Raw genomic sequence first — 72,089 nt, forward strand, 5'->3', positions numbered from 1 at the left:
AGCACCAAGGGTTGGGGCTGGAGTAGCAGTACAGCAGGTAGGGTGTTTGCCTTGCACATGTCCAATCTGGGTTTAACCATCCGACTTGGGTTCAATCCCCATCACCTCATTATAGTCACCTGAGCTCTGCCAGTAGTGATCCCTGAGTGCAGAGCCAGGAGAAATCCCTGAACCCAAAGCTAAAAAGTAAACAAACCACCAAGATTTGGAGCAACTGTTACAAAATATGTAACCAATACAGTAATAATCAGTATCATTTAACCATGTCCTTATTATGAATCTTTAGTCCTTTTCTAGTTTTATGCTATTAGAAGCTGGGCTATAGTAAACAAGTTTTATGCTTGTGTATTTGAAGGATATATTTGTAGAAAACAGAATGGCTAGAATTCAGGTTTTGAATAATTATAAACACCCATAAGAGTCCATTCCAAAAAGGTTAAAATTTCTGTTACTCTACACTTTCACCAACATGTACCACAGTAATTTTTCCATTCTCTTGCCAATAATGGGCATTTTTAATCTTTGGTGACAAATGATACATCATTGTATATGTATTAGTAAGGGAGAGACAGTTATAACCAGTGTTTAATTGGTTGCTTGTATTTCTTTTCATATACTTTTCCTTTTCATACTCAGTCATCTATAAAACCTTAACATGATGGGATAATTTAATTATAAACATCAATATTTTGTTGAATAATTACTGTCCTCTCTTTCACTGTTGGTGTGCATATATAAGTATGTCTGTACATATATACATATTTGGCTACAGAGAATGTAGGAGGAAGTCTGGCTATGTTCTGCCTACACCCACTAGATTGTTTTATATACATTCTGTATGTGACCTGTCAGATCACAGATCAGATATTTCTCCAGTTCTGCTTTGGTGCACTTGGTCCTAGGGAATCGCTTCTGAGTTTGAAGAATAGTTTCCTCAGTGTTCAGAGATCATACAGGAATTGGCATGACACACTAGGCTCTTCTTTCTTTCCTTTCTTTAAAATATTTGTCAGAATGATTTCTTGTCCCCCTCCCCTCTTCTTTTGGTATGGGATAGGGTTTGTCATACCTGGTGGTGCTCAGGACTTGCTCCTGGCTCTGTGCTCAGGGATCACTCCTGGCAGTACTTGGGGGACCATATGCAGTTCTGGGGATCAAAGTGGTGTTGGCACATAAAAGAAAGAACCTTAAGCCCCTGTCCTATGTCTTTGGGCCCCTCTCCTTTATTTCAGTGGTTAGGATAATGTACTCTTCTGGGGTCGGAGTGAGAGTACAGCGGGTGCTTGCCTTGCATGTGGCATATTTGAATTTTATTCTTGACATCCATATGGTCCTGAGCACTGCCAGGAGTAACCTGAGCACAGCCAGGTGTGACCTCAAAAACTAAAAAAAAAAAAAGTACACTATAAAATGAGGACACAAATTATCAGGGTATATAGTCAAAGCAGAAGATACTTTATCCTAAGTTGTTGCGAAAAGTGATGCTTCCCTGATGTGGCTGTTCTAGTATCTAACTAGATATCCTATCTCTTCGTATCCAATTTCCTTAATATCCTTTTTTGGGTTTTGCTTTGCAAGGTATAACTCAGCTGGGAACGTGACTACAAAGCTCTCAGTCCATTTGATCATTTAAGTGTACGTTCCTGCAGTTAAACACAGCTGCTAATTAGACTTTATCATCTGTCATTTTCCTACAAAACCCAAGTCCATTCATTTGTGGAACTAGGAAGGCTACTTGTAGGGCCTGCTGAATAGTGCCTCAGATGAAAAGGCTGGCGTAGACCTGCCTGCAGGAACTTTACAATGAGGGTAGTCAGACTCCTTGGAGTCAGTCAGAAGATGAGCCTTCACGATGAAGGCATTTCTTGCCTTACTCAAGAAGTCTCATCATTCTGTTGCTTTCGTCGATGGCATCATATTACTGAAAACATCTTTAAGGTCCAAATCTTGGAGTGTTCTGCCAATGTTTCCTTCAATGTACTTTAAGGATTCTGGTCTGATTTCAAGGTCTTTGATCCACTTTGAATTGACTTTTATGTGAGATCTGAATCCAACTTTTTAAAAAAAATATATGGTAATTCTATTTTTCCAGCACTATTTATTGAGGCTGTCTTTACTGCATGTACTCAGGCCCTTTGTTGAAAAGTAGTTGGCCATGTATCTGGAGATCTGTCTGTGGGTATTTGATTCTAACCCACTGGTCAGAGAATGGTTATTCCATTCCCTTATCCCAGTTTCATGCTGGTTTGATCACTATAGCTTTACAGTGCAGTTTCAAGGTAGGTAATAAAATACCTCTCAATTTCTTATTAGTATGTATTTGGCTATTTGGGACATTTTATGATACTAAACGTTTTTATTGACTGTTCTAAGTGCTTAAAGGATGGCATCTGAATTTGGATGTGGATTATGGTGAATCTACATGTGCAATGCCAGACGAGTGAATAATAAAAGCATAATACACATAACACACACACACCCAAAGAAAGACAGAGAGTGAAAGAAGTTGGAATAAAGGCAAATACCAGATCACCTCAGTTTTTTTGTGGCTTACAGGATAACAAGACAGGGAATGCAAGTTTTTAATTAGTTGGGGGAGACTTAAGAGGGAGATACCTAGAATACCCTGGTTTCTAGACTACGTAAGGGAGGACTGGGAAGGAAGGAAACAGTGGGATGAAATCAGAAGAGGCAGGCAGAGGCAAAAGGCAGGGTACTTGGACATGCTGGTGGTACAGAGGTGTGTAACCAATAAGACTGAAAGCATGAAATGTAAATGACAACAACCAAACTTAAAAATGCATCTGTCAAGGAGGCAGGCTGGTGGGTGGGAGGGAACCTGGGGACAACCATGGAGGGAAGTTGACACTAACGATGGGACTGGTGCTAGTCTGAAATTCTACTATGAGTAATTTAGGGGCTGGAATGATAGTACAGCAGGTGGGGCTTTTGCCTTGCATGTGGCCTTTTATATACATGGATGCTAATCTTCATCCACCCAACAAGGTTTAAACATTTTCTATGTTTTACTGATGAGCAAATGGAGGCTCAAAAAAAAGTTGAATGTGTTAGTCAAGATCACATGGCTTGACACCAAACACCAGAAGTGTCATATTTTGACAAGGTACTTTAGAGATGAACCCATCTCATCAACATAACTCTGAGGTAGACACCTTACTGACAAGTTTGCATTTCAGAACAGGAATTAAAAGAAGTCATGGGGCTGGAGAGACAGCACAGCGGGTAGGGCGTTTGCCTTGCACGCGGCCGACCCGGGTTCAATTCCCAGCATCCCATATGGTCTCCTGAGCACCACCAGGAGTAACTCCTGAGTACAGAGCTAGGAGTAACCCCTGAGCATTGCTGGGTGTGACCCCAAGAGCAAAAAAAATAAATAAATAAAAATAAAAGAAGTCGTAAAAGGTTAAGGAAGTAAAACCAGGGGCGGAGTGACAGTACAGTGAGTAGGACACTTGCCTTGCATGTGCTGACCCAGGTTCAATCCCCAGCATCTCATTATCGGCTCCCAAGCATAGCCAGGAGTGATTCCTGAGTGCACAGGCAGGAGTAACCCCTGAGCATTGTTGGGTGAGGTCCCAAAGCAAACAAGAAGGCGAAACCAAACCCTGTTCCAAATAAGCTGAGACAGCTCTCCACGTTTCAATGCCATCTCTGGCAGGTTGTCCACTGGGAATGTCCTTTCTTGACTTCACATTGGATATGGTGAGTTTTCCCAAAAGCTAGATTCACATTTTCCCATGCTCTTAAAAAGTGAGTTTCAAATACTGTCAGATAGCACACTGGAGTTTATCAGCAGCTGCACAATGATCACGGGGTTGCTCCAGCTGCGTACAGATATGGACGAGCTGAAACTTAAACAGTTTTAAGCAACGTGGTGATATTTTGCAAGGGCCTCGGCATCCTTGTAACAGAGAGGCACTGCTTCAACTGTGTACTTGTGCCTCATCCAGAGAAGGGCTTAGGAAATGAAGATGGCCCTGCAACCACTGGTTTCCTCCCATGACTTATTTCGGCATGACTATCTTCCCCATAGAAAGTTAGCTGCAGAGGACTAGAAATAAACACAGCTTAAAATTTGAACCACGTCCTGCTGTACTTTTTCTCATAGGCTTGAAATAGAATTTTCTAACACCTTTTGTGGTTGGAAATACTGAATTTAAATAAGACTGGAGATATAAACAAAAAAAGAGCAAGATGTGGATTGATGTGCCTATTTCAGTAAAACGCAGCACATTTCTGAAATATGGATACTAAAATTAATAAAATGACAAATAGAGAAAACAAAAATCTGGAGATGTGCAGTGTAGTGACAATAAGCCTTTAAATAACACAATTGGGTGCTAATAATAGACCTAGCCATGAGTAACTTCAAAAATTTTGAGTCTCTTCAGGTCACAGTCTTCCATTATATACACATTTAGGATGATAAACTTTATTAATAAGGTAAAAAAAATTTGGTTAACAATGATACTAATGGCAATGGCAAGGATAATTAGAAGTACACTGTTTTTTTTTTTTTTTTCAGCACAGTGGGTAGGGTGCTTGCCTTGCACACGGCAACCCAGGTTCGATCCCCAGCATCACCTGAGCACAGCAAGGAGTAATTTCTGAGTTCAGAGCAAGGAATAGCCCCTGAGCATTGCTGGTGTGGCCCCAAAACCAATCAAACAACCCCCCCAATTATATTAGATATCTAAAAATAAACTTTACAATTTAAAGAAAGTCCAACTCTAATCTACTGTTGGAAGGCAAACAAGTGAAACAGCAATTGCCCACTAATGGACAGAAGAAAAATATTAAAAAGACCCCAAAATGCCATGATCTTACTCTGTGGTTCAGATGAGAGAACCAAATAGTGTATTTATTCATGTGTATCAGAAAAATGAAATCCACAGTATCACAATGGTAGAAATAAAGTGGAATTTGCAGCAAAGGTAGGCCTCTGCCACCAGTTAAGCATCTTACACTCATTAAAAAAATTTTTTTCTGAGGCTCACATCCGGCGATGCACAGGGATTACTCCTGGCAATACTTAGGGGACCACATAGGATGCTGGGGAATTGAACCTGGGTCGGCCGCGTGCAAGCAAATGCCCTACTCTCTGTACTACAGCTCTAGCCCCAGCAAGACGGTTTTTATTGAAATTTTTTTAGGAAGATGTGAGAGGAGAGAGATGTGTGTAAAAAGCAAGCAAAGGGACAGAGAATGTGTTCAAGGGAAAACATAGGCTTGAAGAAGAGCAAGCCATAACACTAATTTTGAGTCTAAGATAGAAACCAAAACACATGAAAGAAATATATTAACAGTACAAGCTACCTGTGGTGTATTTGATATGCCAAAAACAGTAACAAGTCTCACAACGGAGACGTTACTGGTGCCCGCTTGAGAAAATCGATGAACAACAGGAGGGAAAGTGCTACAGTGCTATCAATGACCAGCAGAAACTTTTTGGAAAAAAGGGCCCAAAGTGCTCAGGGATAACTCTTGGTGGTGCCTGGGGGCATCATATGCAGCATTGAGGATAGAACCTAAGCTGGCCACATGCAAGGCAAGTCCTTTACCTGCTGTACTATCTCTCCAATCCCCCTGTCCCACCCAACCTCTTTCTTACTCTCCTGGATTATTCAGGCTATTGACAGGTCAGCAATCAGCTACCATGGGTTCCTTGCAGGAGTTAAAAGTACAGGTGGTACACTGCTCACAGATCTGACAGGGAGAAGCAATGACTCTCTAAGGTTGTCAAGAGAAAATAAAAGCATCCATTTTTGTAGCAGCGACATTTTATTATTTAAATGTGCTGTTATTTTAAACAACCTGTGTTTGGTGTTAAATACCAGAGATGATGAAACAGTGAGTTAGGTTGAAGTCATACAGACCGGGAAAAGAAAGGGGAAACATTTTATAAAAGTTAATTATAAAACAGTACTATGAAATACTTTGTGTTTTCTTGGCAGTTTCTTTATGTTGTTGTTTTGGGGCCATGTCTGGCTGTGCTCTCATCCTTTGCTCAGGGATCACTCCTAGTGGTCTCAGGGGACTCTATGGGATTCTGGGGTAGAACCTGGGTCAGCCACGTGTGGGGCAAGGGCCTCACATTCTGTGTGATCCTTCTGATCCTTCTTTGTGGTAGATTTCAAGTAAAGCTTATACCATAGTTCTAATTCAGAGGTCAGCAAATTGTCAAGCAGAAGAAACCTCGTCTTTTGGGGTCACATTTGTCATTACTCAATGCTGCTGTTTTATCTTGAACACAGCAAAACATAAATGTTCCAATAAGACTTTATTTATGAAAGGGAAGTAATGGGGACAGAGAGACAGTACAAGGTGCGTGCCTTGCAAGTGGCCAGCTCTAGTTTGAATGCCCCGATAGACAAGTACTGCCAGAGGTCACCGCTGGTTGTGGTCAAAATCACCATCCTCCCCACCCACCCCCAAACAAAGGATGTAGTTTGCTAAATATTTGCTATATCACTGTACAACAAACACAACATAACAATTTAAAAAATTCCTAAAGCTACAGTAAAATAAAAACAGGTGAAACTAATTTTAATAATATATTTTATTTAACCCAAATATCCAAAAATATCATATTCCATATGTAACCAGTCTAGAAAACTATTGAGATATTTTACATTTTCGTATACTAAGTATTCAAAATTGCTGTATATTCGACATTTAAAGCGTGCCACTCAGAGTCCACGTGTGTGACAGTCACATGGGGTGAATGGCTACCAAACTGCACCATATGTTCTGAAACTCCTTCCCACTAGGATTTATAATCTGGAGTTCAGTGGCAAAGAGTCTGAATTTGGTTCATTAAAGATAGGGAACATAATTAAGAGTACTTGGCTCAGATACCTGAAGATGAAATTGTCCGGAATTCTAGAGTGAAAATGGACAACTAAACCAATGATGCAGTCAGTATCAGTCTCCCTGGTCAATGCAAAGAATCTAGTGCAACAAGCTATTTCATATATAGAACACAAGATAATCAAGGTCCTCAAAAAGCAAGCTGTCATTAACAGAGTCAGTCTCCAGCACTTTGACTATCATAATTAAAAGCATACAATGATGTCATTTGGAAGATAAAAATGAACAATAGAGCAAGGAAAAAAGGCTTCAAAATTAGACCAAATGTTTAAGATGATCAAAGAACCCTCCAAATATCTTTCAGTTATCACTGTGTGACACAGTTCAATGCTAGTCACTAATAGTTCAACAAGTTACCAAAAGGAAATCGTAAGTCTTGGTTTAATCTCTGGGAACCTCATTAAATACAACTTTCCAAGTGATCACAATATTTCCATGATAAGAATATAACCTTTTATTAATAAAACTTAAGAGGCAAGTGTTTTTAACAAAAAATTTATTACCAAAATACAATATTAAAGTCAATACATGACAAACTCCTGTAAAGCAAAATAAATTATTCTAACATTGTACAGTATTTCCAAAGGTAGTTAGAGAAGCGCTATTGACCTTGCTTCACTGTGTGTTGAACAGATGAAACTGTTCTACCATGAACACAATCCTAGAGTTTTAGTCTTTAAGGCATGCAGCTCGATGTGCAGGATAATTTTACAAAATGCAAATCACCCTATTTTAATAAGATACAGTGTCAGAATTAACTGTAGTCTTTACATGTCAGTGTTCCAGAAATTTTTAGACTTTGGCTATAGAAGCAATGCCATAGTGTTACACAATACTTATTTCTTAAAAAAATACATGTATTCATGTGCATGAATATCAAACTCAAATTTCTATTAAATATATTTTATAGAATATTACTTAGAGCACCTTGCTGTACAATAAAAAAAGATTAAATAAGTGTCTATGAAAACTAAAAATATAGTAAGTCTTAATAAAGAAGCCTGCTTGTCTTTGTCAAGCCAAGTACATTGCAAGGAAGATACAATGTAAACATGGGTGCCCACCATTTGCTTTGTAAGAAAAGACAGGAGAAATAATACCAAAACTGAAACCACCAATAGCGACCTTGAGTAGATGAAAGATCTAGAACAAAGTCTCCAGTCAGTGTTATTACACTATACTGGCTGGACACAGAACTCAGAACTGAAAAGTCCACAGTTCAACTGGAATATAGGCATGGTATTATCAGGATATTTGGTACACCAACCATTTTCTGGGGATTACGAGAGAAGAACCGACGAGTTCTGAAAAGTATAATCATCAGAATGCACTGTCTTCCCTCCACCTCCACTTTTACCTTATCCAGTAAATTTCTTCCAAAAACTATTTTCACTATCAAATCTTAGAAGTGTTGAGTATTCAGAGGGGAAAACAAATACTATGAGCTTTGTATGGCAAACAATCTTGTTCCGATGAAAAAAATGTCCTTCCTAATCCTGTGAATTTCTGATTAATACCTTTCTCCTACAATTAAAGCCACGTATTCAGTCTGAATTACCACTTTTAGAAATACTCAATGGGTAGAGAGACTTTTAAGGCTTGTCACAGAATGAAAATGGCAACATATGTCCTCAGGATGTGGTTCCTCCAGGAGGTCATTCAAGTCTAGATGAAAGCTCACAGTTTTGGAGGCTCTCACGTCTGGATGAAAGCTTATAGGCTTTGAGTAACAAAGTTTTGAATCCATGATTCCAAATGGGAAATTTAAGTATCAATCAAAAGAAGTGGTTTTAGGAAATAAAGTAGGTAATTTAAAAAAAGGTAAAGGCCCTCCCCGTTGATCGTCGATTTGCTCGAGCGGGCCCAGTAACGTCTCCACTGGAGACTTTGTTGTTACTGTGTTTGGCATTCACTCTTAAAATTTAGAGGATTTTTAAAAAAAATTTTTGGTCAAAAGTATTTTCCAAACGATTAAAAGTTGAAGCCATGAAAATTCATACAACTAAATTCTAAGATTACTAAGAATGAGTCTTTCATAAAGAAACACTGAGTCAGAGCAAAAAAATATTGAGTGGCAATGAGTAATAATAATGAACTATTTAAAATCTTTTACTTGAACTGGAAATGAAATATAAATGTCTTTGAATTCTGGAAATGAAGAAAATGAATATTGATCCACAAACAGTGGATTTGAGGAATATAATTTAGTGTGTATATACACAGTCATATTATCTTCTTATAAATCATGTATCAGAAGTGGATTAACTTTCATAAACAAAAACTACCTAAATCAAACAGCTGCAAAGTTACAATTAACTGCCTAAATATCCACTATCAAAAATGAGATTATGAATACAAATCGGATAATGTGTCAAGATGCCTGGCCCCACTTAAATAGTTTTTAAGCTTTAAAAAAAGAAAAAAAAAGTTAATATATTCCATTCATACCTGGACTCTGGAAAGAGGATTCTTTCCTAAAGAGTCTTTATTAAAATATATCGCATCCAAAAGTTGCTTCCAATATCTCCTACGATGAGCAGGGCCATAGCCTCCGCTCTTGAAGAGATGAGGAACCAAGTTCGGAAGGAGCACCATGGAGATGGGGCACTACAGTGTACCCACCTTGCCACTCAGACAGAATCTGCTTTAACAAAGCAATGCGTAAGTGATCGGAACTACGAAAACCAAAAATCCTGTTCTCTTCACCCTTTGATATACATCATAATACAAAATGTGTGACCAATGAGATTTCAGTATGCGATGATGAATTTTCATGTAAAAAAGCACTCTGAGTTGGTTTTCCGTATCTCCTATTGCACACTAAAGGAAATGCCATTTCCTAGATAGGAGAAACCCTGTAGATGTGTCAGACACTGCTACTCCGATAAACAACTAGAACTTTTACTATACTTTTGTCCTATTTAGTTAGACCTCTTCTGCCAGGTCTAATTCATTCGCTCAACGTCAGGAAGCAAAAGCTCAATAGCAGTATTCAGTTCTGAGACTTCTGAAGTTCACCTCCTTCCCTCAAGTGAATTTTTACTTAATGGTTCTACGTATTTCCAAGGTCTAATGATCAATGTAAAAATTCACATTGCACTGTGTGGACCCCTTCCCAGGCAGCACACGTGGCCTGGCCTGGAGTGGAAGCCCACGGAGCTAGAGCAAAATGTGCGCTGTCCTCTAACACAGCGACAGGGGCTGTGGGGAATGCACTCTGCCCCGTGACTCACCATCTCGATCGGCCTTGAAATGTGATTGCAGTCTGATGGGAGTTCACCCATTTCTCTCCTTTGCCCACCAAAGATTCGTTATAAATCTGAGACCATCATTTATCTTAAAAATCCTAGGTTAGGATTTAGGCCTCTTTTTTTTTTTTTTTTTAAGGAATAAAGCAAAACGGGTTAGACCGAATATATGATTAATTCTTGTCAATTTCGAGGACATGAAGGAGACTACTTCAAAAATCCTTAATAATGATCGTTTCTTTCTGCTCTTGGTAAACACCACAAAGAAATCTCAGGCAGTGTCCACCGACAGGAGGCCTGCTGTTTGCGAGCGGGCATATCAAAACTGAGAATGAAGAAAACAAGCTCTGCTTAAGACCGTGACATTTCTATGTTTTAAAATAGTTCCCGAAAAGTTCTTCCTTAACACTTTTGCTTGCATTTCTACACTATAATAGTTCTTAATAATAAATATACTCAATACTAAGAAGATATAACAGAGGGTTAATATAGGATTATATCTTTGCTTCCTCCTCAACCCATGACTATTCACTCAAAATATTTAAATATGTACGGTTCAACCATTTGGAATACCTTTGATTCCATTACAAATTTGGTTCAAAAGTCACGCCTGCTATTTCCTCAAAAACCACACCAACTACTTCTGTGTCTAGTAAGTTATTTGATAGCGCAAAGGTGAAACTGCGGTTTAAAGTAAAGGACTCCTCTTCTACGCTTTTCCTCTTCCAGTAATCATCCCATCTAGTTTGTGTTTAGAGTTGTGTTGTGGTCCTTATTTAGGATGATGTTCACAATTTCACCCTCATGCTCTTTCATATGATCCAAAAGATTTTCTTTGCTGGTAGATTCAAAACCACAAATACAACAACAGAAGAGCAAAACACAATACTCCATACTAGGAGGGGCCAGACTGGAGTTCTTTTCTAAGTTGTATGAGGTATTAGTTGTAGGGCTCAGTTTCTCATTCTCGTTGGTACCTACAACTTCACTGGGAGCCTGGGGAATCAGCTCGGAGGTTTTCTGTACTTCCAGAAAGTTTTCTGTACTTCCAGTGACAGGGTCAGCTCTTTCTTCACTACTGTTTAACACAGACTTTGCAGGGGACTTCCCCAGAACTCTTAAAAGCAAAACACAGGAAACCTTGAATTGGTTATACTGCAGGGAAAGCAGATTTAATTCCAACCTTAGTTAATAGATGACAGTGAAGTGAAAGGGTAGGAACACATACCTGCCACTTTGTGAAATCGCATCATTAATAGCCTTGTTTACTTGCTCGTAGTTGTAATTTTGGTCACTTGCATGCTTCCACATATGAGACTTCAAGGATGGAGGATGGCTACACACATACCCACATAAAGAGCATCTGAAACACAGGGGTGAGCAAATCAGGGGAATTCCCAAAACCTCCTGCTAAACAGCCATAATAATTCCGTAGCAATTAACTAAATTCCTTCTGAAATATTGATTAGTTATCATATTTCACTACATTCAAAATACCGATTTTGTGGCAGCAATTTTAGAGAGGACTTATTCTATGGCCATCTGAGAGTCAAAGAAATTAAGAATTTTATGTTTCTTTAAATCAAGACACATGACTCGGATTATTCTAGCATTAAATATTAGAAAGATTCTAATACTAGAAAAAAATAGAATTCTCTAACTATACACACAAAGAAAAACACACAGTTCCTAAGGAAGCAAAAAGCGAATTTCTAACTTGAACTGTGCTTGCTAACAGATTATTCAGAAAATAGGTAGTCCTGAAATGCTCCCATAATTCAGAGTTCATAAAAAAATAATCTTAAAAAAAATCAATTCAAAATAACAAGTTTCACATGAGAACATTGGTAAAATCTGAACCCAATAAAATAAAAAAATTAAAGACTATTTTCCAGAGCAACAGCTTCTTAAATTGTGGATTACAACCCCATATGGAGTCAAGAATCTGAATGGATTGGAAGGGGAGATAAAATATTTGGCAACACTGAATGGTTTCTGAATGCATACCAAATATTAATTCAAAATCAACTGTACAAAAATATCTGGGGTGTTTCTGGAGGTGCTCTTCTTTGTTGCATTTCTCGGACAAAAGGGGTCATGAGTGGAACATCAAGTGTCTAGAGCATCTTCTTCCTGCCCTTCACCCAGCTCCTGCAGATTCTGCATTATTAACATCTTGTATCAATGTGGAATACTTGATGCAACTGATGAATAACATTGATGTTATCATTACTAAAGTCTTTAAATCACTCTGGGTTCAATTTACCTTATCTAGTTCTATGGGTCTGACAAATGTATGTCAAGTACCCACTGTTACAATCTTATACTAAAAAATGTCTTGTCCTAAAAAATCTTCTGTGCTCCCCGAGCCCCTAATAACCACTGGTTCTTTGACTCTCCATAGTGTCGCCCTTTCCAGGCGACGACATCCTAGACTACGTGTGTAACGTATTTCTCTCACAGGCGCTAAAGGGTCCTCCATGTCTTTTCATGGCTTGATAGCTCTTTCCTGGTCACTGAATATATTTTATCATATTGAAGTCAACATTACCCTAATACCAAAAGCAGACAAACATTACCCTAATACCAAAAGCAGACAAACATTACCCTAGTACCAAAAGCAGACAGAGATATTACTAAAAAAGAAATCATAGACTAATATCCTTAAGGGTGTGTTGAGGATGTAAAGTTCCTCAGCAAAATCTTAGCTAACTGAATCAAACAATGCTATCAAAATGATTATGCACACAATCAAGTGGCTTTCATCCTGGGATGCACAGTTCAATACACACAAATCAATTAATAGAATGTAAGTCAATGAATGTAATATGCTGTATCAATGAAAGAAAAAGCTAATATGATTATATCAACTGGAGCAGAGAAAGCTTTTGAGAAGATTCAGTATCTACTCATGATAAAAATTCCCCTTAAAAAAAACACTAGAGATTTAAGAGACATAACTCAAGATAGTTCGAGTCATCTACAACAAACCCACAGTCAATATATTCAACGGTGAAAAACTGAAAGCCTTCGCCCAAGGTGTCCACCATCTCCAAACATCTTATTTTAAATTAAAATTTAAAAAATTATTTTTGGTGCTGGGGACTGAACTCAGGGTCTTATACATTCAAAACAGGTGCTCCACCACTGAGTTATATCTTCATCCTTGCAGATAAAACCTTTCAAAAGACTAAAAAAAACTTTTTTTAAAGTTCCAAAGACTTTTAACTCTTCCAGAGTAAGAGACATGAAGCACAAAGAAAACCCATAAGTAAAGGATTAAATTCTTCCGCTAATCTACATTCAATTTAAATTTGTGATGGCAGGCAGTAGTGTTATCTTTATTAGATGTTCTGAAACATCAAGCCCAAGGTTAATAACCCAAACCAAGACCTCCACCCTTAAGAACATAGGTGAGGTCCGGAGGTAACTAAGCTGTAAGGACATCAGCCTAGGGAGATGCCCGGTCCTGAGTCTGACCTCCAGCATCAAATGCCAAAGCTGAAGCATCTAGGTGTAGCTCTGTTGCCTACATTTCATCAAAATGTCATAAAATGTTTATAATGTTCAAAGAATTGTTAAGACTTTATAGCTTATGGAATCAGGTTAAATTTTTATTACTGACCAGACACAAAACAGAGTTCACTGCATTTTACTTATTTAAAGTAAATTTTTCTCTTTCTGTATTTATTTTTAAACTACCCATGACGTATTCAATCTGCCGAACACAGTAACAAGTCTCACAATGGAGACGTTACTGGGCCCGCTCGAGCACACTGATGAACAACGGGCGGACAGTTCTACAGTGCTACTTTTATTTTAGCCGCCATGATTTACGATAGTGCTCATAATAGGCTTCCATGCATAACACTCCAACCCCATACCCACTACAGTAACTACTTCCCTGCATCACTGTCTCAAGGGACCCCATGCCCCTACCCTCAATGGGCTCCACTCATTGTTGCCCTGCATTAGGATATTCTGTTTATTTTTCAACTGAGATGCAGTGCTTTGGGGGAGGGTGGGGGGCAGCATATTTAATGCCCAATCTATTTGACGTATCTGTTTTCACTGATAGTATCGAACTGATGATGATTTCACTGATAATAAGAAAGGGCTAGTGGTTGAGAATCACTTATAATGTTGCGCTATTAACTAGGCATCTCTGTGACGGTGCCTGTGTATGTGCCCAGAATGTGGGGCAGGTAGAATATGAATACAGTTCCCCACTCAAATCCGGGCACATCCCATTAAAGGATGACTGCCTGGCATCCCTGTGGCCAACAATGAGCAAGTGGGAGTGCAACTGTCAAGGCCAAGAGATACTCATCCCCACGGAGCACTCCTACCTTAGGCAACCTCACACGGGTCACCTGTAACAGGAACACTTTTGTATTTGTACAAAAGGAAGTAAGTATACATGAGATCTTGGCTCTTCACATAGTCTCGTCTATATTCTTGTTACCTCACATCGATTTAGAATGTTTCCCTGAAGGTGCCCAGAAATTCCCTCTCCAGAATAAGCCACAGAATACTGCACAACTGTCCCCTGAATGGAAAGTCAAGTCTCATGCATGCAAGGAATAGTTCTCAATTGAGAAAATGGGTCAGAAAATAAATGCTGAATTTGTCTCATAGACCATATCTAATATTGTTCAAATCGTTCAAGATAAGGGTGGTGAAATTTAATCACCACCGACTTATTCATCAATGATTCAAAACTGATTTCTATAAAAATAAACCTTTAATTTTAGAATAGCTTAAAATTTAGTTGCATTTATTCTATTTTGCTGACATAACAAAGGAGCCAGAGCTAATACACTATTATTAACTAAAGTACACACATTATTCCAATGTTCTGCCCTTTTTCTGTTCCAGGATGTGATCCAGGACACATTATATTTAGTCGTCTTCTGTCTTGTGACAGTTTCTCTGACTTTATTTTTAATAACAGATTAAGAAACAAGATAAAATATTCTGAGAATATTCTGGGGTTATGAGTTCATGGGAGAAAGAGCAGCGGTAAACAGTCATTCTCATCACATCAAACCATCAACATGACTTATCATTGCTGATTTGTAAAGCCACCTTTCTGCAGGGAGAGAATGGTGGGGTTTAGGCTACACCCAGAGGTGCTCAGGGCGCTGTGCTATGCATCAGCCAGCAGGGTCAGATACAGAAATGGGGTTGGTCACATGCAAGGCAAGTGCCTTAACGCCTGTACTCTCTCTAGCAGGAACAGAAGGTCGTAATAAGAATATGAAGGCCCATCAAAAAGTTCACAGTCCTCCCCTTTGACACCACTCAGGCAATAACTTATTTGCACAGAGAACTCTAAGCCAAGGGACTTTATTACACACACACACACACACACACACACACACACACACACACACACAATAACCCCTTTCAAAATTTATTGAGACCTTCTCCTCTCTCCAAAGAAGCCCACATTCTCTTCTGAAGATTACTGTTTCTCTCCCTCCATTTGAAGTTTCTTTTAATATTTATCTTCTTAAAGTTTCTTTCTGTGAGAACTGATACTGAACCTGGAAAACCTGGACAGGGGCCTAGGACTGACTTTCCATTTCTGGTGCAGGGCAAAAATTTCACTACAGCCTGGGAACTGTAGCTCTAAAGTCCCCTGAAATCTCGAGAGCTAACGACTGCAGGTCCCAAACCATGCAGATCATCATGTGGGTCCCAGGTGCAGCTGACAGCTGCCCTTGTGGGGTTAGCATGAAGTCCCACTCAGAATCAGTACCAACAGGAGCTTGTGCAAACCCTTCCTAGTCTGACCACCCTGGGCACTCCACTGGCAAGGGCATGGTAGGCCAAAGGACAATCACAAATTCTCTTCACAACCCCCCCCATTCCATAGCTCCCCATTGGTAGTAATATTGTACAGCACTGTACACTTGGGAATGAAGTCACTATGTGCAGCTCACATACTCAACAGCTTGGGCAGAGAGAGAGAGCAGAGTGGGCAGGGTGCTTGCCTTGTATGTGGATTACCTGGGTTCAATCCCCGGCATGCCATGTGGCCCCCGAAATCCCGCCAGGAATGATCCCTGAGGACAAATCCAGAAGCAAGCCCTGAGCACTGCTGGGTGTGGCCCAAAATTGCATGAGGAAAGTGCTGCTATATAAATTACTAGAAATTCTACTATGTAGCTGTCAAAAGGATGAAGTCATGAAATTTACATACAAGTGGTACTACATGGAAAGTATCATGCTAAGTGAAATGAGTCAGAAAGAGAGGGATAGACATAGAAAGACTGCATTCATCTGGGTAACATAAAGTAACAAAATAGGAGACTAACATCCAAGAATAGCCGAGATAAGTACCAGGCGGACTACTCCATGGCTTCGAGGACAACCGCACACGCTAGGGGAAAAGGCAGCTCAGATAGAGAAGGGAGCACAAAATAAAGGGTGTTGGGAGGTTCCTCTCAGGATGGGAAATGCGTGATGAGAGTAGACTATAGTCCGAACAAGATTGCCACTCAATATCTCTTTTGCAAACCACAGCACTCAAAAGGAGACAAATAACAAAAGGGAATGCCCTGCCACAGTGGTAGGGTGCGATGGGGGATGGGGGGAAGGGGGATGGGAGGGATACTGGGACTGGTGGTGGTGGAGAATGGGCACTGGTGGAGGGATGGGTATTCGATCATTGTATAACTGAAACCCAAGCACAAAAATTTGTAAGTCTACAACTGTACCTCATGGTGTTTCACTAATAAAAATTTAAGGAAAAAAAAATTCTGCGAAGTTTTCTCTATTTTTATTGACTTAAACATACATTTAGTAATTATTTACATATATATTTTGTCTGTTTCATTTAGGGGGCCACACATGGCAGTGCTCAGAGCTTATTCCTGGCTCAGTGCTCAGGGATCAATGCTGGCATGTTCATGAGCCATATGAGGTACTGAGGATCAAATCCTGGCCTGCTGCATGCAAGGCTAACACCCTATCCATTGTACCATTGCTACGGCCCTATATTTATTTATTCTATGATAGTATATCACTGATTCTAACAAAGACAAAGATATAAAGGCAAAGCTTTTTCCTCTCTTCAAATGAACTGATACCTACTGGTTCCATCATGTTCTCTTAAATACTTCCCAGTTAGAAGCATAAATGATCCATGTTTACTGCCACCTATCACTATTTAGCTCTAAGTTATAGCAATGAATTATCATTAGCAACGATTAATGGCTTTCACAATGCTCAGAGGAAACAATATTCTTATTATCATTATTGTATGTTATCAAATCTTTCTTTGTAGAGCCTAGTTTAAAAATATTTGAGAATATGCCCACGTAACATGGTGGAACAGATTACATCAGGGAAAGATCCTTTAAATACCCCCTAGATACCAACTATGCAGCTCATGCAACTGACATCAGCTTATTCCCAGAGGATATTCACAGACCTGCACTTTTGAGGATCTGCACAAAGCCTGTGGTGCTGGCGCAACAGGGAGGTTATCTGTGCCCTCGCTACCATCTGCCAAAGGAAGGGTTACAGCACCACAGCAGAGCGAACTGCAGACCAAGGGGGAGGGATGAACTTTGGGTGCTGCCATGTCTCAAGGACTTTGGATCGCACCTCCCTAAGCAGAGAAAAAGCCACATGGCCACTTGAAAATGGATACTGTGACAAGACTCAGGACCTCAGGAGTTTTGGTGGAAGTAGAATGAATCCCCTCCACAGCCCTTGCTAACTAGGGCGCTCAGTCTTTAGCAAGAAGACACAATGCCCGCAAAGTGAAGAAGATCTGCCCTACAGCTCTGGCCTGCTGAGAAAAACCAATGGCCACTGTATCGCAGGCCAAGCACGGAAAGGACCAGGACTTTCTGCACATGAAAATCTCAAATCTTTAGTGGCCATATCCATTAGTCTTTAGGATTCAAAAAAGGTCTTTCACAGAGGAGGTAGTGATTTACAAGACCACCTGTGACCAGACACTGAATGAACTTCAGCAACTGCAGCATGTACGACTTATCAGGCTGAGCCCCTCTCCAGAGTAAGCAATCAAAAGCAGCGGCCACCTGCATCTGGGCATTGAAGAGGGGTCTGGGCCCACGGATGCTGGGTTCAGACAGGGAACGCATCTGTTCACACAAGCAACAGGGACAGTGAGTGATTTATCCAAGAAGCCCCCAATAGACTGACTTCTCTACCCCTCTCCTTACTGCTGGGGCCTGAAAAACAAAACGTGTCTGAAAGGAGCCAAAAAAGCATCCTGCTGGAAAAACAAATGCCAAAAAAGGACTAAAGTCAGACTGAGTAAGAAAGTTTCTCAGAAATCAATCTTGATCAGGAAATGGAAAGCCTACTGTAGACAATGGATTTAAAGTAACTATTGTGAAGAACATCAACATGATACATCAAAGCACATTAAATACAGAACAACACATCAGTGAAGTAAAAGGGAAATGCACAACCAAAGAGTTTTTCATTGAAGACTGACAGGAGAAAATTTCTTAAGAGGGGTTGGAGAGGTAATACAGCAGGTAAGTACGGCAGTATAGCCTTGCACACACCCTTGGGTTTGCACACACCCGACTTGGGTTTATTCCCCAGCTACACTGCCAGGAATGAACCCTGAATGCTGAAACAGGAATCAGTCCTAAGTACCAATGGCTGTGGCCCCAAAACAAAAATCCAAAAAGATGCTAGATATATAAAACGGAATAAATTGAAGACTTCCAAAGAAAGTACAGCAATATGTTCAATCTTGTAGAGGAAAGAATATGTAAAATTGAAGATAAAATTCCAAAAATGACTAAAATGGAAAACGGAAAATAAAATTTAGAAAAATCAGAAGACATTTTGAGAACTGTAAGACTCAGCTTTGGAAAGAGGAGAAAACATAAAGACCATGGATATACCGGTAGGTGAAGAGATGGAAACAGAGACCAAAGAAACAACTGCAGGAATAAAGCCAAATTTAAGGAAAGAACCAACCATAGACGTCTAGGAAACTTACTGAATACTCAAATTTATAAATTAAAAAAAAAAAGACAAAAAACCCTAAACCAAACCAAGACATACCACATGTAAACTACCAAGTCAGAAATAAAGAAAAAATATTCAAGGCTAATAAGAAATAAAACATAAAAGTTTCCTACTCAGACTGTCATCAGAACTCTCAGGCTCGGAGAGAGTGGAATGATGACCAAGATTCTCAAAAGGTAAAAACTTCCAGGCAAGAATACTCTACTTTGCAAAATTATTACTTAATATGATGAAATCAAAGTCTTTTCAAGATTAAAAGAAAAAAAAAGAAACATTTACCACCACAACAAGAAATGGTCAAAGGAGTCACTACTTTTACTGTTTTTTTTTTCCCCTTCCCCTCCCGGGCTCAGATTAAGGCATTCTCGTGTAAGGGCTTGCTTTAACCTGCCACATGCAGGACAAAGGCAAAACACATACATTCAGCTCCCATGATTTAGCTGAGGTCCGTACCCCTGCGCCAATCATCACAGCCCAAGGGAGTTCTGTTCAAGAAGAAAAAAATCATAAGAAGACCCAAATGATACCTCAACACATCTCAGGGATGTAGTACAGGGCAGAATACAGATAGTCTAAAAGTGAAGAAGTAGCAGTATACAAAAAATATTATGTTTGACAAAAACTGATATGATCCTCACTGTGATCACAAAACAAAAATCTGGGTATTTTTTACATTTACAAAAACAACTTTTTAGACACTTAGAAGAAAAATCAAATAAATTCAGAGACACACCCGAAAAACACAACCCAATAATAAGGCAGAGAAAAAGAACACCAGGAATATAAAACAACCAGAAAACAAAGACAGAATAACTGTAATTAAGCCCCATTTATCATTAATCATCCTAAATGTGAATGATCTAACTCATCACTCAAAAAACACTTGATAAAATGGCAAGAGCCAGGGTTGGGGATGTAGCTGAGCAGCAGAGTGCTTGACTTGCATGTGTGAGGCCCTGGGCCTAAGGCCTGGCATCACACCAAAGGGCAGAATCCGTCTGTATTATGCAAACAAGAAACTCATATCAAATCTAAAGACAAGACAGACTCTCCAAGTCAAGGACTGGAGTAAGATTATTTCAAGCCAATAACAGAAAAAACGCAGAAACTACTACTTCACTCCTGACAAACTAGAGATTCCGTTAAAAGGGTTAATAAGAGGCAAGACAAATAATCTATAATGATCAAGAGATATAACTCTCATTACTTACTGCCCCTAGATTTATGAAACATTAACATGACCGAAAGCAAGCTATAGAGAGTAAAATGATAACAGCAAAGGATCTCAATACCCCATTTACATTAATGGATAAATCACCTGGACAGAAGTTAAGAAGAAAAGAGTGTGCTCAAATGAAATAACTGAACAGATGAATTTAACAATCACATACAGGAATTCCCACTCCATTCTCAAGGAGAGATCCTATGTTGCAAAACAAACCTCCATAAATACACGCAGATCAAAACTGACCATGCATCTTTTCTGACCACAATGGTTAAGGAAACAGAAATCAAACACAGAAGGAAAATTATGTTATTTAGGAGACTCAATATCATAATTCTGAACAATTCCTGGATAAACAAAGAAACCAAAAGAGAAATAAAAATTAGCTAGGGCATAATGAAAATTAGAGACAAACTATTTAGGTCTGCAATCAAGGTAACAGAGAGAAGCTCATGGAATACAAACCTGTATCAATAAAAAAGTCTCAACCTAACTTTATGCCAAAAAGACCTAGAAAGACAAATGAAATCAAAAGACACTAGATGAAGTCAATGAAGGAAATAATCAAAATTCAGCAAAAATAACTGAAATAGAAACCAAGAAAGATAATATATAATCTAGCAACATTACTCCTGTGAATTTACTCGCCGAGCAAGTTATTTTCCTCCCAACATTCATAGCAGCGTTATTCACTTCAACTTATATATCTGACTGTCTAAAGAAGCTGTAGTCTACGTATTCAATGGAATGTTTCTCAGCTTTCCAAAAAAAGGGGGGGGGCACAAATGCTTTCTTTTTGGGTCAAAGTAGATGGAACTTGAGGAGACTGATTATGTTAGTGAAATATGTCAAGAGTTTAGGGGCTAGAGAGAGAGCACAGCGGGTAGGGCGTTTGTCTTGCACGCGGCCAACCCGGGTTCGATTCCCAGCATCCCATATGGTCCCCTGAGCACCACTGGGAGTAACTCCTGAGTGGAGAGCCAGGAGTAACCCCTGTGCATCACCGGGTGTGACCCAAAAAGAAAAAAAATTCAAAGACAATTATGGTTTCATTTATATGAGAACATAAATGATGAACTGATGAAACATAAAAATCACCCAGACCGTGAAGAGTTTGATTACCAGAGGGAAAGAAGAAGGGCGTGTGAGGGGGTGATTTTGATAATGTAATGACACTAGAGCTTTGGTGGTGCGAATATTAAATCCTATATATATAAATAGTATGAAGCTATACCCCCCAAATTTCACAGTATCAAACCAAAGTGAGATAACTCATGTTTAAATCCAAATCTACCAATTCTTTCTGTGGGTTCCCTTTTTCCGAATGTGTAAATCGGTGGGGGAAAAGATCTACCATAGGGACAATAAGGGCTAACTTAGCACACAAGCAATGCTTAGACAATGCTGGAAGATCAATCCCCTTTTTAGAGGCCTAAGATTATCTGAGGAACGGATAATAATTCTGCTGGTTAGCAAATTAACAACATATTAAGTATTTTAAAGGATAAATATAGGAAGAACCACGCTACAGATCAAATTATGAGTCTATCAAATTAGCTATCAATCTATACTAACTTTCCAACAATCATCTGTGTCATGCTTACAACCCCTGAAGGGAGCTGAAATCTGGAAAGACCGATAAGGGACTAACAGATTCCATGTCTAAGGTTTTGCACTACATTCAGGGTGAATCTGATATTTATCATGGTCGTTAAGTAGAGCAACCTGCTCTGTGACAGCTCAACAAAGTTTGCAAAATGCACCTTACCTTGATAGAAAAATCAGCTTTTTATTTAAGAAATAATCATTTGGTAGAGCAGAACGCTGACTCTAGAGGGATCTTCAATGATTCAATGTCACTGGCCAAGCAAACAGCAAAGATAAACAAATGGCACGACATCAAACTAAGAAGCTTCTGCACCACAAAGGAAACTGACCACAACAGAAACACCCCACAGACTGGACGAGAATTACTTGCCCACTACTCAGCTGATAAAGGGTTGACATCCAAAATATATAATGCTCTGGTAGAACTTTACAAGGAGAAAACAACTAACTCCATCAGAAAACGGGGGTGGGGGGTAGCAGAGTAAACTGAAATTTGATCAAAAAAGACATTCAGATGGCCAAAAGGAATAAGGAAAATTTCTCTTCATTATTTATAATCAAGGAAAGGCAAATCAAGATGAGGTATCTCACACCAGTAAGACTGGCACACATCACAAAGAACAACAAACAATCAAAAACCACTGTTGGCAGGGATGTGGGGGGAAAGGAACCCTTCCTTACTCCCTTCTGGTGGGAATGTCCACTGGTCCGGGCTTTTTGTAAAATACACTCTTCTCAAAATCTGGAAACGACCCCAGTATCCAAGAACAGATGACTGGATAAAGAAACTATAAAACATACATACAATGAAACACTCCTTGGCTTAAAGACAAGATGAGATCATGCAATTTGCTGCTACGTGGACGGACCTGGTGAGCATCACGCTGAGTTGGTCAGAAGGAAAGTTTTCTTTATATGTGAGATATAAAGAAACATAGCAGGGGAATAACAAACGATCAAAGCAACAGAAATTGAGAACTGCTGGTCTTCGGCAAGAAGGTTCCCACATCGGGGTTGGTGGAGGGCGGGGGGTGGGGGCACTGGGACATGGTGGAGGGAAATGGACATCTGGAGGAAGGTGTGGTGCTGGAATGCTGAAGCATGAACACTCATTAACAGTTTTGTAAACCAGGGTGACTCAAGTAAAAAGAAAATTATTTCTAGTCATTAGCGTATCTTGAGAAATGCCTGTATTTTCTGACAACACACCATTAGAGGGACCAGAGAGGTAGTCAAGTAGGTAAGGCATCTGCTTTGCATGTGGCCAACCCCTATTCTATCATGGTCCCTTGAGTCCTGAGAGCAGAGGCAGGAGTAAGCCTCGACCACGGAGGGTGTGGCCCTCCAACACAAACCACCAAACAAAAACCTGAAACAAAAAAACAACCAAATAAAAAACACATTAGAAAGGCTTTTATGAAAAATCAAGGAACAAAATGAAATGACACAACAGCTTAGTTTCCAAGGAGAGCGTCTTTCACAGGGCTTTGGGGGGTGGGGGAGCCTCTGCTGGCTCCGGGGACTATGTCGTGCTGAAAACTGAAGCAAGGTCTCCTCCTGCAAAGCATGTGCATCAGCCCACTGAGTCTTCTCTCAGGCCCCTTATGGAATTTTAATTCAAGTTTTAAGAATCTTTGGCTGAAATATCGAGAAACTTAATGAACCGAAATGCACTCTGAGCAATAAAAATTGCTATGATCTGTACCCAAATTAAATAAAAAATTTAAAACTGACAAGATACAGAGACCTTCCCTCTGGTTGAAACTAGATAAAATGGGTCTAAGATCCCAAGACCAAAAGTTAATAGTGCAATAATTCCTTCACCACAAATAATTTGTGAAAGCAATAATATTTAAGCATTTATCCTGTCTTTAAACACATTAGGAATTTTAAGCTATTTTTTCCTTTTTTCTTTACTACAAAATATTTTCATACAAACAATAAAACTTAGACCCAATACACTTACCTGTATGGCTTATCAGAGTTATGGATTCGTCTGTGGTTTCTGACACCAACGTATGTTGTACTTGTATAATCGCACACATCACATCTATACTGTTTCTGGACTGAAGTCTTATTCCCTAGACAAAGTATTTAAGATTTTCAATGGCACGCTTTGATTAGATTCAAATGACAGCACTTACATTCCGTTGTGAAGGAAACATTTTTATCAGACAGCACTAACATTTCAATCAAGACTTTCTTGCTTCTTAGTTACCAAGTTTAAATATTGTCTTATAGACTCTCCTGCATTTGGACCAATATCACCTGTTTCATAAAGAGACACAATAAAACCTTGCACATAGGAAATCCTAAACTATGAGCCTATCCTCAACATAGCAGTTGAACTACCCAGAGAGACTGTTCATTTGAAAGGTGCTAGTTTAATCAATAGAGGATACATTGTCTTAAAGAGATCTGGTTTGCCGACAAGTTATAATTTCATACTATAATCCGATATTAGAAAAACAGTTACAGGGCATATACAGTACATCCCCCTTAGCTTCAGCTTCAATTATCTTCAATGAATCATGGTCTGAAAATATCATGTAAAATACTCTAGAAGATTAACAGATTTCATGAGTGTGGTATGTTTCATTATTAATGTTGTTAATCTCTTACTGTGCTTAATTTACAAATTACACTTTGTCACAGAAGCAGGAAAAACCAGGACCGATAGTTTGGTATCATAAATAGTTTCAGGCATACTAGGGGCTTGGAACATTGCCACTGTGGCTAATGGGGGACTGGTGTGTAATAGACTTAGTATAATCTACAGTACAAGGTTTTCTCACTCTGTGGGTTTCCTTTGTTTATAACTAAACGTCAGCTATCAATACAACAATGAAAGGAAAAGTAACTGTAAATTATGAGTGCCTCATAAGTAGTATAATCATACCTAGTAAATTGACAGGTTACAGGGATAAAGGTTATGACTAACACCAACAGGCAGCTCTCTAAAATTCGGGAAGCATGAATCCATTGGAATTAAGCTGTGTTACGAAATTCCCTCTTTAACTACAGGCTGGGTAATTCAAATTAGGGTAAATCTGAGACAATACAAGCTGAATGACTTGATTATATGAAACTGTTCCTGATGATATAGAATGCTTTATTTACTCTTCTGTTAGCATAAAGTCCACAGGCCTTTCACAGCCTGATTGCTTTATATTCAGAAACAAAGCAGGCATGGAAGCTGAAGAATAAAGCAGAGTACGATGAAAGCTTAGGTAGAATCCGAGTGCACTATGCATAAAAGTGAAATCAGTGGCACAAAAAAAGACCTATAATGAAATTTTAACAACACAAAGAAGATCCTTAGGATAAATGTAAGCTTTCCTAAAATTGAATTTTCCTTTGTTAATAATACTCTTGCCAGGCAGAACAAATGTCCTAATTTCATGGCATGAATCTGTAGCATTAATACACACACTAATCATAATTATAATCTAAGTATTGCTCTTAATTGGTAGGTTAAAAACTTGGACTTGATCATAGTGGCACTGTTCCAAATACAGTTTAAGGGGGGAAAAAAAACCTGAAAAAATGAAGCGTGAAATATTGGATAATGATTTCGTGTGAGAAATATTACAGATCAATGACAACTAATAAAAGTGACAGATGGAAAAACTTAATATAGCACAGAACGAGAGCCTGTGCTACTTCAAGCAACTGTTTCGAATGGAAAGAATACTGGATTTAAAGTTCAAAAACTTGGGCCTAGGCTTTTGCTCTGCCACTTAGTACCCGGGTGTTCACAGGAAAACTATTTTGTCTCTTCACTTCATTGTCTCATCTACGAAATGGGAAGGCTAGAATTTTCCTGCATGACTTAGTGAGACCTTGAAGTCTTTCTTCGCTGTCGTCTTTTTTCATCTTGCATATCTACAATCTGAGAGCTGTCACTAGCCAGACTTTATGAGGGCAAGGATCTGCTTCTGGTTGCTTTCACACTGAAGCCCCAGAGCCTGTCAAAAGCATACATTTGTAATAAATAAAACAATTAAATCTCACAAAGAAACACCCAATTAGCACCTGTGGTGTTTGCTGACAGCAGTAATGTAATTTTGGCGTCCTTACTAGGCTGGGATTCTCAAGTGACAGGAGCGATGTCTTCACTGGACTCCCACTACCCAGCACAGCGTCATCTAGTTTGAGATGGCGCCTCAAGACTTTCTGCAGAATCAATGTCTGAAGGGCCATTAAGCTAAGTTGAAAATATGTCCTAAATCAACTATCTGTGCTATGACACTGAGCAGAGACTAGGGCCCAGAGAGGCACACATCTCTTTCTTTAGCATACACTGAATGGTTATAATGTAGTTTTAATAAAACATCGACTATTTTTACCTTCTTTGTGAGCTAACGATTTGTTCTGAATGATCAAAAGTTTAATAGCAGTGCAAGAGGAGCTATAACATGCAAGAGGTCATCAGTCATCCGAACTGTTATGCTACGATGACAGGAAAACATATAGAATCGAGTGGGGGAGTGAGGAGAAGAAATGGCAACGCAATTTAAAACCCACACGTTTAACCTTAAGAAACAGTAAGTCCCACGAAGAAAAGATGCTTCCAAATGGAAGATGCCAGGTAGAAATGTTGTAAAGCCTGAACTGAGCATGAACTTGAACTGACATCTTAATCTTTCTTATTAAAATTGTGAGTATTAATCTGTTAACCCATTTGAACAATTCAAATTTAAGGCTTTTGAAGACGGTGCTAGAAAAGCCATAATCTACCGCGGGTATTAACTGCAGGTGGTGCCACTGAGTAGTACTTACTTTATTCCTTCATTAGGGATTTATGATCCAATGATATCAAATGTTTTAATGTCTCCTTTAAAGGGGATATGGAAGCATAATGAATTAAAATAAAAGGAGGCATTTAGGGCTATTTTGTAAAAAAAAGAAACTGTTTCAGCTCAGCCATCTATCGCTGAAACAGATGCTGTGTCATAAACTCCTTTTGTTTTGAATAGCTTTACAGGGATGACATCTGTTTGACAGGGGAATTTTCGTGCTACAGTGGTGTCAAAATCAGTTCTTTCAGAAACATTCTAGAATCGGTTATGCTTTCTGGGGTATAATTTAATGAAACATTATGGTAAAACATTTTACTCTGCAGTTGTTCCTAACTTTAATTCTTAGGAAATCTGAAAAGGAAAGTCACCCCAATATGTTTTATTTCCCATAAACACTATGCACCACACTTGAGACTTTAAAGTGTATCGATTGAAGTGAGCTGATGCAAGGAAGCACAGCTTTTTACTTAATCCCTAGTTCTCTGGAGATGGCATTTGCCTTTTTCGTGAAACTCTAATTAAATCTTTTGATTCTAATATTCCTATTAAAAGAAACTCGGCTGACTGGTACCTAACTAGTACATAAAAAATCTTGTGTGGGGTGTTTGGGTGGAGGAGGGGGGGCTGGAATCTTGTGTGTGTGTTCTTAAATAATGCAGATGGAATCTGGCAGGCATGTTTGGGTAAGAATAGGATCACAGCAGGAAGGCTCAGTTCAAGTTTGAGGTGGGAGCTTAGCATCTGCAAAGCTATGTTTTCTGTGGGTCACCGAGCACTGAGAGGGTTGCTCTCTATAAGCAGCTTCCCTGGGCTACATCTAAGGATTTATGCTGTAACCTGGTTCTTCTACAAGCCCATAAATTCAATGCAGAACCAATCCACACTGCTGAAGCTGGGGGTGAACTAATTACTTCTTACGTAGGTCATAGTAATTGTTTCAGACTTGAAATTCTTCAGGAACAGAGATAGGATCAACTCAGATGTATCATATAAGAAGAATAGCTTTAGCTGTGAAAATGATCTATCAGAGCATGCCCATCAGTGCATTCTGAATTTTTTAAAAATGCAGGTACCTTCCTGAACACATTTTCCATCAGTTGGGTCATTGGTAATTCTTGACTCATTAGAAATTGTTGTTGACAGGGTGTCTGGAAGACTGTGCTGTTCTCTCTCATGATTCCTCAGTTGACTCTGAGAGAAAGTGAGAGAAATGAATACGTAATTTCCAGTAAACATACATTGCCCAGTTAACAGGAAGCTATAGGTGTTAAAGCCTTCTTGGCCTCGAACATAACCCAGTATTTTTAAATCAAACGTGCTACAAAATTATTTAACCCATTTGAGTTCATGGAAACAGAGATAAGAAAATCACTGTCTCATCAGAAAGGCAGTGCTTTTCACATTCTCTGAAAGGAAGCCACTACTTCGGAAGTGTTTATGCATAGCATGTGTATAGCTTCCTGGGAAACCCAGTGAAGAGAACAGTGTTGAGAAAACCAGTGCACCAAAATAAACCTAATCAGTAACTGCTGGACCTCTGCTAACTTTTGCCTTGAACTATCAAGAACAAGTGCATACATCCACCCTCACGAGGGATCAATTTATTTGCTGAAGCTGCTCCTGGAACTTGCCTTTGCAGTCCACTTGGATGCACCACTTGTCCAGTGGCCTGAGGCCAACTCAGAATTTCATAATACTAAATTTCACAAGTGGCAGTGCATCCCACTCAAAAAAAATATGAGCAACAGTTCAGATTATCTTTATACTATCAGTAAGACCCCAACTCTGGGTAATGAATGAAAAAAAATCTACATACCAGATATCCTTGCAGGGTACTTCCTGCAACCTACTCCTAAATCACCAATCGGTCTACTGAAGAAAACGGCTAAACCAGTAAGTAGAAGTCCCCTTACAAAGAACAGTATTTCACGCAAGTTGTTGGTTTTAAGGTAGCATATCGATGAAAATCAAAATTAGTCCTTGAAAATTCCGTAAGCTGCCCCCATAAACGGAATGCATGTCTCAGCTATTACCCTCCACCTGTTATTAAGTTCAATACAGCCCACTGCTTCCTCTGGCAACAACAGCAATCACTGCTGGTTGGCTGTGTAGCAGCGAGAGTGAAGATTACATTCTGACATTTTTCTTTGTGAGATGTAGGACTGCATTTAAGTCAAATGTTCATGGTGTCAAACCACTCTACAATCTCTTGCAATTTCCAATTAGTGCACTTTTTAAAAGTTACGAAAGCAATAAAAGAAGGCTTTTAAGGAGGGAGCAGGCAGGGGGCAAGAATCTTATAGAAATTCTGGTTTCATTTCCAACTTGAGTATCAGTTAGTTGGGATTCCCAAACAAATCGTCAAACTTGTCTGTATCTCATCTTTCTTTGTCTATCACATGAGTTACCAGAACTATACACACTAGGTCCACTAAGTCCCCTCCTTGAGCTAGAGTTTTAAGGTTCTCTGGATGGTTTCATGAATCAACACTTACCTTATAGTGGAAAGATTCTTCACATTGCTTGCACTGGTATATTCTCGTTTTACAGTGGTTGATCATGTGGTTCTCCAAGTCTTTGCTATTGTCAGCTATGTGCTCGCAGATAGGACACTGATATGGCTGTCTCTGTCGATGGACTCGCAAATGCTGCTTAATGTAGCCCTTATTACCGCTCGTGTAGTGACACAAGCGGCAACGGTAGGGTCGGTCAGTATTAGGGATGTATTCCACTACATTGCTTCCCGACAAACTGGCATCACTGTTGGGTTGGCTTTGTGCATTATCCTGCAACTCTTTCAAAATGTCATCATCTGAAGCATTTTGGTCAGTCCTTTCCCTCAATTTTTCAATGACAGTAAGCAGGGACATGCTAATACCTGTCTTAACTTGCCCGTCCGACAATTCCTGCCTACGCTCTGGGAGCGCGACCAAGGCAGAGTTGCTTTGGTTAAAACCTGTTAATCCATCTGAAGAATTTTTAAGTGGTGACATCATTTTAGAATATGCTGCCAATGTGCTACTATCTACTTGCCTTTGGCCAGTATCTGGATCTAAAAGGTTCATATTTCCATAGTGTCCAAGGTTGGCTCTTGTTAGTTCTGCAGCTCTAATCGGCATTGTGACCAGGGCTTCTGCAGCTAAGGAGTGTAGTCTAAGAGACTCAGAATTTGTCCTCCTTCGGCCTGGTGGGGCGTTCTCATCGGCTGCCAGTCCTTTATTGATTAACTCACTGTCTTTCTTCTCTGGATTGCTCCAACCTATGATCAGCCCCCCAATGTCAACAGTACATTTGTTAGCGTGATAAATCGCATCTGTTCCTTCACACCCAACTGGGACTTCTGTAGAGCTCATGTTTTTTGCCTCTTCTAGTTCAGCATTCAGGAGGAAGTGTTTCTGTGAAAGCGTTTCTTCAGCACTCGGCAGACGTTCTACAATCACATTAACATGACCCTTTTTATTTGGGCTACTGCTGATGATTTTCTGTGCAGAGGAGAGTAGGCTATCAGCAATCAGATTCTCCTCGGCATCAGAAATCACTTCTAACATTTCTTCCTCATTAGGGTCAAGGGCAACGGACTGACTCAGGTGAATTCCGGCTTCCACACGCTGCTCTAAAGGAGAGGAAGACGTTAATGGTTCTGTGCTGCAAATCTGCACCTGAACTGAGGGCCCGTTGTGGATACTCAGTTCGTTGTCTCCAATAGCAATGACTACTGCATCGACTCCACCAGATGCAGCAGTCACTGAGGAGTCTAGTAAGCCTAGGGGCTCATTTTCATTCTCAAAGATTGGATAGGAGCAATCAACCTCCCCAGCATGTTTCCAAGCGTGTGTTTTCAGCATTCTCTGCTGGCCACAGGTGTAGCTACAAAACAAACATCGATACATGCCATACTGTTCATATGCATACCACTTCCTCCTGCCCACTTCTGCCACAGATGCAGTTTGAACAGTATGAGTCTGTGGGATATCCACATTTACTGGGATGTCAGGAATGGTTTCACAGTTTCTCTCTGTGGTTCTCTGACAGAAGGAGTTGGAGGGACTTATGCACTGCTGGGCTTTTGACTGAAAGTGGCTACTGGCATCATTTTCATGTTCCGTGACCACATGAGCTTCAAGTTCCTCTTGGCTCTTCGATGTAATATGGCACTCTGAACACATTAGTATCACTTCATTCTGCTGACCATGCTGCTTGATATGATCTTTTAACACAGAGAAAGAGGATGACAAAAACTTACAAAGGCTACACTGGTAAGACATAACCTTCCCATCATTTGGGGCAAGAGAGTCAGGGACAAAACTTGTGTGTGACATCTCAGCCCTTCTAGTATTAGCAGGAGATGTCTGAGTTATTTTAGCTGGAATCTCATAAATTTCTTGAGTTTCAAGAGACCGTGGTATAGCACTTGGACGTGGGCGTTTTTTCCCAATTAGAAGACATTTTTGTGACTTTTCATGTTCCACTATCTTGCTCAATTTCTGGATAACATGAATTAATGGATCTGTTTTAGCTTTTCTTTGTTCATCAATCTCCAATGACGAACTGATGACAGTTTCAGCAGTTAATATGGCTTCCTGTTCCTCAATATCTGGGACCAACATGGCAACACTGCTGCTTTCTTCCATATCTAAAACGGAAAACATACAATAGAAAGGAACACCAGGTTATGGGGTAACAGGAAACTTAGACTCAGAAAGTGTTTTCTGACCTGGTGGGCCCTTATTGGTAAACCTAGCTATCTCCAACATAGACCTACATTGTTTGGAATTCCTCTTTGGAAAGCTGCCTCCCAATGAGGGCTAAGATGGACATCTTTCCATCTTTGATTCAATTCTTTAGAAATGACTTCAACAATCTTTCCCCCTTTCTCTAGACATCTAGCTGAGACTAATTGTGTGCTCTCTCTTCTGTACAATATCAAAGCAGGACAAAAAAGAGACATCTATTCTTAAACGAAAGGCACACAGCCATTTCCCAGGTATGTGAACCCCCCTTAGTTATTATGAAATATCATTCTAGAGAGCCATGTCACCTATGCAAGAGACTAGTTCTGACACACACAAATATTTTATTTTTTTCTTTCTAAATCTTTAAAATTGTGAAAATACCGTCATGTATTGTAAAGGGTAGAGGGAATTGTGAGAAGCACTACACAAGGGAAATGAAATGCAAGCAATAATCCTGTTCCTTCTTTTACTTCCTTAAATTTATCTTCCTGAAGATAAACCACAAACCATGTTGTGGTTTTTTTCTAGAGGTCCAATTAGTGGTCAATCATTACTCATACACACTTATAGTTGTCTCTTCCCATCACCACCCGAAAGTGAAAGCACCAGAGAAAATATTAGACATTCTAGTTGTGCTTCAGGTCTATATACGTTTATTACTTAGATGGATTATGTGTAGGTGCATGATGGCCAAGGAAGTCACTAAACATAAAATGCTATATCTTTGAGCCTAAATCTCGAATACTCTTATTTCCTGGCAGCATTGTCATTTCGAAAATTTCCTTTGGCTTAAAGTGAATCTAATTTGTTGATTTGGATCAAATTTTAAGTTCAGGCTTTTTGCCAGCAACAAGTTTTGTTTTTCCACATTTTAGGTGCATTTTGGAATCTTACTCACAACATTCGAGGCAGCCAGCAAAAATTTTAGTAGCACTAGCTAGGGACCCAAGATTGTACTATTCTTAAACTTCAGTCCCAGGCTCTGAATTCTTATTTTAGGAGGTATGTCATATCATAGCTCCTCTTAAGCCCAGATCAACACAGAAGGGTCCCGCCACGCCCATTCCTGCAGCGCTGCCAGATCCCAGCTGCGTGGTGACCAGTTTCAGTGCTGGTTCTCCCACATCAACTCTTGGCAGCCATCAGAGCCTTTCCTCTCCTCCTTTCTCCTCTCCCTGGCACGTCAGACTTTTCTCTCTGGGTCCGTATCAGGCAAATTGCAAACATTTCATTCTCGGCTTCCTTAGTACTGGCTCTTTCCTGCTGCTTCCACTCTGCCCTCCGGGATCAGCCTTGCTCTCTTTTCACCTCTTAACTACACTAAGGGCAGGGAATGCCTTTCAGTCATCACAATGACTGCTCCCCCCACCCCCCCAGAGGCCAGTTAGCCACTTTCTCTCCTAAACAACCGGAGTGCCCAGAACCTCTCAAAAGACTAGCTCCTTCAACAGGACAAGTGCTTTTAAACCTAAGTCACTAAAGAGAGGCTCAGCTGTGGCGGGAAATTTTGCTTCTTTAGAAAAACCCAGTCAGACTTCACGTAAGTTCTAAGTTCAGTGCCCAAGAATTCCCAACTTTGAGGCCAAGGGCAGTAGTGGCTCTTCATGGGAACACAGGTGTCTGCTCAGGTCATCCACTACTTAAGGTCTGCTTTCTTCCAGCCCAACTATCAAACAATAGTTCACAGGAATCCTTGAACATTCCAGTTCCTGCCCAAGATAGTTTGCGCTACTGTAGCCCTAAGGTCTCCCTGTCCTGCAAAGCCCCATCTCTGTGGGCTGACTGAGGATCTGGAGGTTAACAAGTGAATGTTTGCTCAATAGACTTTGTACACCCACAGGGTTACAAAGGTGACTCATGGTATTCCACGCCTACTTGCTGAGACAATGGGAGGAAGGTGGAGCAGTGCAAATTGCTCCCTGTGGATATCTTAGTGTGTACCTTAAAAAGAAAGTGAAGTGAAGAAGAGGAGGAGTTCATCTTATCTCAAGAAAAAGACTAATACAAAAGAATCTGACAAAACATTCAGATTTTAAAGCTGTGTCTGCTCAGGCATTAAGAGCTAATGGAAATTTGCAGCAGATGCTCCAATTTCCCCTGAACATTTATGTAAGTATCTCATTTTAGAGGCTGCATACATTTGGGAATAAGTACAGAAATGGCAGCTATAAAACAGATATGACAAAATAAAATACATTAACAAACACCTGAAAAACCAGTTTGGACCACATGGCAAAAATTAATGCGTAGGACATTAAAACAAAAGGCTCTCACTGAAAAAAGGTCAGAGAAATAGCTTATAATAGAGAAAGCAAAACAAACTTTAAGGACAATTCTTCAAATTGTAACAAAAATTTTGCTTAGACTATCAGTGTATGCATGAGTGCATCCACACATATACAACTGCATACAAAGTTAAAATATAATTTATTAAAATAATAAAATCAAAAACAAGAAATAAAAATTAAAAATTCTACTGGACCAATAATGATGCCAACATTGAATAAGAAAATCTGCATGCCTTCTATGGTCAATTTTTTAAAAAATACATTTTTTAAAAAATTAAAAAATAATTACCAAGGAGAGGGTGGTACAGAAGTTGGAGATTAAAAAAAAAAAGGCAAATTCTGTCACGGAATTTGTCAGTACCTAGCTCACTGTATTCTTTTACTAGTACAAACGGAGTCTTTTGGGTTGTTTTCTGGTGGGCATTTGAACCATATCCAGTGATGCTTATGGCTTACTCCTGACAGGGTTTGGGAGACGATATGTAGTGCCATGGACTGAATCTGGGTCAGTCACATGCAAGTCAAGCACCTATTCACTATTTTTCCAACACTTTCCTTATACAAGTAACATTGTTTCATAATAATGAATTACAGAAAAAAACAAAGCAGCAAAAGGTGGGTTTTTTTTTTTTGGTGGGGGGGTTGGTGGGCCACACTCAGCTATGCTCAAGGCTTATTCCTGATTCTGTGTTCAGGGTTCTCTCCTGTGGGAGGATTGGGAAACCATCTAGGGTTATCAGGGATCAAATCTAGAATGGCCACGTATAAGCCAAGTACTATCTCTTCCTATCTTTTGCCCCCAGCGATTTTAATTTATACCACACACACAAAACTGCTTGAGGGGATAAGATAAATACATTTAGAAAAAATATATAGAGAAGTTTTCAACAATGCAGCAACAGACAAGTAGTATGATCCTTGAATAGTAAGATTCAAGGATCATATCCTAACAGACCGAAGTCGAGTGAGTTTTGGTTTAGGTTTAGTAAGCAATGGCTGCTTACAGAGGTAACATACACACTATATTCCAAAGGGCAGGGATGCAGGGTGTGATCCATAACCCCTCTTGAAGCTTCCATGCCCTTTGGTTCCTGGTTGAGTCGGCCAACTGGGAAGCCGCGGCAGATCAAAGGGAGAGAGCAGAAAGAGACCAGGAAGTTCACTTCCTTCCCTTAAGGTCACTCTAACTGGTCAGGTTTCTCCAAGGAGGCTATCAGTCCCAGCAGGCTATTCTTTTAAGGTTGTTCTTCTGGTAGCTCTCGTTCTGATCATGCTGGCTCCCAATAACCACACTCCCCCATGGTTTCTTCATACAAGTCCTCCACCTTTATCATGAGTTTCTATGCAAACACACTCTCTTTGAATTATATGAAGTTGAGAGTGTCCTTTATTTTCTTGGCATTCTGCTGACACAATGTAAGACTTCAAAGGAAGGCAACTGAAACCCAAAGTGAGAGTAAGCATGCGAGATAGGGGTTATTGAAAAGATTAACATGGATAAATATGAAGATTTCCTTGGCGGAGAAAGGCAAGAGGCAATAGCAAAATAGGGTGGTTTCTTGTTTGGAGTCTCTAGACATTAACAATTAGACCAAATATACCAGATTGTTGCAAATAAATAAACAGAAATTGTATCCCAAAGCAGAAAAGTTCTAAATCCTTCATCACTATCTCAGACCTTTCCCAAACAACAGATTCCACAAGTAAAACCTTGTAATTAATGTCTTTCCAAGACAAGGGCCAAATTATTTCAGTTGCCTCTATTCCCAATAATTTGCTACATCATTTACTGTATATCTAATTTGCTCCTTTTACAGTGATAGCGGTACAGTCAGTTCAGAGGGGCTTGAGTGGGACTGGAGAAAGGATGTAATTATCTGGAGAGTGTGAAGACAGTTTAGTATGTTATAAAGAACCTTCTCCTTCAGAACGAGAATCTGTTTTCTCAACTAGAAACAAATTGCAGTACAGAAGTAATGGCCAAGTACCATTTTTCTATATGATTCTAAACCTCAAAATACTAATTTTGCTCCTGCCAAAAGGTGGAAGGGAACATAAGCTTGAGTTTTTCTCCTAGAATGCCCTTCTTTAGCTGCACGGTCTTAGGTAAATTACTGTTTCTGTGAATCGTAGATTCTTCAGATGTAAAACGTATAGTGTCAGAACTTATATGTCACTACATTACAAACTATAAAAATTAGTTCTTGAAACTACTCAGTGTCTACAGATTTACCTAACTAATGTCAACTATAATTATTTGAATTAGAAACGTCCTTAGCTTAGTATAATTATTAATTGCTACTAAGAAAAAAAAGGAGTATAAATATCTTAAGTATATGAATTTCAGTCTAAAAACTCATAGCTGGCACCTAGCCTGCGAGTAGATTTTAATTTGGCAGTTGCAATTAAGACATAAGGTCTAACTAATGTTAACCAATATTCAGATTTAACATTTACTGAGCACCAATAATGTGTCAAGCTCCATGCTAGAGAGTCTGAACATTAAGAGGGAATTCCTGCCCTCATGTAGGACCTGGGAGGGATGCTGAGTATTACTCGTGTCATTCCTGGTAATATTAGCCTCCCTTTTACAGAAAAGGAATGTGAGGCTTACCAGATGTAAAGTAATATCTGGTTTGAGAAACAGGATCTGGGCCTATCTGATTTTAAATCCATTCCTTCTCAAGACACCCATGTTACTCTTAATTTTCCAGCAAGAACAAAAAACTGTATCAATATGATACATCGGCTACAATGTATCAGGCATATTAGGGTTTGATCCTCATAACTTGTTGGGACAGGCCAAGTAAGCTTTAGACAATTTTACAAGTAAGGAAGCACTAAGCGCAGTGTGACTTACCCAAGGTTACATGGCTGTTAAGTGTCAGAGCCAGTGTCTTTCAAATCAATTCCTGAAATTAATAGTCCCTTGGATCAATCTTCAAATCCAGCTGTGGCCAAGAATGAAAATATATCATATCAAACATTTCTTTCTCTTGGTGAAATAGTGACTTTTAATTTCTTTGGCAGCAAAAAATATTTTTCAATATTCGATGTCAAAAATTCAGAAGAATGTTTATACAACCCAATTATGCGACACAAATTTACATAATTTAAGATTAGACTTTGGGACTGTGCCAATTAGAAAGTAACTTTTCGCAATAATTGTGTATTTTAAGTTTTAGCTCAGAATCGATCTGACTCAAAGTTGTATTGGTTTTACTGAGAACAGGCGTAATAAATTGTATACTGTTACTTCCATCGGAACAAAAAAAAAAAAACACCATCTTCAAGCTGATTAGCAAACCTTCCGATTCCAAGCACAGCGGGCTGGGCTGCACGGTAGCCTTGCAAGAACAGGGCAATGACCTTTAGGTTTTTGTTTGTTTGTTTTATCGTTAATGCACTTTCCTATCCTCTCCCTACATTCCTTTGCTGTTTCTCGTTCCTAGCTGGAAAGAAAGAAAGTTGGAGGAGTGCTATTCCTTTTATTTAGAAAGCAACTCTCTTATCGATTATGGTCAAGTGCCATAACTTAACGATCATGCTGAAAGGGGGGGGGGCACTAGCAGGGCAGAAAGCACCTCTTGGTTGGTTGGTTGGTTGTTTTTTTTTTCCCTCCCTCTGGTAGTTAATTCGAAAGGAGTTAGTGAAGTATGAAGTTAAGGAAGGATCAGACTTTCTTCTCCTCCTGAATAATGCACCACACACACACACACACACACACACACACACACACACACACACACAGAGGCAGAGCAGAGGACTGAAGCACAAACTCGAGGCGCTCCCAGCAATCTTTGGAGAAGGTGCAGACACCGGGAATTTACAGCCCACTGCATTCACTGCATTCCCTGGGAAAAAAAAAAAGATCGCCTCGGGCTTGGGACGGTCGCCTCCGCCTGCCTAATTAATCACCCAGACCTTCCACTCCAGCCTTTCACTCCGACGCCTCCAGGTGTTCGGCGGTGGGGCACCAGGCTCGGGGATCTGGGCGGGGGGCGAGGGGGTGGGCGCGACCTCCTCCCCGCCACCCACCAGCATCACCCACCCACCCCCACCCCCCACCCTCCACCCCGACCACACACAGCACCACCACCACCATGGGTGCGAGGAGAAGGTGCAAGCAGGATGCGGGCGGCTCCTCTGGGGTCCTGGCTTTTCCCGACGCCGAGGCTGCGGGCCGGAGAAAGGGACCCCGAGGAGCGGGCGAGGCCGCGGCGGGCGCCCACCCCCGGGGCTACAAGAGGGGGCGGGAGGCGGCGGCGGCCCCTTCCCCTCCGGCCCCCGCCCCGGCTGCAGGGCCCGCCCGGGGCCCGGGCGCGGGGGCCGCGGCGCTCGGGGCGGGGGGCGCGCGGCGGGCCGGCGCGGGCACAGGCCCGAGGGGAGGACGCACATGGCTGGCGGCGGCGGCGCGGAGCAGCGGGCGGAGGGGCGGCCCCGGGGCGCGGTACCTGCGATCGGGCGGCGGCTGCTGCTTCCGCGAGCCTCCTCGGGCCGGCCAGGAGCCCGGCCGTGCCCTCGCCCTGGTCCTCGCCTCCCTCGCTCCGGACTCTTTGGGCCCCTCTTTGGCCCCCTCGCTCCCCCCCCCCACTCCTCATCCGGAGCTCCAAAATGGCGGCGCTGGGCACGGATCACGTGACACGCGGGCCGGTCAGGTGACCCGAGTGGCGGGCGGCGGGGGCGGGCACTGGGGAGGCCCCGCCCCCAGGCATCCCGGGGCTGGCGGGCTGGAGCCAGCGCGAGGATGGGTTGCCGGAGGCAGCCGGCTGTGGCCTTGGCTTGCGCAAGACTTGCCCGGCGCTCAAGCCCCCCCCCACCCCCGTGCGATGGTGGCCTGGGTCTAGATCTTTTGAAGAGCCCAAATTGGCTGTGGACCCCCTTGATCAGCCCAGCCCAACCCTCCCAGGGTGGGAACAAAAGACATTCTTCACTTCTGAATCTGTTACTGCTTTGGATTGGGCCCTCCTTTTTGGGGTGGCCCAAAGGCGCTGTCTTGCTAGCTTGCTAGCTGGACCTGCTGATGGGCAGCGCTAACCTTGGGAAGTCTGTCTGCTTGAGAGATGGAGGAGCTTGCTTGCTTGCTTGCCTGCCTGCCTGTCTTTTGTTCAAATCCCAAGATCCCTTTGTTTCTCTTTCCAGTCATCGCCAAGTTTCCCTGGGTTAAACAGAGAGCTCAAATTCACCTGCTTCTTTTCGTCTCCGGCGTTACCTTGGCTGAAGTTCCTTTCATCCTAGTACAGTCTTCTCGCTCTTGGTCTTCTTCTGCCTTTCACACAGCTAAAGAGTTTTCGCAAGTGTTTCCCCTTAGCAGTCATAAGAAATGCTCCCCCCAAGATCACTGCATGATTTTGCTCTGGCAGGCATATCCAACGCCATTAGCTTTTTTTGTTCATTCTGCCATCACAATCACATTGATCGTAGTTACCGTATTCCTTCTCTTTGTCTCCACACTTTTATACTTTGCTGTTCCGATTTGACTTGTATTCCCTCCGTATTTAAGTCCTGGTCCATTCTCATGTTTTAGCTCTCAGCTGAAGTGTCCTCTAATCACAGAAAACTTTCTTCATCAGTCTTTTTGAAGTGATCTCTCCTAATTATGCTTTACTTCTTCACCCACTCCTTTTCTTCACAGTATGGCTACAGTATGAAATAGTATCACTTTATATTGCTATGGGCGGGAGCGATAGCACAGCGGGTAGGGCACTTGCCTTGCACACAGCCAACATGTCTGACCTGAGTTCGATTCCTCCGCCCCTCTCGGAGAGCCTGGCAAGCTACCGAGAGTATCTCGCCTGCACAGCAAAACCTGGCAAGCTACCTGTGACGTATTCGATACGCCAAACACAGTAACAACAAAGTCTCACAATGGAGACGTTACTGGGCCCGCTCGAGTAAATCGATGAACAGTGGGAGGACAGTGACAGTGACAGTGATATTGCTATATTTGTGTATTGTCTGTGTCACCCAGCAGGTGCTCCAGGAAAGGAGGTCTTTAGTCTCATTGTTAAGAACAAAATCTCCAGTAGTTATCACAATGTGGTCACACCTAAGCCATATCTCTGGCAAACAAATTAATCTAGAATGCTTTTAAAATTAGGACTGGGCACACTCATCTGACTGCATGATGCCAGTGGTTCAGTGTGTAGAGCTTGTTCAGATGAGGGGAGCAGCCATGTTTCCAAGAGGTGGAGGATTTTCAAGGGAAGGATTTTTTTTTTTTTTTTTACTGTAGGAATTGAAGGCCAGACAGTATCTCCACCCATTCCTGTAACCCCAGTGCTCTGAGGAGTGCACTCTGGTGCTGTCACTCCCACCTGTTCTGTGACATAGTCTGTAGAGTCACAGCAGCCCTGCTTGTCTTTCCCTGCCAAGAGTAGAACAACGTGAGTGAAGCACTCTCACGACCGCACTCAGTGCAGCAGGCAGTTCCGGTCTGTTAGCAGCTGCTCAGCAGAATCTTCAGATCTGGACTCAGGAGTTAGTCACAAGCTGCAGGGCTGGAGTAAAACTGAAGATTTCAGTTATAGCAATGGACTGGACTCCTCTTGGGGACTTTAGGATATTTCAAATTGTCTTTGTAGCAGCCTAGACTTTATTTCCAAGCATGGGAAAGAGGCTAGCAAATTTCTCGTAAGGCAGATCAGTAATCCTCACCCACCCCACCCACCCCCGGCCCCTTACAATAGTTCAACTAGGGTGAGTGGGGGTTGTGAGAGAAAAGCAGTTAGAATCCTGCTCTTTCATAGACTTCTTTGCCAACTGAACTCAATCACTAAAGAAGGAAAAAAGGAAAATAAAGTCATTTTTCTCAACAAAAGAAATTGAGAAGGGGTCAGAGGGATAACACAGTGGGTAGGGTGTTTGCCTTGCAAGCGGCCGACCTGGGCTCGATTCTCAGCTGGTCCCCTGAGCACCCCCAGGAGTAATTCCTGAGTGCAGAGCCAGGAGTAACCCCTGTGCATCACCAGGTGTGACCCAAAAAGCCAAAACAAATTGAGCAAAAAAAGAGAGTGAGAGAAAGGGAAGTGGAAGGAGAGGGAGAGGGAGAGAGTGAGAGAGAGAGAGAGAGAGACAGAGACAGAGAGTGAGAGAGAGAACAAAGAAAACTCCTTCCTAGGATCTGTTAAACAATTGTAGTTTTTCAGTTTATCTGAATAGAGGCTCCTTTCATCGTCTTAACTATAAATGTCTATGAATCTGAAATTGGGCAGAATATATAAATCAAAGAATTACTTGATCATGGGAGGATGCCAAAAGCAAGGTAAAGGAACTGTCACCTAGGGGAAACTAGAGAATTCTAGAACTAGTTAGAGAACTTATGTGTATCTTTGAAGTCCTGTGTTAGCTGTTCCTGCTATTGACCTGCTATCTCCCAGTGACTCTCTGCTGGCACAAGGGTGCCCTCTTCTTGGTTCAGAGGCACGACTGATGAAATTTGTGTGGTAGTGATGGGCACCATGTCATCTTGGAGAATTCATTTTATGGAAAAGGGTAGGTTTGGGGCTACATCTCAAACCAAGGTGCTCAGGGGCTGCTCCTGACTGTGCTTAGAAGTGCTCATGAGACCATGTGGTGCCGGGAATTGAACTGGGTTGGGCTGCATGCAAGGCAAGTACCTTCATTCCTGAACTCTGTCTGGTCTGGGGAGCATTTCTTTTTATAGTGCAGTCCCCTCTGAATACTCCTTCCCCCGGCCTGATGACTAACAGTATTTGAAATAGTCATTTGAAGTGACTACTCTGTATGTCTACCTTTTAGGGGGACAATACTGAGATGGGTTCCCTGTGTGGACCTATAGCATGAGGAAGTCACAGGGACTTGGGAGTTATATGTTGCAGGACCCCACCACTGGTGCCCCTTCCTTGTGCAGAATCACTGGGAGAGGAAGAAATTATTATAGCAAAGAATGTTAATGAAATACTTAGCACCTTCATTCCTGAACAGAAGATTTTTGTTCATTTTGTTGTTGTTGTTTTGATTTTGCGACCACTCCTGATGGTGCTCAGGAATTACTCCTGGTGCTTTGCTTAGGAATCACTTGTGCTGGGGCTCAAAGTACCATACAGGGTGTTAGGAATCAAACCCAGGTCAGTCGTATACAGAGAAAACACCTTACTGATGTTCTTTCTTTCTGGTCCCAGACTTAGAGAACATTTAAGATGCAAAATCCTAAAGAAAAACCTAGATAATTAAAAAAAAATACCAGTGGAGTGAAAGACCTTGGCATTGTTCTTTCCTATCCAAAAACACTCCAGAAAATTTTACTAAATATTTTAAAGACAGGAATACAAAGATATTCAAATATAGTTGCAATTATAGATATTCTGTATAAACTCTTCTAGACTGCTTCCAGTTGTCACGGAATGTTATTTATCATGACTTACAGCAAGTCATGACACTCACACATAGCATGAAGCTCACTCATAGCAAGATTTTGTGTTAAAGATGGGAAAACATACATAGTCAACCAATGAGAAATGACCCGGATCACCGAATTCCTATCTCCACATGTCTCATCAGACCCTCTTGGGATTATTATTTAGCTGATGAAGTTGAAGTTTTCATTCCTGCAGGTATCCTGGGTCTGTTTCTTTTAAAACAAGTCTGAACAACACCTGTCATGTACTCTCCACCACCAGTGCACCAACTAGAGCACACTTGACATTTTTGGGAACTTCAAAAACAATGCTGTAAGTTACCAACATTTTAAATAATTGCCAACAATATGAAACGCTGAACTGGTTGAAATGTGATGAGATCAACTTGTTCCCCATTTACAAAGTACACCCTGTCTTTGGTGTAAGAAGATTACATTAGATTTCATGTGAAGGGATTACTCATGTGTGTCCTTGGCACCACACTGAAAATTGAAAGAGGCCCCTTATCCTGTCTTTCTTTCTTTCTTTCTTTCTTTCTTTCTTTCTTTCTTTCTTTCTTTCTTTCTTCCTTCCTTCCTTCCTTCCTTCCTTCCTTCCTTCCTTCCTTTCTTTCTTTTTTTGTTTTTTTGAGTCACACCCGGCAATGCACAGGGATTACTCCTGGCTCTGCACTGAGGAATTATTCCTGGTCGTGCTCCGGGGACCATATGGGATGCTGGGAATCGAACTCAGGTGAGCCGCGTGCAAGGCAAACGCCCTACCTGCTGTACTATCACTCAAGGCCCCCCCCACCCCGTTTTTCTTTTAAATGTACTATTCAATCACAACCTTTAAGAAGTAACGCTGCCTCCACAAAGGACTGGCTGGGGAAGGGTGAGAGGCAGCAGGGGAACTACTGGGGAATGGCTGTTGTGGTGTGAGCTGAGACGATATATGCAAATGCCTTTCTAGTTAGTTCTTCTGGGACTTTGAGCAGGTGGACTCCATGGCTCTAATATTTTCATCTTGCTTATAAAACAAGCGGTTCAGTCTATCCTTTTTTTTTTAAAAAAGTGTTAGGTGTCTGGTGGATGGAAGAACAGAGTTTAATTAAAGGAGTCCTCTAGGTTCAGAATGGGACTTCATCCCTGAAAATAATGGCAAGGTTTGATTTTATTAATGAATGAAAAGATCGCTTGATGGAAGTCAGAAAGAATGGAAGATGAAAAGACATGATCTATTATTATATATACAGCTGCCAGTAATAAATTAACATTATCTCTGGGTTCCTTCCACTTTGCATCCTGAATATAGACCTAGAAATACTTCATAATTATAGTTCAGGTCTCAAGAACCATCATAAATTATCCATCTGTCATTCATTTTCTGTTAAGAGCCCAGACTTAACGTTATTTCAGCAGTGCATCACCATCTAAAATCTCTAGTGCTATGAAGCACATGGATTAATTTACTTCATACCGAGGACCCAAATAAATCAGAAGGCTCACGGCAGCCAATGATGCCTACGAAGAGTTGGAAGGAAGAGCAAGGGGCACATATTGTGAGGGTTGGGGTTTGCGCCAGCTAGCATGGGTCTTGCTTCCCTTTCAGCTCAGCTGTTTTGGGCCTGTGCCTCGGACTGGTTTTGAGGAGGCCCGGTGAGGAGCTCAGATTTTCAAAGCATCCGAAGGAGTCCTGAATCTCGATTGTGAGGCGATTCTAGTCAGATCTCTCTGAGCTCCCAGAGCTGAAAATCAGAACCTGGATGCAAGGACAAGAATCGATGGTGGTGACACCTAGTGGCTTCCCTGCAACGTGCAGTCAAGCCAAACTCCAGTGGCAAAGGGCAACGTCTACCTTGTCCCCCTTCACCCTCCACCCCCACCCGGACCAGGTCAGGTTAGAATGAGTCTCATCGTGGGGCTTCTGGCGAGATTCCCCGGATTCACGTAGACTTGGGCTCGGGATCCGGCAAAGACACCAGCAGGCTGGGAGTGGAGGTGGAGAGGGGCTGCTTTTGAGGATGCACGAGGCTCCTTTCAGTCTGGTCTGCATATGCCACAGATTGGTGCTGCCGCAGACGTGGCTCAGTGGAGCGGGCGCTGGAGCGGGGCGCTCGCCTCCGCCAGACTGTCTCTCTGCTTCGACGCAGACTGGTTACTGGAACGCTCAAGCAATTTTCAGTCGTCGTTGTCAATAAAGTCAGTCTCTTCTCCACAAGGGGAATGAAAATGAGATTCCGAGGCCTCCAAAGGGCTGTCTCCTTTGGCCACTTTATCTGCCCAGAAGTCTCAGCTGAGTTGGGTGGTAGCTATTTGCTATGTCCAAAACCCTGTTGACAGGTAATACCACCTGCTTCTGAACAAGACAATGTGATTATAATAGGATGCTGTTAAATTCTTCTCAGAGAAGCGGTTTCCTTAACGCGGTGACCTTTATTGATGAGAGGGGCAGAGGAGGAAAATGAAAAGAAGAAGGAGAAGAAGATGAAGAAAGACACTAAGAGGAAAAGTAACTGCTAATCAAACCCAGAGAGTCTGGCTAAGGGGTAATCCCGTGGCTTAAAAATGTGTCGTTTGTTATTTTGACAGCTCTTCTTGAGGTGATAGACCGGATGAAGCCACGAACAGCAGCAGCAGCAGCAGCTGACTGGAAATTCCACTTCTCACTTCCTTAAGCATGGGAAGTAGAAAACCATCGAAAGCGGCCTTTGGCCTTCTGAGGTTCTCCAACTCTGAGCAATTTCTATGATGTTGGAAGTCAAGCCTAAGGAGCACTGTACAATATTTGAACTCCTGGGAGGTTTATTTTGCGGGGAAAGAGACATAAGTGAGAGAGGGTAGGGAAAATGCGTATGGCACATCATGTCCATTTTCATGCCCCTTCTGGCCAGGAGGCCGGAGCAGCTCATCATTGGTTCCTGGGAGCCATAGGCTGGGAGAACTCTGCAGAAATCTGCTGCATGATGGAAGTGGCATGTCAGAATCAGGCATGAGGAGGGCTGCAGGGCACATAGGTGCTTCCGAGCAGGTGCTGACTCCCATGGCACCTGGCCCTCATGTACCACTCACCTCTCTCAGGTCATGAAGCCAGGCCAGAAGGTTCTGTGAACAGCTGGTGGGAGGAGAAAAAAAGGCTGAGCTAAGTTCATGACTGGATAAGCTTGAATTAGAAAACAGACCAAGGCGATTGGAGAGGCGTGAGGTGAGATGGCCACAGAACGTCTGGCAGGATTGCCAAGTATCCTCTGTCTGATAAGGAGGGTTTGGAGTAGAACAGGGACAAGGCATGTGGACCCAGAGCTTGAGTTGGCCCCGGCAAAGATACGCAGCAATGATTGACCGAGACATAGACTCTGCTTGTCTTATTTGACACATTTTTGCAGATTCAACGATAGTACAGCAGATAAGGTGCTTGCTTTGCACGCGGCCAACCCGGGTTCGATTCCTCCATCCCTCTTGGATAGCCCAGCAAGCTACCAAGAGTATCCCGCCTGCACGGCAGAGCTTGGCAAGCTCCCTGTGGCGTATTCGATATGCCAAAAACAGCAAAAACAAGTCTCACAATGGATATATTACTGGTGCCCGCTTGAACAAATTGATGAACAATGGGAGGACAGTGACAGTGACAGCTCCAGGATCACTGCCTCAACATTTGTCTGTCCTGGTGGGATGTGAGCACCCATGACACAGACAAATCCATGACACAGACGGGCACTTGTCGGTCTTGCTCATCCATCGACCTAGAATAGGGTTGAAGATGTAGCTCCACTCAATAAACATTGAAATGGAAGGAAAAGCGGGATCTGGGACACGTGAGCTGATTGGAAATAGGATATGGAGGGAATAAGGGCCAGAGAGTTCAGTGTGCCCTTGGCAGAAGACACGGACACCTCCACTGACAGAGGTGGGCCTAGAAGTCAGGGGACACATGGGAAAGAAGGAACCAGAACCAGGGAGCTTTTCTAAAACCGGCTCATCAGTCGTGGAATTTGATGTGAGCCCAGTTCGGCATGTCACATATGACGACTTGGGTTTCCAGCCTTTTTTTCCCTAAATGTGGATTTGGTTGGCAACCGAATACGTGCTAACACCCTAAGATTCAGTTACATTTTGGTTAAGAAGTCCAGAAGACTTTGGACTTGGCTTTGAAAAATTGAAAGTGAATTGAATTTGCATGATTTAAGTAGCTTATTCAGATGAACACTGCTATCTCTTCAGATTTAAAATTTCAAAGACTTAAGATTTGATATTTCAGCAGCAACAATGACATCTAGGGGTTGGTTTCCACAGGTTTAATCTTAGCTCTATTTCCTCTACATTTTGTAAAAGAAGGGTGCTAACACATTGGTTCAATCCAAAAATGTCTGGACGGCGTGAACTTGGTTGGTGGCCAGGGCAACTTGAGGGATCAAAGAAAGGAAAAAACAAGGAAGTGTCTTCTACTGTCATCTCCCAAAGTCACTTTCCTTCTCAAATCACAACACCTCTCAGTTGGCTTAGGGTGCCCATTTTCACCCTGGCCTTATAACTGGGGATGCGGACTCCTCCCCCTCCATGCTCCTGTTTGATTCTTATCCATTCTTCCTCAGATGACACCACCGCCTGTCCTACAGTCACCAGGCATGGGACACAGGCTCTGTCTCCTTCCTGTCTTTTTCATTCTTTGATGAGCCAGTGGAGGCTTTGCCAGTTTGCCACACCTCTATACTGAGTTTTCACCAGATTCTCCAGCAGAATGGAGGTCATGCCGTTCTCTTGACTTTGTGGATTTGGCTTCTCAGGCTGATCCGTTGCCAGTGAATCAACTTATTGTGAGTGAGTGCCTTCTGGGAACAGTTCTCTCTGTCTCTCTGTCTCTTTCGCTTCAGACTCTCTTTGTCTCCGTCTTTCCTTTTCTCTCTTCTCTTCTCTCTCTCTCTCGCCTCTCCCACAGTGGTTGAGGTGGGAATGGTGGGGACCTGAAAGGAAATATACCTGGGTTAAACTCGGGAAAAACATTGCTGATTTTAGAGGACATCAAACATCGATGTTAATAGAAAATAAATCATATCTAAACACATCTGTGAACATACCGAAAAAGATCACAAATATTCAGAGTTCCTCTCAGTGTGAAAATTCTATTTTGTGCAGATTCAAGTTAGTTTCGTTACACTGATAAGTAATAATAAATATATATTTTTTAGCATAAGAATTATAGACTCTGGTGTTCTGGTGAAAGCCATGCAGAAACAGAGGCCTTCTCTGCAGGCAGAGGAGATGGCCCTTGGTGTTATCAAGCAAGCAGGTCTGGTTCTGGCTTGGGAATTGTACAGAGCTTGTAGAGGGCGCTGAGACTCAGCCTTCCTGAGCTACTGTGGGGATGCATGTCCTTGTCACTTCATGTCCTGAGGATCTTAATTAAAATGGGCCAGGAAATCCTTTTTATTGCATCTCTGCCTGATACTTTCCCTTCCTCTCTTTAGTGACTTTGTCTTGTTTCCTGACCGGACAATTTCACCTTCTCACCAGTTCTTTCTTGTGGTGCCTGAAGTGTTGAAGTTTCTAAAGTAGATCTAGACTAGCCTCTAGCCTCAGAGATGCAGCCCAATGTTCCGGCCTGCCCCAGTCCCTTTGCACCTGCCACCCTCCTGTGTGTTCTTTGATTCCCAGCTGTACCAGGTCATTGTGCAGCGTCCCCTCCCTCTTCTCACTGCTCCTGACAATTTCTCTTCCTCTTCTTCAGGTCTCAGCAAAAGAATCATTTTCTCAGGGAAGCCTCCCCTGTCTTCCATGACCAGATTCAATCCCTTCAGACTTTTTTTGTTGATGTTTTGTTGTTTGGTGCTACACCTGGCATTACTCCTACCTCTGTGCTCAGGAATAACTCCTGATGGTGCTCGGAAGACCATATAGGGTGCTGGGAATTGGACCTGGGTTGGCTGCATGCAAGGCAAGTGCCCTCTGCACTCTACAATGCTCCAGTTCCTCCCTTGAACTCTTTGCCCACACCTGTTACCTTAATTGTGGTTTCCCCTTTGTGGTTGTTGCAGTGGGTCAGTTCTCCTCCATAATCAGTGGAGTTTATGAGGTCAGTCAACTTGCTGTGTCAGGATCATACCTAGCAACTGGAGATGCTAATAAAAAAGTAATAAATGATTAAAATAAGTAAATAAAATACATGAAGGAGGCGCATGGAAGTCTTTGTCATACGGGATTGAGATACTCGCAGTGTGCTCCACCAACCTATGAGTTGTGATGTGTTCAGACTACTCTATTGGAAAACCATTTGTGGGTTCGTACTTATAAACAACTGACATTTATTTCTCAGTTCTGGAGGCAGAAAGTCCAAGACCAAGGTCTGGTGAGGACAGTTTTTGGTTCATACGAGGGTGCCATCTTTTTGCTTTGTCCACACGAAGTGGAAGGAAGGTGGAGGTCTCTTGGATTTCTCTTGTGAGGGCATCAAACCCCTCCATAAGTTTTCTACCCTTGTGATCTGTGCACCTCCTTAATGACTTCTCCTTGGGAATGCTCGAGCGGGCCCAGTAACGTCTCCATTGGAGACTTTGTTGTTACTGTGTCTGGCATATCGAATACTCTCGGGAGCTTGCCGGGCTCTCCGAGAGGGGCGGAGGAATCGAACTCGGGTCGGCCATGTTGGCCGCGTGTAAGGCGAACGCCCTACCCGCTGTGCTATCGCTCCAGAATAAGCTGCAGAATAAGACATGCCTGAGACTGTAGCGATCCATCCGAGAGTGTAAAGGGAAGAGCTAGAGCTAGATGTCCTGATAGCACAGCGGGTAGGGCGTTCGCCTTACACGCGGCCAACATGGCCGACCCGAGTTCGATTCCTCCGCCCCTCTCGGAGAGCCCGGCAAGCTACCGAGAGTATTCGATATGCCAGACACAGTAACAACAAAGTCTCCAATGGAGACGTTACTGGGCCCGCTCGAGCAAATCGACGATCAACGGGAGGGCCTTTACCTTACCTTTACTGGTTCTAGGCCACCGTGAAGAAATTCTGATTTCAGGGAAAACTTAAAACCAGGGGGTCTTACTTACTGTTAAGTAAGGAGAATTTCAGTTACTTGAAGGGGCATGTCACTCCGGGGGCACACTGTATATTAACTTAAATCATGTAGACTAAGGGGGCACCGTACTACTGATTTTTCACAGGGGAGAAGTTCATCTGTATTAGGTGAGAATTCTTGTAATCCCAACCCAGGAGAATTCAGGAACTGGGGGTTACATTCTCACAGTTCTGGGGGAAGAATTTAATTTCACTCTGATTTTCTAGAAATTATTTCCTTCCCTAGCCTCAGCTTAATATTTCCTTGGTGAGGAAAAAAAAAACTGTCAAGGGGCATTTTAATTTGGAGAAGAGGTTTGTAATTGGTAACCACTTTCAAAGGAAAAAACCGGAAGTAAACTCAAGGGGACAGACGAAGTGTTAGTGTCCAAAAGCATCTCTCTTGCGTGCTTTTCTGACTGTCTTTATGGTTATTCTAGACTTCAAATTCAAGAGAAATAGCATTGCCTGTTGGTTGAAGAGCACAGATTTGGAAGCCCCATCACTTTCGCATCTTTATCTTTGGGCACATTGATTTCCCTTCCTGCCATGATGCCTTCCTTTGGACACGTGGAGGCTAGCCTTCCAGACCTCTCAGTGCTATCATAAGCTTCGGGAATGAAAACCCTGCAGAGTGTGCTGAGAAGTGCCCCAACAAGAAAAAGTTATTTCAGTAGTTATTAGTATTCCTTGAAAAATTTCCAATGCATGGATAATTGTGATTTGTAATTGCTTTCAATGACGTGTGTGTGTGTGTGTGTGTGTGTGTGTGTGTGTGTGTCCCTGAGATCAAACCCAGGTTCTCACACCTGGAGGCATTTGCTGAATAAGACCCTTGGGTGACAATCCCTCCTTCAGGGGGTGTTATCCTCTAGTTGGAAAAGGAAGGGCCCTCCGAGTACAGCTATAGAATGTGCTGCGTCTCTTCAACAAATTTTTCTTGATCACCTATTGTGTGTTCAGACTACTAGGCTTGACACTGGAAATCTGGTGGTGCCCAACTTGGAAAGGACAGATCAAATCTCTAGCTCCAGGGGCCTTTGAAATTAGTGAGGGATGTAGGAATACAGTTAGCTCTTGAATAGCTTGGGAGTTAGGGGCACTGCTCAGTTGAAAATTCAAGTAGAACGTTTGACTCCACTGAATCTTGACTACTAATAATAACCTTTTGATAATGGTCAATACACACACATTTTGTAAGTGATATGTGTTATGTACTGTATTCTTACAAGAACAGTGAGCTCAGAAAAAGAAAATGCTATTAAGAGTATCATGAAGAGGGGCTGGAGCAATAGCACAGTGGGTGGGGCATTTGCCTTGCACGCGGCCAGCCTGGGTTCGATTCCCAGCATTCCATATGGCCCCCCGAGCACCGCCGGGAGTGATTCCTGAGTGCAAAGCCAGGAGTAACCCCTGAGCATTTCTGGGTGTGATCCATAAAGCAAAAAAAAAAAAAAAAGAGTATCATGAATGCGGCCGCGCGACATCTTATTATGACATTTTATTATCTCATTCCTACTTTGGACAAACTGGCAGGCTACCGAATGTAACCTGCCCACACGGCAGAGTCTGGCAAACTCCCTGTGGCATACCCAATATACAGAATACCAGTAACAATGATGGGTCTCATTCTCCTAACTCTGAAAGAGCCTTGAATATGGCACTTTTTTAAAGATCTCAGGGCTAGGATGAAGGAGACGTTACTGGGGCCTGGTCGAGGCAATCGACGAATAACAGGATGGTCGTGATTGTGATTGTGATCATGAAGAAGGAAGATACATTTATGATATTGGGTATAATCCCATAGTGTCTACATGCACTGTCTGTTGGTGAGAAAATCCCTGTCCAACTAGGTCTACCCAGCCCCATCCTGCATGTTGAAGAAGCTGTCACCAGGCGACCCAAGTAGTGACCTGGGTGCTGTGCTCAGTAGAAGTGAGAGTGGGTTGAGGGGATGATGGTCCAGGGGGAGATGGGAGATGGGGCTCTTCAGGGTCAGGACCCTCTGGAAGACCTAAAGGGGGAAGTCCAAGACTTGGATAATGTTCCAGGCTTTGGGGATCACAAAGTGCACAGGGCTGAGCTGAGTGACCTAAAGAATAGGAAGGAGAGACCCAAAGAAGCTTGAAACGTGGATGCTTGGGCTAAGTGAGGGAGAAAGGTGTTTGAACGCTGTTTTGGTGGAAGCCCTTGCCAGGGCCTCGGGGCTATCAGACGCTCTGGCGCCCTCCCCTGGCAGCGGGGCCTTGGACACTGCGGCAAGTGTTCCTTTTGTGCCCTGGTGCCCAGCACTTTCCTTTTTTCTCCAGTGGGTGCTGTGTCAAGCTAAGCCCCTGCCCTCTCCCTTGCCGTGTGGGGAAGCTGAAGCAGGTGCGGTGACGCCAGCTGAGCGCCCGAGAGCAAATGGGATTTTAAAGTTGTTAGGGCATTTGGCATCCAGTTCTCCGAGATGAACAAAGTGTCTTGTCTGGTAATTGCAATTAATGGCTCTGCTATTCAAGCATATCCGTCAATAAATCTCCTCTAATAACCGATTGGGCACAGCCGTTGCCATAGTTATGTCTCTAAATTGAGCCCAGGGTAGTTGGCCATGACACTGACCTTACTGGGGTCAGGTCTGCTTCCTGACTGTATGACTCCATATCCCAGGAATTAAAGTTCCCCCCTGAGTGATTGGCTCGGAGCCAGATGAGAGACAACCTCAGCCCCTCGCCTTAACTGGCTGAAGAGTTCCTGTAAATTTTTCAACTGTGGAATAGAATCCACCCAAACCCTGTCATGTCAAAAGTTGGATTAGTGAATTCTGTCAAATTTGTGTTTGATTGGAATTAAGCCTGTCAGTCTACATCGGCTACCTGCTGAGAAGTAAGCAGCAGAATGACCCCGACGTCAGTGGGTGATCTCGAGTGCTGCCCACAGCAGGCCTTCACCTCAGAGTCCCTGACTGACACAGGCAGTAACTCCCTCAGGGAAGTCAACACTTCCTCCTCCTTCTAAAGATTTCTTTCCTCGACCCAATTTCTCCTCTCCCATGGGCCCTTGTTCTGCAGCCGCCTGCTGACTGTTGCCGCCCAGATTTCCCCGGCTCCAGCCAGTACTTCAGGGACCACATCTAGCCCATGGCCTCCTCATCTAGTGACATGCCTGGTGTCCTCAAGAGATCTTGGCTTTCTAGAATGCCATCCTCCAACCAACTTTGGAACACCTAATGAGGTGGGGGTATTTTTAAATGTGTCTATTTATACATCTGCAATGATTGCAAGTAATTACACAGAAGGTGGGAGAAGGGATTTGGAGGCAGAAATACTCAGGGAAAGAAACTTTCTTAATTTGTATCTGTGTAAAAATCCTTATTAAAAAAGAAACACATACACACACACGCAAAACAAAAACCACACACAAAAAGATCCCAAAATGCACAACCCATCAACATCACCAACCACAAAAAAACTCCAACGACTAACTCCCACCAACAACGGAAAGACACTGGAAACATTTCTTTCCTGACTTTTGCTGGGCTTGAAGTTTGAATTCAATTCTCAATTCTCAAAGCTCTTGTTTTCATTGTTCTCTATTTTTTTTCTGTCCTTTCCCCCCCACCCCCTTTGTGTCTTAGAGTGAATGTTATAGAATTCTTAAGAGAAAAGGGATAAGAATTTATACATACCAGAAGTCTACCAACACGTTCATTAATTATTTATTTATTCATTTTTGTGCTTCCAGGCTAGAACCCAGGACCTCACAAGCAAGGCCAGTACCCAACCACTGAGCCACATTCCCAGCTTCCAAGATATCCCTTCGATCTCTGTTGCTTTGTCTCTCTTTCTGTAACCTCCAAGTGTAATAAAAAAAATCTTTTCTGGGGTGGAGAGATAGTCCATGTAGTATGGTACTTATCTTGCACATGGCTCACCCCATTTTGATCCCCAATACTGCCAGGAGTGATCCCTGAGCACAGAGCCAGGTGTAAGCCTGAAGCACCAAAATTTGGGGACAAACAACCAAAAAGTCTATTTTCAAAAAGTACAAAATGTGTAAAAGTCTCTGGATCAAGACAGAAACCCTCCTAATATTTTTGACAGTGACTTTTCCAACGAACACCTGGTGAACACGGGCCTGCCCCATGTGTGGATCCGGACAACACACATATCTGGGGCTTTAGAAAGGCTGGAGCGATAGCACAGCGGGTAGGGCGTTTGCCTTACAAGCGGCCAACATGGCCGACCCGAGTTCGATTCCTCCGCCCCTCTCGGAGAGCCCGGCAAGCTACCGAGAGTATTTGATATGCCAGACACAGTAACAACAAAGTCTCCAATGGAGACGTTACTGGGCCCGCTCGAGCAAATCGACGATCAACGGGAGGGCCTTTACCTTTACCTTTAGAAAGGCATGTTGATGGATGTTTGATGAAACTTGAGCAATTGAGCATGGTCAAGTACAATTTTATCAATGATGTCATGAACAGGAATGTTAAAAATAGCTGGATATTTCTTTAAATAAAAGATGGAAAAGGGAAGTAAATGTGGGAGGCTAAAGGGATGGCAGCCCCCCCCCCTTTTTTCTTCACCCCCTTTTCTCCTCAATACAGGTGCTCATTTCTTCCTCCAGGAGGCATCCGACACAGGCATCCAATCAATACAGGGATTCCATGGTCTCTCTGAGAGATGGTGACAGACTCTCCAGTCCATTGTCCCCCAGACTGCATCCAGACTACAATTCCCCCCTCCCCGTTTCTAGACTCACCCCCAGAATGTTCTGTATCTTGGCAGTGCTATTCAGTGGGCAGATGCAGTGTTCATTGTGGTGGTATTTGGGCTTCAGCAAGTTGAATGTGTACAGCTCTGCTGACTCCTTTGAGTTCCAGCAGAGGGCAGATGGGCAATGGGGGGCTCTGAGTTACAGTGCTGCTTCCTCACATTGTATGTGTGTGTCCAGCGGGCTCACAGCGGGTCCCTGGCAAGCCTGATCACACACAGGCAGCCGGAACAGGCGGGCTGGCGATCTTCCTACTCAGACTGCGGACAAGAGGGAGAGTGTCTCCCTAGGGAGAAACAGAACATGTGAAATTACAGAAATTGAAAGGGAATTAACAATTAAAAGGGACAGAGAATCAGACGAGAGAGAGAGAGAGAGAGAGAGAGAGAGAGAGAGAGAGAGATGGGAAAATGGGAAAAATGAGAGAGTGGAACCATCCAGGGGGTGGTGGTGCCTCTGCAAAGCCCATGCCCCCCTAGGAGCGTCACCCTCCTACCCCACGACCCTCCCTCAGACCCCCCCTCCCTTGTCCCTTTGTCTTCTCTTCATAATTTTGACTTTTCCTTTAAATAGCCCTCTAAGGAAGTTTTAAAATTGATTTGTATTTAAGTTTCAAGCAGTTAATACAAATACACAGTATACAATTTAAGACAAAAGTGGGTATACAGTAAAATTCACCCTGCCTGGTCCCTGATAGCAACTTCTCCCAACTCCCTTTCTTTTTTTTTTCTACAAAGGTATCATCGTTGGTGGCCGATTGTAATTTCTTACAAAGAGTTTCTATGCAAATACGTCGCACAAAGCATGCTACACACGTTGTTTTTCACATTGCTTTTCCCCCACTGAACCATATGATCTTGGAAATTGTGCCATATTGGTACGTATAGAGCTGCCTTGTTGATTTCAAAGGCTGCACGGTATTCCATTTTGTGGATTTACTATAATTTACTTTACAAGTCTTCTGTTGATGGACATTCAGTTTGTTTCCAATCTTGCGCTGCAATGCATTTCCTTGTACAGATATCTCTGTGCACATGTATATACATATGTGATAGATAAATTTTTAGAAATGGGATTGCTGGTCAGAGGGTATATGCATTTTAAAATATGAAAAATATCACCACATTTCCTTCTTTTCAAATTTACAGTACCACCTTGCCAAACCAGTGTTATCAGAAGTTGATCTTTGACAATCTGTTAGGCAAAACATATAGCTCTGCGAGTGAGTCGAGTCCTTGGCACTTCCTTTTCTGTAAACTGTTTGTTCAAGTTAAGGGCAGTTTTGATAAATCCATTTGGAAGAGAGTCAGGTTCACAGAGGTCACCAACTGGGAGAGATTTAAGAAGATGAGGAAAGGAGCCAAGTGAGCTTTGCAAAGGAAATGGAAACTGAAGGGAGGACTCTTTTTCTTAAAGAAACCCCTGTCTCAAGATGATACCCTGTCAATCTGCCAGTTAGGCACAGATGGTTCTTCTCTTTGATGAATTGACATTCCTTCCCCTGGACTGTGATGTGAGCCTTTCCTCACACAGCCCTGGTCTTCACAGAGTCATCTCAGCATTCTTGGAGCATGTTTTCATTGCAGATTGCATAGAAAGCCCATTGTTTCATTGCAAATAAAAGTTGAGATTTACTGTGACGTGACCGCGATGTGCTTGTTCCTCCATAAAGCCCGCAGTGACTGCCTGGCTCCAGCGCATTAGGCGGGAGGGAACCGGCTCATTTTCAGCGAGTGACCTTGAGGTGGCAGCAACATTACGTTCAATCCTGTGGTACACCAAGTCTTTGACAAAGTGAAAGTAAAAATTACAATAAATCAGAATACGACTGATTGTTATAATTTTATTATCAGAGCATTAAGTCAATAAAACTGATCTGAAATGTCATTTGCATTGTGTACAGTTTTAAAAGCATGTTTAAAACAACAAAGCGAAGAAATCGGTGCTAAATCATGCAAAAGTGGGGATTTATCTCATACTGTAGTAAACCTAAATTCTCTTTTGGTTCATTTCATTGTAACAGATTCTATTGGTAGACTTTTAACTATCCTGTAATGCCTTCTGTCTGCCTAACTGTGTAGAGAGCCCTTATTGTCCACTGACTTATTTTCCTGAAGGCTGTCTGGCCCTTTTTCATTTATGATTTTATATAGAATGGTTATCTACTATGTAGTATTCTTTCAGGCGAGGATAATGCAATATTTTAAGATAATGAGGAATAATATAACTTATTTATGAAACAACTCAAGAATTTATGAAATATCACTGTAAGAAAAACATGCAAATTAAAAAAGTAACTGCTTCATAACATTCATTTCCAGGGGTCTTTAAATAGTGAAATAGTAGTGTAGGAGGTGGAATCTCAGGTGATGTGATGTTGCTTATGTCAGGTATGATACTTGATTACTGTGCATTTTTGCTTTGTCAATTGCTATTAGGTTATCATAGTTTTATTGTATAATTACTTAAGATGCAGGATTAAAAATGTGCAGACCTATATATTTTTTGCAACTTGTTTGCTTGCATTTTACGTGATGAATGGCTGACATGTAAATTATAGGCATTTGGGAATCGATTTTGAATATGTCCCTAGTTTGACATTTTATTGATGATCCAGTTATCACTTTGATTTTGGCTTTGATTAAACCCTTTAAAGAGTGTTTCTGAGGTTGAAGCGCCCTGCTGTGGTGCAGACACCATGCTGGAAGTGGCTTGGAACTTCTCTAACTCCATCTCTGTGACCCAGGTGAGTCATATGGCCTCTCTGATTTTGCCCTGTTTGTGCAGTGAGTGGGACTGGAGTAAGTGTGTATGTCTCTCCCCTCCCCTCCTCTCCCGTCCCCTCTTCTCCCCTCCCTTCCCCTCTTTTCCTCTTTCTCCTTCCTTCTCTTTCCTCTTGCTTCCCCTTCTAAACCCTCCCCTCCTTTCTCTCCTCCCTCCCTCCCTCCCTCCCTCCCTCCCTCCCTCCCTCCCTCCCTCCCTCCCTCCCTCTCTCCCTCCCTCCCTCCCTCCCTTCCTTACTCCCTAGTAGGGTTCTGAGGGCCTTGGGCCACCCTGGTGATACTAGAATGACATTATCACCAGCCTAATGGCTTGGCACTTAGATCCAATGCTGCAGTCCTTGGGCCTGCAGTGCTTGGGGTCAGTGGGGGTGCGGGGGTCACAGGGCAAGTACCTCAGAGGTGCCTGAGAGGCCTTAGATGTTAGAAATCAAACTTAGGACCTCCCACGTTCTAGGCTAGGCTCTGTCACTTGTGCTGTCTTCCCAGCCCTGATGCTATAACTCTCTCCTTAGCTTCATAGGCAGAAAAGTGTAATAGAGAGGCTTAGACAAGACACAGTAATACATTGTTAAATGTAACTAATTGCGGGCCGAAGAGATAGCACTGGGGTGAGTTGCTTGCTTCACCTGTGTTTGACTCCCAGCACTACATAGAGCCATCCCCTATCTCCAGCAGATCCAGGAGTGATTCCTGAGACAATACATGGTCTGACTAGAATAGTGATATTGAGACAGAGACAGAGAAATTGAGCAACAGATAATGGACCCTGTCAAGAGCACCAAGTCAATTCATGATGAACTGGGGGTAGGGGGGAGGGCTCCCATCTGGTTCTCCTGAGCCCCTAGGCCCTCTCTCTGTGATTCTTGGAAAACTAGGACAGTGGTTCAATGTGAGGGTCTAAGGATGAGGGCTGCCCGAACCCCATGGTGCCGAGGATGGTGAGGCCTGTGCCGTAATCCTTGAGTCTGAGGTTCTGAGCTGGCTCTCTTCATCTGCATGCCTGGCACCACACAATGCCTTTCTTTTCCTCTTATCTTACTCAATCTCTCAATCTCCTTTACCCGAAGAGTGGGCTGGTTTGGTGTGCTGTCTCTTGTGTGGTATTCCTGGAGAATGTGCAGATGTCTTAGAGGACAGAAGCAGAAGGGTCTTTGGCCTTATTTGAAACGGAGTCATCTCTTAGCTCTATTCTGGCATGATCCCTTGATCACTTTCTTTCTTATTTTTGCTGACCTGCTTCCCCAATTATTGCCCAGTACAGAGGAGAGAGTGCTTCCATAGACTCATCCCTTGAAATTACCAATGGCACTAAGAAGGGAGACTGGTGGTAAGGAGCAGAGATTTTGTGTCAGACTGTGTGTTGTCTCAGCTCCAGTCCATCGTCCTGAAAGCGAAGAGAGCCATCACAGTGTCCTTGCGGATATGACTGAATGTTGAAGTAAGCAGTCCGGTGAGAGTTCAAGCTCAGAGTTTGCTATGTTAGAAGTTCATAAGGATTTTTTTTCTGTAACTGGTATTTGTTACTGATGGCATTTTCCTCTTGTATAATTGGCATAAGTAGGTGTGCCATAATCCTATGGCACAAATTAAATTACAAATCCGAAACAAAAATTAAGTTAGAACCAGTGCAGCTATCACAAAGATCATAGTAATACATCGTTAAATGTAACTAGTTGCGGGCTAGAGAGACAGCACTGGGTGAGTTGCTTGCCTTACCTGGGTTTGACTCCCAGCACTGCAGATAGCCCCCCCCCCCCCCCCCCCCCCGCAGATCCAGGAGTGATTCCTGAGCAGAGAACCTGGAGTAAGCCCTGACAGAGTGATAGGTATGGCCCCCAAACAAAAAAAAATTAAAACCAATCCCCAAATCTAAATTATTGAGAAATGTCTTTTGGTAAAAGGAACTAGTATTGTGAATCTCAAATAGGTTGATTATTAGATATGACGTCTATTCCTCTCACTGGAAATACTGATTTAAGGGATCAGTGTAATAGTACAGCTGGCAGAGTGCTTGTCTTGCTCATGACTGACCCGGGTTCGAGCCCTGGCACCTCATATGGTTCCCTAATCCTGTCAGGAGTGATCCCTGAGCACAAGCCAGGAGTAAACCCTGAAGACAGCTGGATGTGACCCCCCAAAATAAAAAGTAATCCCCCCCAGATTTAATTTGGGCGATGTGCCAATTTGAAGGAACTTATTAAATATGTTTCAGGGAAATAAGAACATTTTTGTGAAATTTGGTGAAAATACCATGACCAAAATTAGGGGGTGGGTTGCTGTTTGTTTGTGTAAAATAGACTATCAGGATCAAATCTCTGTGACGCGTTCACAACTGCATGCTTTTGTATATTTCAGTTTGACTCACCTTTGACCTGTTCCTTTGGGTACCAGTATGTGTCAGCCTCTTGTTGCTGAGCCCTGCCATAAACCAGAGCTGCCTGTACGAGACGAGCATAGCTCTTGCCTGTCATTTCCAGAAAGCCACTTATTTCCTTGCTAAAGCTTAGTTTGTGTATTATGGAAAGATTTTGCAGATATATCACCAAACGAAAGATAGGTCCCAAGTGACTTGCTGATCCTTGGTTCTGTGATACTGACTCTGCACAGGGAAACATCCTCTTTTGGAATGTGATTGTTTTCCTAAAATATTAAGATAAAACACATTTAAAAAATCGATGACCCTCCAGAGTATAACTTTCCAATCTGCACATGGTCAGGAAAACCAGTGAATGCTATTACTCTGGGCGTGGCCCGGAGTGTCACAGTGCCAGGGAAATTGTTTGGCTTTGCTGGGAACAGAAATCTCTCTGCGATTAGTCGCCCGTGTGAGCTAAATCATCCGGACTGCCTGGCATGCACTTCTTGACATTTCTGAGCTTCCAGAACTGTCTGCTCACCTTTTTGTTTGGTAGTTGAAATGACTCTGCAGCTTGTTAAAAAATCAGGGGGGGCCTGGGGAGATGACTCAGTGATAGAACATAAGAGCAAGGCCCTGAGTTTTGTCCCCAGTACTACACAGCCCCCTGCACTGCCAGACATAGTCTCAGTGACACCTAAGAACACCTAAGGACACTGAATTACCATGCCCACATACCCCCCAGGCCATGCATTACTGGGACTGCCCTGGGCCCCACCCCCATAGCAGTGGGTGTGACCCTTTTAAAAATAATCAACAAATACTTGGGCTTTGGTACTTTAAAGAATCACACGTGCTAAAATATGCAAACATATATGTGTGTATACAATTCTCTCCTGATCTCTTGAACATAAGAAATCCTTTCAAAGAGAGAGGAGAAAAGTGCCTGCCGAAGAGATAGGTTGAATGGTGGGGGTGGGGTGGGGTGGGGTGGGGTGGGCAGTGATAGAAGGGAACGTGGGGTTACTGGTGCTGGGAAATGTACAGTGGTTGAAAGATGGGTGTTAGAACACTATATGACTGAAACTTAATTATGAACAGTTTTTTAGTGGTTCACTTATAAAATCTTTAAATAAATAAATTAATTAATTAAAATTTAGAGAAAAAACAAAAGAAGGTCTTTCATTTTTATCAGAATCCAAAAGAGGACCAGGGAGAGAATATTGGAGGTAAGGCACTTGCCTTGTCTGCAGCTGCTTTGGCAACCAACCCTAGTTCTATCCTGGCTGGGCATCTGGTCCCCCAAGCACTGAACCACGAGTGGTCCCCGAGCACCACTAGGCGTGGCTCCCTCTCTCCAAAGAAAAAGAAATAAAAAGTATTTGCTGTGATGACTCCCTAAACCTTTTATTGTTGTCACTTGTTCTGTCTGTCTCATTTCCTTCCAGCTGACCAGTGGTTCCGTTGACTTTTTTGCAGTTCTAGTAAGAAGCAGAAACTGCAGGAATCCAGGACTCACCTGGCCTGGGACTACGGTATTTGGAATTCCCTTGACCTGACTCTGTGGGAGGGAGGTTTGGAATTGAGCTGTTTTACCCACTGGGTGTTCGAGGGCAAGAGGAACAGGGTTGTGCATACCAAAGGCTTTCTGGCATCAAAGCCAACACCCCTTTCTGCTCTCTGCTCTTGGATGAGGTAGAAAAATGTGCAAAGGGTGACATCGGACACTTCATGGTGAGTGAAGGAACTTGAGTATGATGCTCAGGAATCAGACTCTTTATTTAGCTTAAGGTTTTCAACCCTTTTGGACCTACAAGGGAGGCTCATCGCTGGCAGTATCTATTGAGAATGGTTATTTTTCTGTTCCCTACAGGAGAAAATTTCCACTTTCCTGGTGGCATCACATGCCGGATGACTTCTAAAATTGAGATGGAACATATCTGACTTCTTTATTCCTAAATTCTTACCTCCACCTCCATTACCTTCTTATGTTCAGTCGGGTTCAATTCAAACGCCCAACATTTCCTATTTTCTTCAGGGCTCCAAACACTCTTGAGGCTAAAAGGAGATAAGTAGAGAGGCCTGTTTCTCCCCCAAAGTGCAGGAAGTTTAAGGTTGAAAAGTGGATACATTTTTTCTCCTGGAAAGATTCAGAAAACAAATATTTGAAAAGATCCAGTATCTGCGTTTTTTTTAGCTCAATGATGAATTCTAGAGTTTGAGGGAAACCTGACTGAATTATTATTTGTTAGTTTGTTTTTGGGCCACGACCAGTGATGTTACTCAGGGGTTACTCCTTGCTCTGCTCTCAGGAACTATTCCTGGCCATGAACAATGGACCATATGGGTTGGCTGTATGCGAGGGCCCTACCCAGTGTAATAATTTTGGGGGGCCATCTTCCTCTTCCTCTTCTTCCTTTTCATCACCACTCTGACCCTACATTGTTTTTATTTAAAGAAAAAGAATGTTTGAAGCACAAGAGGCATTCTGATTGTATCTCTGCCCCTAGAGTAGCAACTTAACAGGGGTAACAGGCTGCATTGTTTAATGCAAAACAAATTGCCAAGCTGGCACTGAGCACTGTGAAATCCAACTGCCTAGAAACCGTGTCTCATTAGAGACCAGCCATGCAGCAAGCAAATGCGCTTGAAATTAGTCATGTGACTTCTACACAGGAATCATAGAGGTGATATTTGCTGCTGGGCAGCCAATTGATTTCCCTGAATCTATTTGCAGTTTTTCTTCTTTGATATTATTTCTCTTCTAAAATATCATCACTCCCCTGTACCATCCGCTTACTTTTGTCCATTTGCTTCCACCAAGCACCAAGAATCTTCAACAAAGACACTCCTTTAAGTTGGCTTCAAGACCCACCAGAATAAGTGTAAGTCTGAGTGCCCCCACCAAACTCAACTGAATTAAGGTCTCTCCTAGCCCTTGAAAATTAGAAGCAAACACGTTTTTGGCAGAGAAAGGATTTGCCTTTGGTTGAGTCCACAAAGTGGATGTTTACGTTTATGCCAAGATTTGTTTCTAACCTCTGCTCAGCATTTGTTTTTCTCAAGAAGCAGGGGAAAACCATCATATGCAAACAAAATCTAGAGCATTTCTCATGTTGCAGAGTTGAGGGCTACCAGCATCTATATTTCTATGAGTTGCCTTTAACCTCAACAAAACAAAACAATAAAATCCTGTATCCTCCTAGGAATCATGGGAAAAGACTTGTCTTTAATTGATAAATGAGAAATCATTTTCACCAGTTGCACACTTAAAAAGCTCTAAAAATTGTCCTGAATTTTTTTCTTCACACCCCACTTAACTCCTCAGTGGCTATTCTTGATGTCATGAAAAACAATAGCACAGGTAAACAACAAATAAAAATCAAGTCCAGCTTTTGGGCTGCTCTGCCAGCCTCCCAGGTCACTGTCATCACCTGGCACCTGTGGAAAACTCTTTAGTTTTCTTGCGAACACACCTGGCCCCACAATCTGGTTTCCAGACCAGCTGCCATATTAGAAAAGCAAGTTACATCATGTTACTGCCTTGTTTCAAAACCCCTAGGAGTGCTAATGCCCTTAGAATAAAACCTAAACTTCTTCCCAAGACAAGATTCCTGCTTCTTGCTGGTCTAATCTGGTTGGTCCATTCATCCATTGTGCTTCAGACTCATAGACCTTCCTAATGGGCCTTTGTATAGGCTGAGATGGGCGCTCAGATCCCCCAATTTGCATGGCTGGCTTTATCTCTATTCAAATATCTCTTCCCAAGATCTTCTTTCATTCCCAAAGGAATAAATTTAAAACAATTGCGTGGGTATTCGATCACTGTATAACTGAAACCCAAGCACAAAAATTTGTAAGTCTACATCTGTACCTCATGGTGTTTCACTAATAAAAATTTAAGGAAAAAAAATTGAAATAATGGAGGTGGGAAGGTGTTATGGCAGTGCGATAGGTATTGAAATACTGAATGTAATCAATATGAACAACCTTATGAAAATAAAATTAAAATAAAAAAAACAATTGCGTGGTGGTGGGGAGGTGTTGAGTCACACCCAGGAGTGCTTGGGGCTTACTCCTGGGTCTGTGCTCAGTGATCACTCCCAGTAGTGATATGGTCCTGGGGATCAAACTGGAGTTGTCAGCATGAAAGGTCAATGCTTACACCCTTGTACTAGCTCTCTGGCCCCTTCAAGGAATGCATTTTAATTTTTATGTATTTATCAAAATATTTACTACGGTTAAGGTAATGTATTACAATGGTGCTGACATTTGTGGTTTTGGTGTACATAGTTACTTCACCTCACTACCATCAAAATGCCAAGATCCCCCACCCCACAAACCCCTGCCCCTGTGTCACATCCTTTTCACCTACTCCCCTGTAAATTTGAGGCCTTCTTGACCAACCAGGCTATACTTGTGGTTTCTCTGACCATCGTTGTTCCACTGTGTTCTGGCTCCTTCATAGTATTCACATTTTTCTGGGTCATCTTGTTTGTGATGTTTATAATTTAGCTGTTCATCTCTCTTTAATTGAATGTAAGTGTGAGAGAAGCAAGAACCTGAGTTGTTTTTGGCTCTGGGGATCTAGCACCTAGGATAGTTCCTGGGTCTGAATAAACTCATTCCAGTTCCTTAATGCCAATGTATCAACTCCTGAAGTCCTTGCTCTTGGTGGTCTTTTTCTGTGCCATGGTCCTTTGACTTATTTCCCACTGCCTTGGAGGTTTTAGGGGTGTACAGCCCTTCTCATTTTTATTTCCTTTGTGAAAAGTAACCTTAGAGCTCTTCATCTCATTGGTGTCATAGAAGTCATTCTGTGCAAAGCCATCTGTGACTTTCCCTTAGTGTCTGAGGCAGAGCAGCGTCCAGTGTTAATGTCCCCGTGTTTATATGCAGAGCGAATCTGTCCTAGGATGACAATGAATCAAAGGCGAAATGCTGCAAAGGACTCTTGAGGACTCTCAGACCACACGGTGGCCCTTGCAAAGTCAAGAGAGGCCTCCTTTGCTGGTAATGAAGCTTGCTTGACCTTCTGTTCTACTAGTACTATATAGAAGCTGCACAGCTAGGTGACTGCAAGAAAATGGGGGTAAAACTGGTGATAAAGAAAGCATTGGAAGAACCAGGGCTGCTTGGTAGAAAGCCATGGCAGAGGCTCAAAGTATTTGTGCTTTTGACAAATATTTTTTACAATAAAAGTTGATTTCTTTATTATATAAGAACAAAGGTGTGTAAAAGGTTGGGCCTTCACATTACAGTTGAAGAAAACCTACACTTGACCCAGAAATTTCTACCATCTGTTTGAGACCAGAAGCCGTCATCCCTCTGGAGGATGAGGATGCTATCCAAATGAGCCTACTTCCTCACTCTCCCAAGTCCTGAGCTTTTATGAACTTATTACTAGAAAGAGGAGGCAGCAATTGTTCTGTTGGGTAAAATCAAATTGGAAGATGGTTGCAGGGAACAACTCAGGAATAGAGAAAACTAAAATAATGAAAATCAATAGTGCATCTGAAGTGATCTTACAGTTCAATCTGAGCAGTTCTTTGCACATGCAATTTGTGAGAAAATTCATTATGTTGTAGTGGCAGCAAATACATTCCATATAAATGCACAAATGCTCTGCTAATAACTGCTATTATCTTGCATTGTATAAGGAGAGTGTTGAACTAAAACCAGAGGCTAAAAATAGAGTGGTGGGGTTGAAAGGGCCCTGCGTCCATTTTAGGGTTGAGTAAAGAAAGTCTAGAAGCAGAGGAAATGTTTCCAGTCTCGGAGATCACTGCCTGCAGAGCTGGGCCTCCACCTCAGCTTCTGTCTCCTACTGTGTGTTCTTTCGTTGGCCCAGATGCTAACTCTGCTGTCATCTTCAGGCTCCTGTGACTAGCGTTGTGTCTTGCTTACTTGTCAGTTGAGACATTGTCCTTATACCCTCAAAGTACATATCCACACACGTACTCATGAGCATAGGAATGACTGAGAGAATCATACATGAAGGTCCTATAGCAACCTAAATAGAAATGTTTGGTTACTGATGACCTGTGTTAATCACTCCCAACTATCACCATGGAATTCTCAGCCTCCTGCCTCTTCATCATGTCAGGTTGCAAAATCTCATTTTTGAATTTCACAAAACCAAAGCCAATGAAACAAATCATCCTCCAGTGATTAGGACAGTTTTTACTTACTTATATATTTATTTTTGGGGGATTTTTGAGGGTTGAAAACAGTGGTTTTCAGGAGCTATTTCTGGCACTATGCTCAGGGGTTTCCCCTGGTAGTGCTTGGGGTAACCATATGTGGTGCCAGGGATCGAACCGGGATTGGTCACATGCAAGATATGAGCATATGGCCTCCCCCTGCACTATCTCTAGCCCAATCCATCACTCTTTAGAAAGCAGTTTCTTTTCCAGCTTTATGATCTGAGCATGATCCTTGAGTTTTAATCCCCACAACCTAAGAAATCTTCTCAAGAAATATCCTCTTAAATCAGAGTTTTTCCTATAGGAGGAAATCTTAAATGGAAAAAAAAATGCTCTTCTTTAATATTGTCAACCAAGGATGAATCAATGAAAAGAATTTTAAAAAATAAAAATTTTTTTTAAAAAACAAAAACATAAAAAAAATTAAAAAAAAACATAAATACCAATCAGTCTCTTTTGTCCATAATTACTGTCACATCATGTAGATTTCTAAAGTGGCTTCCCAGGGATCGGTCTCAGTCTCTTTCTCTCTTCTGCCCTGGCATCTCTTGTGTTTATGCTGACCCCCTGGCAGGGTGCCAGGCATCCCCTTTGGCTTACAGTATTCCTAGAGGACTACATGAAGTGTCCTTTGGTGAGTGCTGACTGGTAGTTGCCTTGCTGTTTGGCTGAGTGTCTTTAGGGGGTCTGCTGCCTGGAGATGGACTGGGAGAGGACTCCAGATGGTGAGGTACCCAAGTGCCCCAACATCATCCATGTGGGGGTGATTTGTCACTTCCTCCCTTGTTGAGCTGGGGTGGGTAGGGAAAACATAGGGCTTTCCTGGCTGACCCCTCCACGCAGGCCTCTTGCTTTCTTGCCCTCCTGCTCCACACCGTGTCCCTGCTTCTTCTACTATGCTCAGTCCCTGACCTATGACGTTTGTGTTGTTTCATTTCTTGTGGGTCTGGTCTTTCTTTGGGGGCTACTCCTGGAGATCAATGTGAAACATGTGAAACATACTCCAGCCCTCTGTGCTATCTCCCTGGTCCGCACACTGTGTTACTTAACCGCAGCACATTGGTCTGATCTCTACTTGTGGGAGGGTCCTTCAAGGAGGGCCCTTAAAGCCAAGGGAAGATCATAGAGTAAGTTTTCCTCCTGTGTCTCCATATGCTGGCCTCCTCTGGTGCTGCCTGCCATGGACACATCTTTAATTCTTGCAGTGAACTCCAAGGAGGGGATGCTACCACCCCATCTTAAAGAGTAGGACGTCTGAAATCTAAGAGGTTGTGAAGCCCTGTGAGGTCCCCTAGCAGAATCAGAGTTTGTGCCCTCTAGCTGGCCCCTGGTGGAAATTGTATGCTTCCCATGGTGAATCGCTGGGCTCTGGTGCGTCCCCCAGAAGGATGGGAAGGACTGTGCTTCCTCCTCTTTTTAAACCAGACGTGACTCTGGCCCAGCTGGACCAGAGCTGCCATCTGCTAACAGGTAGTACAAAGGCACCCATCGGAGATGCATCCTGCGTCCCTCAGTGGGAGCCAGGGCTGTGATGGCTGGTGCACAGACACTGACCCTGCTCTCCATGACGATGCTTTCTGATTGATGATCTGGTGTTCAGAGTTTGTACCCCATCCCCTCATTTGTCCCCTCACAAGTGACCCAGACTTGAAGGCACTGGGATCGCTGCATGGTGTCAAGGTCCCAACCACCTCCAAACCTGGGCAGGCCTAGGTCCGGAAGGCCAGTGGATGTATGTCTTTCTGCTGCTCCCATAAACCATCACCCCTGACGACATCTGACCCAGAAGATGCCCCTGGGACAAGGGTGTGTGCCATTGTCGACAGGGATGGATGGACACTTATGCTCTGTGTGTGGTGGAATGTGGGTTGTCAGTGGTGGGAAGAGGGAGATTGGGAGCTGTCCCAGTGTGCCGGCTGCAGCAGAGGCAGTGGCCACTTGGGACGGGCAGCCAGGTCTGCATCCAGGCTCTCTCTCCATCCGCAGCCCAGGGAAGCGGCAGGCTAGTCGAGGGCTGGAGTGCCCGGTGGCTGCAGGGAACCGCGCATGTGGGAGCTCCGAGTTCTCCTGGCAGTGCCTGAGGCATGGGCTGCTGCCAGCTCCCGGGAATGTGTGAGTGACTGCACTAACTCAACTGAAAAGCAAAGGCAAATCCCGGAAAAGGAAGGCAAAGACTCTTTTGTGAAAATCTACCCTCTCAAACCCCGTCCACCACTCAGGGAAGTTTCTAGGAAATTCCAGTTGGAATTCCTATAGAAATTTCTTGCCCTGGGCCTGCTGGGGCTCTGCTCCACCAGTGTCACAGAAAGGGCACGTGCAGGATATGTCTGTCCTGGATGCCTGAGAGGTGCCAAGAAGGTGCCATGGACACCATGGTGCTACTCTGTCCCTCCAAGAGCACAATTCCAGATGAATACCCAGCCATGCCTTGCCTGATCTTGTATTACTTTTTTCTTTTTGGGTCACGCCTGGTGATGCTCAGAGGTTACTCCTGGTCATGCACTCAGAAATTACTCCTGGCAGTGCTCGGGGGACCATGTGGGATGCTGGGAATCGAACCCCGATCGGCCGCGTGCAAGGCAAACGCCCTAATCGCTGTGCTATTGCTCCAGTCTCCTTGCCTGATCTTTATAGCTAAAAAAATAAACAGTGCAGCTGCTCCACCTCTTGTGATCTGAAAATGAATCTAAGGCAGATAATTTACTACTCTTAGGTAAATGTCTGGAGACACTCTGGGAACCGAACCCTCTGCTGGTTCCACAGAGACAGGATTCCTCAAATGCCTCCATGTCCATGGAGGTTTATTAAATTCAGGACCCCTGGCATTTCCCTTCACCGTGAGGATTTGATGTCCGGGTTTTCACTTTCCTATACTTAACCCAACAATCCTGTTTTTTCCCTCGGTGCTCTGCCATGCAGAGATTCGGACAGAATCCCGCAGGGAGAGGTGCAATTAAGCATCTTCGGTGAGAACACGCTCCTTTGTCCTTCCGATCAGCGTGTGCCCTGGCGTCCACAGCGGGGAAATAGTGCTGAGGTAGGTTCTCTGAGTTCGGCTTTTTATTGTTGCAGCCCTGTATTTGTGGGTTTTAGTTATCCGATCACAAACCCAGGTATTAGATACCTCAGCATTATGGTAGCATTAAGGCATTGACGTCTGGGATAATGACTGTTGCTTCTGCACAATCTGCTCTTACAGACGCCCTGGGAATATTTCATACTTATCAGTTTTTGACCTCGGAGGCTCTGTCTAGGTAATTTTAAAAGATACTGTCATTTCAGTACAAAACTTAAAGGAAAAGGAAAAGCAATTAAGTAGTTGCCCAGTGTTCTCTAGATAAAAATATCTAGATAATCAACCTGATCTTTGATTTGGTTTGATTGATTAATTAATTAAACATTTATTGAGCCTGGCCCGTACTCCGTGCTGCCATGCTGTGTAAGAAAGTTAAGACCTGAAAAGTAATTTGCAAATGTTAATCCTGCTAGTGCAGAGGATTGGAGGGAAGGGAGGAGGCCCCAAAGACTCTCCACAGCCGAGAGTGAGGACCTTCCCCTCATTTACCCTGCGTCCCAGCACACACATGTGCTTGCAGGTCAAGCATATCCCTGTTCGTTCCCAGAGGTGTCACGGCCACGGGATTGCACGACCTGGCCATACTGAGGGTGGGCCTTCACGTATGTGTGCATGCATACTAACAGACACGGGGTGCAACACTCAGATGTGGTCACAAGGATACAGGAGTGCTGTCAGTGGGGATGTTCTGTTCACATTCCGTAATACAACCCTAGCTGGGAAAAGAGAAGAGACGCATCCCCTTTGACACAGGTACAGCCTGCCAGGACATCAGCCCAGGGGTATGCCCACACGCATGCCAGTGATGAATCTTCAGAGGTGTCACTCATCAGATAGCTGATGAGCTTCTACTCCTTTCCAGCCACTGTCTTGGGAGCTGGAGAAATAACAGTGGTGCTGGAAGCAAGCAGACTAGTTCTTACCTTCTAGGAGCTTATCTTCTCAGAAGTATGTCTGTACCAAATCCGGTGGGGTGGCCGCGTATCCCGGAGACCTAGGACAGTCAGACTGATGTCTGAATTAAAATTGTTACTAGCTCCCTCTCTTCTGCTTTACATGATAGTTTTAGGGTCCCCCTGTAGAGCTGCTAATAGGGAAAAAAAAAACAGCATTGAAGCAGGAAAGGAGGGAAAGAGTGGAGTGGGCTTTGCTTCATGTTTTATGTGTTACAGATAGCTCAAGGTTGCAAAATAGTGGACCAACCCAGATGCCCAGTGATTGGAGACTGATCAATAAATCAAGTTATTATCCTACCATAGAATATGATGCATCTGTCAAAAAGGATGAGGCTGGGAAGGAGACAGAGTGCAGGAGGTGAGGCACTTGCCTTGCATGTGACTCTGAGGATGGTGATGCCAGTTGGATCCCTGGCACCACATCTGGAGCACAGAGTCCTGCCGGAGTACAAAGTCCTGAATAGTTCCTGGGCAGCTCTCCCTATCTAGCATCTCTGGGAGTGACCCGCACAGTTCCCCAAAGCTCAGGATTTTTAGTTTTGAAATCCAGCAATGCTGTTTAAATACAGGGTCTGAGCTGGCCACTGGGGTGGGCGGTGGGCAGGAGAGATGCCAAAGCCTTAGCCTAAGCTCTAGAGAGGCGAAGGGCTGCTTGGGACTCTAGGAGCTCAGTCTGGGGGCATGTAGGGATCAGAGGAACTCAGCAGTAGCACCAGGTTCATTAGAAGGTACAGGATGGTGGAACAAACTCTGCCTGCCTTGGCAGGAGTGCAGAGGAGGTGGGCAGGGGGATTCTGGAAAAGGTCCATCCCCCAGGGAGACTCGAAGGGAAGGAAGCTGGTGGGTGTTGGGCAGCTGTGATGGGTGTGTGTGTGCGGCGGGGGAGGAATGTAAGCATGAATCTTGAATGCACAAGTGCTGCTTGGGGCCCGGTGATGCATGCTGGGGAGCCTCCCAGGGTCATCCCTCGTGGTGCTGGGGCCCTTGAACTCAGGCTTCTGCACAGTCCAGGCATGTGCCTATCACTGCAGCGCTCTCCCTGGCCAACACTGCTGGATTTACCTGGACTGGAGACAAAAGCAACTTTGAGGCTCCCAGAGTTATCCTCCGCTTTCTAATGATCAGCCAGGATTCCTGGCTTATGAAAAGAGGCAGGGGGAGAAGCTGCTCTGCAATGAGCAGAGGAGAACTGAACTGGGGACGCGATGTTCCTGAGTCTCTCGATTCCCTCTGCCCTTCCTCACCTCACCCTCAAGAGTTGTGTTTCTTGGGGGTGGTGGGGGGCATACCTCATGCCAGATGCCTGCAGGCTGGGGTGAGGCCAGTATGCAGGACCCAGCAGCCAAACCCAGAATCAGGAACAAATAAGCAAGAAGAGCCCTCCAGGCCCACAGATGAATCAATAAAACTCCTCTCCTCTCCCCACTCCTCCCCTCCCCCATCTCTTTCCCTCCCCTTCTCTCCTCCCCTCTCCTCCCCTTCCCTCCCCTCCCTACTCCCCTCCCTCCCCTCCCCTCCTTTTCCCTCCCCTCCCTTTCCCTCTCCACCTCCCTTCCTCTCCTCTCCTCTCCTCTCCTCTCCTCTCCTCTCCTCTCCTCTCCTCTCCTCTCCTCTCCTCTCCTCTCCTCTCCTCTCCTCTCCTCTCCTCTCCTCTCTCCTTTCCTCTCCCCTCTCCTCTCCTCTCCCCTCTCCTCTCCTCCCTTTTCACTTTCCTCCTCTCGCCTCCCTTACTCTTCTCCTCTCCTCTCCTCTCCTCTCCTCCCTTACTCCTCTCCTCTCCTCTCCTCTCCTCTCCTCTCCTCTCCTCTCCTCTCCTCTCCTCTCCTCTCCTCTCCTCTCCTCTCCTCTCCTCTCCTCTCCTCTCCTCTCCTCTCCCTTCTCCTCCCCTCCCCTCCCCTCCCCTCCCTATCCTCTCCCCTCCCCTCCCTTTATCTTCTCCTCTCCCCTCCCCTCCACTCCCCTCTCCTCCCTTCCCCTTCCCTCCCCTCTTCTCCTCAGTCTTCTTTCTCCACAAGTCAGTGACTGCCCCCCACCCGCACCGTGGCTGTTCCTCTCGGTGCCAGTCAGATACTTTCCAAGAGTAGGACCAAATCTTATTCTCTTGGCTGACAGCCGATCCATGTGGCCTGTCAGTAAATACTCTTGGGGGTTGATATTTCTGACCTGACCTGATGTCCTCACTTGGCTCACTCGCACCAAAACGAATCAGTGGGGAGAATCTCCTACACCCAGTCCCCTGGTGCTCACCAAACGGCGTGTCCGCAGGTTAACAGGAGTAGGTGGGCATCCCCTCTTCTAGGCTTGGCTTACTGTTAAGGAAATTGCTTTTCTACCTGGTTGGAGCCTAAATCAACCAGTCTCCGCGCAGCCTCAGGACAGAATCGACTAAGTTGTCTTGCAGGGGCCCAACTTTTGAAAGATTCAATTTTCCTAATTTCCCTCCAGGTCCCGAGCCGAGTCAGTGACTGATTAGCTCTAGAATAGTCATGTGCTGGCTGTATTTATAGCACTAATTAATTAATACAGGTAAAGAGCAAGGAAGATAAAGTGCTCCTGGAGTTCAGTGTCTTAAAATGACTCTGTGCACGTGGGCTGGGGACCCGCGAGCGCGAGCGTCTGGGCAAAAAAGTGCCCTCCCAGGTGGGGCCTTTGAAAAACTCTCCACTTGATTCCGGAAGACAGAAATTAACGGGAGGAAGCGGTGCTGTCGGTGACAGACTGG

At 43.1% G+C, this 72,089-nt stretch overlaps 1 protein-coding gene and 1 non-coding gene across 3 annotated transcripts; both read right to left on the minus strand.

Moving 5' to 3' along the window:
- Nucleotides 1-6,562: 6,562 nt before the first annotated feature.
- Nucleotides 6,563-38,433, minus strand: ZNF507 (zinc finger protein 507). 2 transcript variants are annotated; one of them, XM_056136048.1, is made up of 7 exons: nt 38,280-38,411; nt 36,686-36,776; nt 29,300-31,437; nt 27,878-27,995; nt 23,969-24,083; nt 11,368-11,502; nt 6,563-11,256 (listed from the first exon to the last, which is right to left on the minus strand). In XM_056136048.1, the coding sequence occupies exons 3-7, from the start codon at nt 31,433-31,435 to the stop codon at nt 10,881-10,883; spliced, it is 2,880 nt and encodes a 959-aa protein (XP_055992023.1). In that variant the 5' UTR covers nt 31,436-31,437; nt 36,686-36,776; nt 38,280-38,411; the 3' UTR covers nt 6,563-10,880. The 2 variants fall into 2 exon arrangements, with proteins under 2 accessions (XP_055992023.1, XP_055992024.1); XM_056136049.1 differs by lacking the exon at nt 36,686-36,776 and having other exon boundaries at nt 38,280-38,433.
- LOC130044601 (small nucleolar RNA SNORD94) lies at nt 19,514-19,646 on the minus strand. The gene has a single exon (XR_008795451.1). It is a non-coding gene; the product is annotated as a small nucleolar RNA SNORD94 (small nucleolar RNA).
- Nucleotides 38,434-72,089: the final 33,656 nt, after the last annotated feature.

The sequence above is a fragment of the Sorex fumeus genome, unplaced genomic scaffold (genome assembly GCF_029834395.1).
Source record: "Sorex fumeus unplaced genomic scaffold, SorFum_2.1 ptg000122l, whole genome shotgun sequence".
NCBI classification, from domain to species: domain Eukaryota; kingdom Metazoa; phylum Chordata; class Mammalia; order Eulipotyphla; family Soricidae; genus Sorex; species Sorex fumeus.

Excerpts from the sequence above, each read along its gene's own strand:
- ZNF507 (XM_056136049.1), bottom strand. The coding sequence starts at position 31,435 with ATGGAAGAAAGCAGCAGTGTTGCCATGTTGGTCCCAGATATTGAGGAA. Across the intron at positions 24,084-27,877 it reads TGGAAAATGTGTTCAGGAAG|GGAATAAGACTTCAGTCCAG; the intron begins GTACCTGCATTT and ends TACTTTGTCTAG. Across the intron at positions 11,257-11,367 it reads GCGATTTCACAAAGTGGCAG|AGTTCTGGGGAAGTCCCCTG; the intron begins GTATGTGTTCCT and ends TTTGCTTTTAAG.